Source organism: Nothobranchius furzeri, chromosome 5 (assembly GCF_043380555.1).
Source record: "Nothobranchius furzeri strain GRZ-AD chromosome 5, NfurGRZ-RIMD1, whole genome shotgun sequence".
Classification (NCBI taxonomy): domain Eukaryota; kingdom Metazoa; phylum Chordata; class Actinopteri; order Cyprinodontiformes; family Nothobranchiidae; genus Nothobranchius; species Nothobranchius furzeri.
Window position 1 is genome coordinate 49,385,169 of NC_091745.1, and position 60,948 is coordinate 49,446,116.

The 60,948-nt window shown below is 42.4% G+C and overlaps 3 protein-coding genes and 1 pseudogene across 5 annotated transcripts in view; 3 read left to right on the top strand and 1 right to left on the bottom strand.

Annotated features, from left to right (window-relative positions):
* LOC107378874 (grainyhead-like protein 2 homolog) overlaps positions 1-7,581 on the bottom strand; it is a 9,545-nt gene extending 1,964 nt beyond the window's left edge. The window contains exons 1-8 of one of the 2 annotated variants that reach the window (XM_015949339.3): positions 7,272-7,581; positions 6,145-6,331; positions 5,619-6,050; positions 5,475-5,530; positions 4,846-5,104; positions 4,657-4,768; positions 2,382-2,476; positions 10-168 (exon numbers count right to left, since the gene is read on the bottom strand). In XM_015949339.3, coding sequence (XP_015804825.3) covers positions 10-168; positions 2,382-2,476; positions 4,657-4,768; positions 4,846-5,104; positions 5,475-5,530; positions 5,619-6,050; positions 6,145-6,331; positions 7,272-7,285 — 1,314 coding nt within the window. In that variant the 5' untranslated portion in view covers positions 7,286-7,581. Of the gene's footprint in view, positions 1-9; positions 169-2,381; positions 2,477-4,656; positions 4,769-4,845; positions 5,105-5,474; positions 5,531-5,618; positions 6,051-6,144; positions 6,335-7,271 lie in introns of both variants that reach the window. The other variant, XM_015949338.3, reaches the window with a different exon arrangement.
* A 1,452-nt stretch (positions 7,582-9,033) lies between these two features.
* On the top strand, positions 9,034-13,103 carry LOC139070116 (zinc finger protein 706-like; annotated as a pseudogene).
* Positions 13,104-25,652: 12,549 nt separating this feature from the next.
* On the top strand, positions 25,653-43,713 carry LOC107378872 (14-3-3 protein zeta). Of its 2 annotated transcripts, none has more exons than XM_015949336.3 (6): positions 25,653-25,791; positions 31,122-31,433; positions 35,509-35,632; positions 41,353-41,516; positions 41,689-41,784; positions 42,797-43,713. In XM_015949336.3, exons 2-6 carry the CDS (start codon positions 31,131-31,133, stop codon positions 42,851-42,853), a joined length of 744 nt encoding a protein of 247 aa, XP_015804822.1. In that variant the 5' UTR covers positions 25,653-25,791; positions 31,122-31,130; the 3' UTR covers positions 42,854-43,713. The 2 variants fall into 2 exon arrangements, with proteins under 2 accessions (XP_015804822.1, XP_015804823.1); XM_015949337.3 differs by lacking the exon at positions 25,653-25,791 and adding an exon at positions 25,937-26,077.
* Positions 43,714-44,728: 1,015 nt separating this feature from the next.
* On the top strand, positions 44,729-50,839 carry LOC107378871 (polyadenylate-binding protein 1A). The gene is made up of 15 exons (XM_015949335.3): positions 44,729-45,387; positions 45,578-45,771; positions 45,918-46,033; positions 46,399-46,538; positions 46,631-46,725; positions 46,839-46,976; positions 47,209-47,304; positions 48,775-49,047; positions 49,156-49,246; positions 49,324-49,446; positions 49,540-49,682; positions 49,844-49,928; positions 50,065-50,195; positions 50,304-50,394; positions 50,483-50,839. Exons 1-14 carry the CDS (start codon positions 45,195-45,197, stop codon positions 50,391-50,393), a joined length of 1,908 nt encoding a protein of 635 aa, XP_015804821.1. The 5' UTR covers positions 44,729-45,194; the 3' UTR covers position 50,394; positions 50,483-50,839.
* The last annotated feature ends 10,109 nt before the right edge of the window (positions 50,840-60,948 follow it).

Consider the following 60,948-nt stretch of genomic DNA (forward strand, 5'->3'; position numbering starts at 1 on the left):
CCCGGTCACCTTGTCGCAGAAGACCTTGATCTGAGCGAAGGCCCTGTGGATGGGCCTGCTGCTGCAGCTGTTGTAGCTGTAGGTGTCGATCTGGATGATCAGAGGCGTCCCCTTCACCCCCTTCTGAGAGGAGAAGTCTGTGCTGAGACAGTTTACAGAGATAAAGACCTGGAGAAACACAAGAAAACAGGAGCGGGACCTCAAACCAGCAGCCGACTCCACATCATAGACTGTGGTTCTTCTCCTTGTTGGTTAAAAGGAAATGTTCTGAGATAAAAATACAGATGTTGGTTTCTAATGAACGGGTGACCTGTCCAGGGTTAGCATCTTCCTCCCCCTACAGCACGATGGCTGCAGCAGCGATTCTGAGTTCTAGCCCTCGCTGAGCAGAACATCTGGAAAGGATCATCCAGGACCGACGGTCTGCTGCAGACTTTAAACAACTCAGCTACCGGACATGGGAGCAAAACAAGATGCCAGGACATCTTAGGAGCACAAGGAACAACTTCTGGGTCGCTCCTGTTTACTGGCTTTGGTTCTTTAAACAACTCTTGAGCTTTTTACCTGCCGGCGTCAGATTCCATACGCCAGTGCCGCAGCGGGCTCGCGGTAGGAAGGATCAGAGCTGACCCCCCAGTAGCCTTCCTTCCTACACGACTGAGACTGTTTAGTGATCATTTCACCACATTTCTTACTTATTGCTCCTTAAAGACTTCCTTCTTTCCTCCTTTCTAGCGCTGCATTCCTCTACATGCTCTACCTGCACTGAGCCGAGTTCCTAAATGTGTAGAAACGCCTTCAGACACAAACGTCGGCCTAAATGTGTTCAGACACAAGTCGTGAGAAACCTCAAACGTTTTTGTTCATGACTGCATTCAGGATCTCCTGGCTGAACGAGTTCTGGAGTTAATGTAATGAAAAACATTTTTATCACCAAAATAAAAGAACCATCTTATTTTATATTTTAAGGCAACGCAATCAGCTGCCTTCCCGTTAATAAAACATTAGTCATGTTCATACACACTCGACATCTTCCTGTAGATGTTGACCCGACTCAGGGTGGGGTGATGTCTCAGCAGGCAACACTCATCATACACACTCGTCTCATTAGGCCAAACTCGCACAATGATGATAAATCGGCTGCAAATTCAAGTAAAAACATGGCCATGAACGACACACCTCTGAAACTCCAACCACACCCAAATCACAGAACAGATCCGTGTCCATCAGATCTACATCTATCCGTGTAAACGCCACTACCTGCACTTAGCTCACACATTAGTTACGCAGAAAGCAGATTCTCATGCTCCATGCCAAACCACAAAACCAACATAAACACCTGTAGATTTTTCCTGTTAAACAGGATCGACCGCTCCAGCAACAGGTCGACGGAGACGGATAACGGTAGATCCTCCTCACCGTTCCCACTCCGCAGCATCGTGCCTGAACCTGCAGAGGTGAGGGCCAATTGCTGCAAGCCTCCTACACGGCTCCATGAGCTCCCACCCCCACAGAGCAGGGACATTTAAACGCCCCACATGTGCTGCAACGTGAGTGGGAAGCTGCTTGCTCCGTGTTTACGGGTGTGAAAGCGTTCACGCCGATTCCTAAAAGGCTAAATGTTCACGAGGGCGCTGAGAAGTGGCACTCGCTCCGACAGGCACAAACAAACAGAAAAACTGTCATCTGCAGGAAAGAGCCTCCTGGGATGTGCTGGTTGTTGCCTAGCAACACACCAACCAGGCCAAAACACAGATAAAAAAGAATACTTTAGGTTTGTTTTGGTCTACGGGGTCTTCTTCGGGATAAGTTTGGTTTAGAAACAAAGCTTTTGTACAGAATAAGGTCACGTTTGACATTTTAGTTTGTCAATGTGAAACATCAAAGTGCAACAAAAGAGCAGAAACTAAAGAATCTGCAACGACGTCAGATACCGGAAAAGAAATGTCTGATAAATACATGAATTCAAAGGAAATCTTAAATGTCCCAGATTGAAAAGTGGTCAAAAAGACAACGAGTTCCTTTTGTTTATCTTTGTTTACTAGTTGTTCTTTCATCTGCGACCAACGGCAGGAACCCCGAATGCTGCTTGAACCCGGGTTCTCTTTAAGACGGACGGCCTCGCTCTTTCTGGGTGTGTCCTGTTTACGTGCTGTCCTTACAGAGCTGAAACCTGAGCTGGTTTGTCCGCATGTGTCCACTGAGACATCTGGACCAGAAACAAAGCAGGACACATTCTTCTGGCCTCGGAGGACAGAGAGCTGTGAAAGGCTGGAGGCAATGATAATCCACAGGTAAACGTCAGGACAACCCTAACGCCAACCGAGAAAACAATCAAGCGCCTCAATATTCCTCTCGCTTTGTTTTTCCTCCTTTCTTACCTTGGCCTCTTCGCTCACATCCCAGGTGAAAGACACGGCGTTGTAGGCGATTTCCTCCACGTTCCCTATCGTGCTGAAGCTTTCCTTGTAGTCAGCTGAAAGACGAGTGGAAAATGGGAGGAAATACCCTCAAACACATGGCAGCAGAATTATTTAGTTATTAATCAACGCTTCAGAAACTGGTTCATGTTTGGATTTGATGGTTTTCAAGATACAAATAACGTATTGTCACTGATGGTTTCAGAGAGTGAGCCATTTCAGGACTGTCATTTCAATGCAAATAAGCTGCTGATGGCCACACCCCAATTATGAGCCGAGCTGCTGCTCCGCCCACATCAACAGATGGGAGGGGTCTGTGCTATTTCTCCCTCTTGTGACATCATAAAAAGGAACGTTTTCAAACAACTGATTGTAGCATGGTTCCTGAAACTTGAACCTGACAGAAATGGATGGATGGTTTTAATATAGTGTTCTTAGAGACCCATACGGAAACACAAAAGGATGCAAAAAGTGAGATTAGCAGAATATGTCCCCTTTAAGTACGCCAGAAACGTGTTGGATGAGCTTTTGTGGATGACCTTGTAGGCAGGAACATGTTTGAAATGCTTTATCTAATGAGTGGAAACTGGTGGTGTCAGTGTGATGGTGTGGGCCTCTCTACTTCATCTGAGCGAGGATGACCATCTCTAACAGATGAACTCATCCCACCACCTTCAGCAAACCAAAACTACAGTTTTGTTTAGAGGTTTGTTTCCTTTGTTCTGAACAATATCGCCACATTATTTCTTACTAACCCACCTTAAAATAAAGTAGAACTGATCGTTTAGACCAAACAGAATTCTCATTAGATTTTAGTTTGCAGGACAGCAGCAGCTCAGGAGGTAGAGCGGTTGTCCAGTAATTGGAAGGTTGCAGGTTTGAGCCCCGCTCAGTGTGTTGCTGCCGTTGCGTCCTTGGGCAAGACACTTAACCTCCTCGCCTGCTGGTGGTGGTCGGAGGGACCGGTGGCGCCTGTGCTCAGCAGCCTCGCCTCCGTCAGTGCGCCCCAGGGCAGCTGTGGCTACACGGTAGCTCATCACCACCAGCGTGTGAATGGATGAATGACTGTGTTGTGGAGAGCCTTGGGGGGTTGTAGAACACAAAGAAGGTGCTATATCAAATACAGGCCATTTACTAAAATGGCCTGTATTTGATATAGCGCCTTCTAGACTCCTGGAACCCCTCAAGGCGCTTTACAACACAATCAGTCATTCACTCATTCACACACACATTCACACGCTGGTGATGATGGAGGCGAGGCTGCTGAGCACAGGCACCACCGGTCCCTCCGACCACCACCAGCAAGCAAGGTTGGTTAAGTGTCTTGCCCAAGGACGCAACGACAGCGACACGCTGAGGGGAGCTTGAACCTGCAACCGTCCGATTACGGGGTGAGCATCTAACTCCTGTGCCCCCGTCGCCCCACCGTACTATTATAGCAACAAAACATGTCAACAGTGCTGTCCATGGTAACAGCTAACTACGAAGTGCTGTTTAGAGTAATACAAGTCACCACACAATGTTAGCTTCCTCATGCTAACAGTAATGCTAACGTATCGCTACAGCTAGCAGTTAAAGCAGACAACTGGAGTTGACTTCTCACAGGGCACCCTCTAGAGGGAAAATGGCCTGTATCTTCCCACCAAAGGGTCCAGATGTGATACTGATGAAGAACATCCCTATAGGTTCTCAGTCCAACAGCCTTGTTCTGTATCTGCCACTCAGTCGAAACCCGACACCTGACTTTTTACCCAACAAACCCACTAGCAACTCAGGAAAAAGGCTCCTGTCACACACTCGTTTGCACTGGTCTACAGCAAGGCCACGTCAGTACCATGATGGCTGCCACATTACAGAAACCAACTGGCTCATTCCTTTGAGTTTGAAACCGCAGGTTGAGACCTGCCTCCTGCTGATCCTACAGGATATGGCTGCAGTCCAGGCCTTCACTGATTTCTCCTCCTAAAGTTTATGCAAATGCAGACTCACTGGCTGTTCCCTCCCAGCGCTCCTGTGGGAACCGAGGACTGACAGTTATTCAGAAGGAATCATGTTTCACCTCAGACTTAAGTGATTGGACTCTTCTGCAGCTTTGCCACCTGCTTGCTCTTTTACTTTAACTCAACGGGTCGAGGTGAAAGTATTTACCTAAAGAGTGCTACTCAACACCGACATGTGAAGGCCCATAGGCCATCTGCTCCGCTCTGAAACAAGTGAAGGCAAAAGAGCAGCTTACCGATGTCCAGGACTCTCTGCTTGGCAGTGTGCTGACGAGAGTGCCAGTATTTCCAATTCTTCAGCTGATCGTCTCTAGACTTGTCTTCTCCAAAAACAACCATGATCACACTCTAAACGAAGCAAAGGTGCAGTGTTACTGAGCCAGAGCATCTCAGTCCTGAGCTTGTAGATGGATCTCCTCTCTCACCTGTACAATACTGTCCCTCTGCATATCATCGTCTCCAACAGCATGCTGCTCACCACTGGAGGAGCATCCATCCAGCCCATGGGACTGTGTGGTGCCACTCATCCACACCTTGCCTCTGGGTTGACAAAGAGATGGTCTGAAGCCAGCCTTAGACAGCGTCAAAGCATAGAACTGGCCCCGGTTCAGGTAAGCCATCGGCCCTTCTCCTTGTCGCGGTCGTAGGGACATGTTGGCTTCCAGGTTGTACCTGAAACCATCTCTGTAGGTTCAGGAGGACATGTACAGACATCCTTAGGAACGTGTGATTTCTGACTTAAGAAGTACTCGTGAAATGTTGGCCTGGAGCTTTTGGGTGGAGACAAAGATGTGTTGGTTGGTTAGTTGCCTTTTTCAAGCACCAACAAACAGGATATCACAATATGAAGTTAAGATTATGTCTAATCCTAACTCACCAAAACAAAAATAATCATTTCTGACTATTAGATCAGCTTCGTTATGCCGTCATCAGTGGGAAGTTTACGCTCCCTCTGGCGCTAGGCCAACGTAGTCTTAAACCAAACATTGTCTGACCACATGCCTTTCTTTGCTGTTTGGATCATTTCACACTTTAATGTATAAAGTGAACGTACCCAGGTTGGCTGTAGCTGGACGTAGCGACTCCTGAGGAAGGACTTCTCTGATAAATCTGTGAAAAACAGCAACAGATGCACAGATCAGACCTTAGAGGAAACCTCTAAAACAAACAAAACAGCAAAATAAATCACAAATCAGACCTCTCCCTCCACACTGTCCTCATACGTGCTGTACGGAGTGCTGCTCTGATCATCTTTCTGGTCTCCAGCGAGGGGCATGTCATAGCGGCTCTGCTCATAAACCATCCTTATGTGATCTTTGGATTCCTTTTGACAGGAATTACCGGAACAAGAAACTGCCGTGGATGTCTCCGACTTGACCAGAGCAAGTGGTAGACTACCCTCACCTTCCCCTTCTTCTCCTTGGTCATCTCCTGCGACGCTCAACGCTCTGTGCTTGGAGCTATGAAGTTCTGCAGCAGTACTGCTGTTCATGGACAGGTTAACTGGCATGGATAAAAGAGTCTGACAGCTGTGATACAGCAGGTCCTGGCTTCTGCAGTTGTTAGGCATAGAGGTGGGGGGGTCCACGACTGCAACACCGCTGCCAGTGCGTTTCCTCTCTCTGGGAACCTGTTGGGGTTGCAGCCAATAGGAAACATAAGACCAGAAAAAACCTCTGAGCCAATTATGAGGACACTTCCTTTTCAAAGTGAGTCTTATGCACCTTGTAGTAGTCGTACAGCAGTCCCAACGCAGCTGCGCTGTCCTCATCTCCGTTAATGCTCATCATGGCCTTGGTGGCAGCCGTCAGTGGGTTCTCCAGATAGCTCTTCCATGCCTCATCCTCGCTGCTGAACACTCTGCGGGAGGCCACCGACACCTCATTTGGCACCACCACCACCAGCCGTTTACTGCTGATACAAAAGGAGAAGAGAGGAAGTGACGGCGAGCTTCGTTGTTACAAGGAAGCCGATCTGTCATCACCAGCAGGCATTATTCCGAGCCAACGGGTACCCCTCAGGCTGTTTCTCATCTAACTCCAACGTCATCTCCTACATGAGGTGTAGGGGGGAAATCTCATCAGATTAACTAAAACAACTAAATGAAAACTCAAAAACATATCTGAGGACATTTGGGGTAATTACACCATTCTTGTGCAACCTCAGGGTTTGCTTTATGGTAACAAACAGTCCTTGACCTTGATTTCAATAATAACCTGCGATACAAGACTCTGTTTGGTTCGTCTGAAACCAGAGCATGTGTGCTCTCTGGGATGCACCACGTTTGTTAGGCGACACCTGATCGTTTACAGCAGGAACTGATTCACTCGCTCATGAGAAAACATAGAAACGCTCCTGGTTTGCCGCTCTCTGCAGGCTGCTGTCACCGGCTTTCATTCCCTAAATTTAATTTCAACCGTCTTTCCTGAAAAATCAAACATGGAACCCTCCCAGGAAACACCTGGATGTTAGGCTCTGTGGCCACGCCGAGGTAGAACTTTGAGTCCGTTTAGATGAGTGGTTCCCAACCACACACACACACACACACACACACACACACACACACACACACACACACACACACAAGAAAAGTGATTAGTGAAAACTATACAGTCATACCTGTCCGGTTTCTCAGAGCTCTGATTAACCTTTCGGGAATATTTTTGGGATTTTATAATCTTGGTAATCTCACAACCTTAGCACAGACAACCTTGAGGGGACCCCCTGCAGCTTGGAATCACTGGTCTCGTCGCCTCACGAAGGGCTTCAGTTCACTTTTCCTTTATGGTGAACAAAGTTAATAGTTCCGAAGGAAACTGTGATCAAGTTGTTCTCAGAGACTTTGTCTTACCTGTCCAGGTCCATGATGTCTTTAGGACTCTGCAGTTTTCATGGGCAAACGACAAACTTTCCTTTGTAGTCAGAGCAGGTGACGGACGACCAGAACCGTCTCGGCCCTCGCTTTCAACAGCCAATCAAATATTCCCACCAGCTACAGCCTGATCTGACACCTGACAGGTAAAGACAACGGACAGCCAAGATGACTGGTTTAGAAAAGTGCATTTGGGTTTGGTTTCTGGTCAGAAAAACAGCGGAGATTACAGATGCAGCATCTGGGAGGCAGGACAAACGAGGAAACGGCAGGTAAGTCGCTGATTGGTCAGAAAGTTGTGAGCAGGTGAGAAAGCGACTCTCCAATTGGTGGATTACAAAAGAACGATCCACTCAATGTGGGAAAATTCAAGATTTTACTGTTGCTCAAATTAATTCACTTGTTTTATTAGCTGCATTAATATTAATTAATCTAAATTATCTGATTTGAAACATTCATTTCCAGGTTTTGGAAAACGACCCAGACAATGTTTACGAACGTTTACCTTCGTGCAATAAAATTCACTGAAAGAAACCTGCAGACAACGCAACTATTTTAACTAAACGCTTTGAACAAACTGTGAATATCACTTGTTTTCACGCACAAAATAAGTAAAGATTATTTTATGAGGAAAATGTGAACCCTTTTCATTTTAGGATTAGGATTGGGATTTTAGGATGAAAATCAATGACCACCATCGACATGACCACACACACGCACACCCACTTCTCGTTTATCCACACTATCGACATCCACACTGATAAAACATTTCTGGTAACGGAGGGAAATCGGAGTCATAACAGGACACTGCACCCACGTGCGTTTTATGAGTTTTTATAAATTCGCTAATTCCCGATGACGTATCAGATTAGCGCTAAATCTTATTCTGCAGAAAATGTATAGTAGGAAGAATTTGGTCCAAGCGTGCAGAGTTGCGCCGTGACATCTGGTGGTGGGCCTTTTTCTACACACTGCTCAGAGAAAGTTATTATCGATTTTATCATTTGTTGGTTGTTTATCATGTTTTATAAATCACGAGAGCAGTGCTGAATTCAGGTGTTGTTGTTTTGTTTCTAATTATAAAATAACAAGAATTATTTACTGAAGGACCCTGAACGCATCATGATTCACGCATTGAGCATGCGCATTTCGACCAGGTGGGTGGTGTCTGGGATTGAGAAGAACATGTTTCTGGATGCTGTCCTAAAATACAGCGTGTGTTGTTACAGCTGTGTCCTGATGCTGAGTCTCTCCTAGATGTTTAATGTTTTCCACTGCTAGCTAGCACGCTAGCTGTGCTACAACCGGGGCTAACGAGCGCGTGCAAAATAGTTTAAAATCACATCAGTTTTTTTCACGTCACATTTATTTATGAACACAGGCCATTCTTTACTAATACACTGGTGTTGTGCAGTGTTGTTTTTCTCACTGGTTCTTGTAGCGAAGCGTCCCTAAAGTGGAGCAGCGTCATTAACGTAGGAGCTGCTTATGTGACAAACCTGAAACTTCTGCCCACCGGCGCTTTGCTTGTCGGGTTTATACAACCTTTCTGTCTATAGCTGCAAACATGCCTGCCGTCTAATTTTCTTAGGGGAAATTCACAAGTTAATCGTCTTATCTGTGACCCAAAAACCTGCTATTAGCCTAGTTCCGGGTCTTTGGATGTTGTACATCTGCACTGATGAGACGTTAAATTGGAACTAGCTCTGCTTCAGCCAAGCCTTAGTTGGTGAAACTTTCTTGGTTTGTGGTGGTTTCCATCACCTTTTCCTGAGTCAGAGTTTGCCAGCGAGGGTTTACAGGTTATAACTTGATGTGACTTGATGTGCTGATCAAATTCCTGCATCATTTCTCAGGTGTAACATCAGAAATGGCCCGTGGGCACCAGAAGCTTCAGTCCCAGCAGAAAAACGCCAAGAAGCAGGCTGAAATAAAGAAGATCAAGGGTCATAACCAGAAAGCATTTAGTGTACACATGCACTGTATGAGTTCATCAGTAAGTTTGGGTGCAGCGAAGTAGAAATGGCTATGAGGTACCAGGTGGTACGTTAACGTCCACGTTTATCTTCTAGATCTCAAAGAAACTGACATTTTACTGATGATGTCATCTTTGAAAACTAAACAGATTTGTTGTTACATGGACACTGCAACTTTTTACTGTAAAAGTACAGATTTGATGTGTATTTCTGTCAAAAACTTCAGTAAAAGCTTTACAAAACTTTAAAGACTGAAGCCATTTAAACTCTACACTTTTCAGTGAATTGATTCTTATAAAAATTCCAGATATGGAATTGAATCGATTGGTAAATTGAAAATTTGATTACATTTTTTGCCGTAGTTGTACGGCTGAACTCGGAAGGTCATTTTATAGTTGGGTCTGAAAGGGTTAATGCAGTTTCCCCCTGAACTAGTTTCCCCCTGAACTACCTTACCCAGTGTTGTGTCACTGAATTACAGGCATGTCATTAAAGTGACAATGTGTTTACTTTTTACCATTAATCTCTTGAAATATCCATCAAAATGTTTATGAAAATGAATTACAGGATGCCCATTTGTTGAAAAATTTTAGCGACTTCGCAACATATAGCCATAGAAATCAGGTCTAAAACATCTGGGAGTGTGTCTAAGGCCCAAACCCAACACTCACACTTCCAACCTTCAACTGCGCGATCCCGTCCATGGGTGCGGGTGTGTATGGTGTCCCGAATCTTAAGGTCAGAAGTTGACCACTCCCCTTTTGCACTCTTAATTTGCACTAAAAAAGTAGCACGAACAGCATTGAGGTCGATAATGCAATGCTCCCTGTCCCAGTTTAGCACATATTTGCACACTTGTGCACTACGCACTCAAAGCCTTCCTGCACACTTCCTCCAAGTGCACTTCACAGAACACCGTTGGGATGGAGCCTGGGCCTAAGTCTCTGGGCAACGCTATGCTTTCTACAGGAGCCCGTGAGGACAAAACACATTTACTGACGTGTAACAAGGGGTTACAAAAGCTTCACCATTTATAAACGTTGTTTTACACATTTACCTCTTCACCTGTTGTTAGTGATGAAAGGGAGTCTGATGTCATTTTGCTGGAGGTCAAACGATCTGATGAAGTACTCGTTCCAAAATTGTGCATCCAGGAATTTTTGACCCTAATGGCCATCCATTGCTAAGGTCTTACTCTTAACACAAAAATACAACTTGCTGCAATGATTTAGGTGTGTACCTATCACCAGGGAAAATACACCCAGTCACTTTGAGGAAACGGCTAGAAAAGCATTTGAATAGCACTGACCCATATCGATACCCAGCTCTAGTTCATCAGGAGTGTGCATAATCCAAAATCACTTAACAGTTACCTTAAATATCAACTACAAGTGTAAACAAAGAGCAGCAACACCCACACCCACACACACTCTTCTATTAAAATATAATCCACAGCTTCAGTAACCTCTAAGCTTCCTCATTATTCAGTAGCTCTGTCATGTTCTGTAAACTTTCCTCCTCACGTGACCTCTTCGGTCATTGTGCTTTGCTCTTTTTTTTAATGGTGAAGCACGTCTGTTTTCTACCATTAGTAGCACCAGTGTTCTTGCACATTTCATTAGATTTTGTGCTTTTTCTTGTAGCCAAACCAAATTTAAACACCTGAAAAGGTAAGCTAATGTGCTGCTCTAACACTCCCTGGTGAGTGAGCTGCAGTTATCAGCCATAAATGACTGGTGTGGGCATTTGCTGCTAGCCCTGCTGGATCTTCAGAGGAACGGAGCGTTTGGCGGTTACAATCCTTACTCCATTTTCTACTCGATGCTTCTGCTTACATCAATGCTTACACAGAGCCACTGTTAACAGGTGTTGATGTAATATTTATATGTGACGATACTTCTCACACAAAACAAACGTTCACTTTTGCTTTTCAGTTTTCCCCGCTGCATGTTTTTGTTTGCTAATAAAAGCAGCATAAATCAACCAGCGGCTTTAATCAACAACATTAGGCAGCTAAAAGCCTTTGTGTAGGTTCTAATGTTTCTCTTTTTGTTTATTCTCAGACACAAATGCCTGACCCAAAGACCTTCAAGCAGCACTTTGAGAGCAAACATCCCAAGTCTGCCATGCCCCCCTGGTTAGATGGTGTGGAGGCGTGACGTACTCACCCCTCCTCCGAACCCTGATTCAAGACTAGAGTCTTTGGACGTAAAATAAGTGTTTCAAATGATATGTCTTCTTTTCTACTTTGTCTCTTTGGGTGATTGAATTGGTGACTGAGGGGTTTATGCAGGGATGGTGCTCATCTACTGACCTGTGGTAATTTACTCAGATTACTTTACTGGGACCTCTCCTGCAGAAAGTTATCCAGATCAATTCCTGAAGAACAAAGCAGACATCTCCCCTCTGTTGACTTGCACCAAAAAGCCTCCAGGTTCCTGAGTGTGAGACATTTCAGTCTGATCCTTTTAACATGTAGAAGAGCTCGGGAGCTGTTCCACCTCCTCAGGTCCCCAAGTGGTGCACAACAAGCTGCGAAGATGAGTTTTCACAATCACGTTTGTTGGAAGTCTTCTGCTTTCAGCACATCCAATTTAGACCTTTGACAGATTATATTTTATGAGCTCCATTTGGATCCTTGATTAATAATAATACACAATATTTGAGAACAGAACATTCTAGAAAAGGCAGATTTAAAACAAGCGTAATGTATTATTTTGGGCATGTTTTTAAGGCTAAGCTGCACTGAGACTTTTGCTGCCTAGAACATTTCAAGAAAAGTGTAGATGTTTGTGTGAAGAACATGTTCAACACTCTGTGCTACGTGAGAACTGAACTGCTCTTTACACCCAGCCCTCATTTTTCCTGAGCAGTATTCAATCCACATCCTGGGGAACGTCTTCTAGGCAGAAGGAAAGGTTGACTAGAGGCAGCGGTCCCACCCAGGGCCGAACTGCTTAGGGTTTTCAGCCTAAAACACTTTTAGTGGTTTCCTGTTTGACGTGGTTGTACTAAACGATGCTGGTAAATTATTCTGGTTCCCAGTAAACCGTGTCATAGGAATGCACCGCTGTGATTCGATACAGAGGTAGATCATCACTGATGGAGATCGCTGTGTAACCTGTGTGACAGTGTGAGTGTCCTGTCACAATGTCCCGATTGACATGCGCCCTGGCTACTTGGCCAAGGGGATGTCCCTTTGGCAGACTGGTTAGAGCGTATGACTCTCACCCGGGAGTCTGGGGATCGAATCCCACCCGGGTCCTCGTTTATCCACCTTGCCACACCTGTCTCACGGTTCTAAGACATGTAAGTGTTGTCTGTGAAGGTTCTCAGTCATCCAGGTCATTGTAGTCTAAGGAGCTTTGAAAGAAAAGCGTCTGGACTTCTTTGAGTTGCTTGAAGACGTTTCACAATGAGCTCACCCGAAACTCTGGCTGAATAGGACCCACACCCACCCTCACACCTTGGCTCGTGTGTTTATGTAGAAGATCATCGGGGGTCTTTTGTTCCCTCTTCGGGGGGAAACTCCCACTGGGTTTGAATCTGGGACTCTCCACCATTTGACCTTAGAACTGAAGAAGCCTCTCGGATGAGAGGAGAAACGTCTTCAAGCAACTCAAAGAAGTCCAGACACTTTTCTTTCAAAGCTCATTAGACATGTAAGTGTTCCAACACAGAAGCTGCATTAAAAGTCTAAACTGCATGACGCTGTAACTGAGCTCTGGTTCTTATGTTTGCATCAGCTTCCTGTTACAGTTAAATTCATACAGAGGAGCTTTTGTCTGGGACCTTCTGGTGTTCAACCACTGTATCACTGTGCTTGACTGACAACCAGCCATGTTTTTACTTTTGTAATATCTGTGTAATGTATAGAATTTTAATAAAGGTATTTTTATCAAAGCCAACTTGTTTTCATTGGGTTGTTTATGCAAACATCTATGGAGGGTTGATGATGTTTTAGGCATTGCTGGTTTTAAACTCAAGTATTTTAAGTTTAGGTGTTAAATCATCCACATGAATAAATCTCTAAACTCTTAAATTAGATTACACACACTTCACATGTTTTAACAAAAAGCCTTGACCTCCTTCAGTTGGTCCAGAACTCTGCAGCGAGGCTCCGAACTGGAGCAAACAGAAGAGCACACATCACTCCTGTTCTGATGTCTCTGCACTGGTTACCCGTTAACTTTAGAGTTAATTTTAGAATCCTGACTAGAACTTTCAGGGCTCTACATGTTCAAGCTCCTCCCTATATTACTGAACTCTTAAAGCCTTATGCTCTGTAGCGTTAGGAAGTTTATAATGGTCTGCCTATAACAGCTGCCCCTTCACACAGTAACATCGCCAAGGTCGGACGCTTGGTTCAGTATGTTTACATTCCAGGAGAAGAGACATAAGAACAGAAGAAGAACGCTTTTCACTGATTAATCAAAGTACTTTATTTGTGATAAGCTAATCAAAGCATTTGTTGATCATTAATAATCAGGTGAATGATCTGTGAAATAAAGATGTCATGAGTTATGTGTTTAAATGAATAAACAGGGCTGCACCAGACAGACTGATATGCATTACCATGGAAACGCATGACACATTGTTTTCAACCAATCAGAACTTTCGTCTGTCGTAGAGAGAATCTGGTTTGTTTATGAAAGTAGTCCAATCCGGTTTACTAAGATTCATAAACAACTGGGAGATATAAAAAGAAGGCAACGCCATTTTAAGTCAGTTCCACGTTAAGTTCCACGTTGACATCAGCTCTGTTCGATCCGAGCTCCAAGGAGTTACATCATACTCTCAACATTGTTTTCAACCAGCTCTCAATCCATCACCGCAAAGAGGAATACAGGCTGGCCATCTGTATTTCCTGTTTTAAGCTGAGATCTGTCAAGCTGGAGACTTCCGTCGTTTGTACCAACGAGACAACCGTCCTTCAAAATAAGAGTGAACTTGCTGACGCCTGCCCACTACTACTGGAGTTATCCTCAGACGGGCGTTGTGTGCTGTGACCGCTGTTTCAACCAGCTCCAGTACAACCGAGGTCTTAGAACCTGGCAATTCCTGATCTACAAGGGAGACTCCATCTACGGTACGTGGCAAAATGGCGGATCATGTCATCAGCTTCTGAAGCCTCGTGGTAGCCTAGTCATAACAACCAGATTCGCTACGTCAGCCTAGAGATTCTGAACAAAACACACCCACACACACCAACACGAAACATCTAAATCCATATGCATTCATCATTGAGATAGTCCTGGTAGATTGTAAGAATTTATAATTATAGAAATTAAAGATTCTTAAACGATCCCAACTCTCTCTCTCTTCTTGTCTCTCAGTCAATACAGAGTGTTTAAGTAAACTCCCTGATGATAAAAACAACCACTTCTGATTGATTACTTAGATTGTATAAATATACAAAATCAGATAATTAAATTATCTAATTACAGTATATAAATATACAACTTCAAATCACAACAGCTCCAACCCGAGTCCTCAGGTCCACACACCAGAACCTTCTTGAAGTTCTGTATGATCTGTGGCTGTATGTCTTGGACACTCCGGTGAAGAGAGGAGCAGAGCTGTTAACTGACCACTGCCTGGTGGTAAATTGGCTTTGATGGTGGGGAGGAAGCTGACCAGACCTGGTAGGCCTAAAGATAATGTGAGGGTCTGCTGAGAACATCTGGAGTCTCTGGTCAGAGGGAATTTCGATTCCCACCTTCAACAGAATTTTAACATGTCCCAAGGGAAGCGGGAGACAGAGAGTCTGAGTGGGCCATGTTCTTTGCTTCCATTGTCTTTTTTTTTTTTTACCGTGTCCTGTCTAGCTGTGAAGATATCAGAGCTGATGTCTGAATGCCGAAGACAAGCCTTGCAGTTTTATTCTCGTAGGTGGAGCGTTACACCTTCTGCTATATTGACCACTCCTGATACCAAAACTTTATTAGAAATTGTTTCAGTTGTTTAAAATCCCAATCAGACATGGAGAGAGAAGGAAGAGGTGGGGGAGGGGGGTTCACAAAAACAAACAATAAGTGATGAACAAGAATCACCTTCTAGACCTGCAGAGAGAGAAAGGGACACACAAAAATACAAGACCAAAATATCACTGCGCCAACATGAGGATATATAAAAGTAACAATTTTTGCTGAGAAACACATGATAATAATTCACAGTGCATTTAGTGCCAACCACAGCCACCACACAGGTGATGTGTTGAAAATGCTCAAGTCCGTCCTTGTGAGAGCACCATGTGAGCACCTGTGTGCGTAAATGCACTTTTATATGTAAGGGTCCTCTATAGGAGCGTCCAATAGTGAGTGTTAGGGCCTGAGGGGCCACAGACCTGCCCCCAAAGATGTGTGGAAGATGGAGGAGTTCCACGCCCTTGAGATTCTTGGGAGACAGGGAGACAGCCGCTGGAGAAGCCCCAACCCCCCTCCCGAAAGGCTGAAAGGGTGTAGTGCTGATGCGTGTTGTTAAAGGGCATTCTATGGTTGAGTGGGGGGGCTAGGGTGGTCAGCCGCCATGACAATGCTTCCATTGTCGAGGCAGCTGACCAAAGCTGCGGTTGCATGGTTGTCGGTGCCTGTTGTAGTGGCAACCCCTGAACCCACTGGTGGACACCAGTGCTGTCAAGCTGAAGAAAGGGTCCTATCAGGTCTTTTTGGCCTATTAGTATCTGCAGGCTGCCGTCACCTGTACCCATCACTCCAAGCTCGGGTGGTTATGGAGGTAAAACCCCAGGTGTGGGAGGAGTTTGGTGAGATCATGGAGCAAGATTTCTGTACGGCTTCAAGGAGATTCTGGTCCACCATCTGGTGTCTCAGGAGGGGAATGCAGTGTGCTACCAACACTGTTTAAAGTGTGGACAGTGTTCTGCTGACCTCTACTCGGGACGTTGTGGAGTACTTCGGAATACTTCGATGACCTCCTCAGTCCCACCGGCACGTCTTCCAGTGAGGAAGCAGAGTCTGGGGACTTTGGGTTGGACTCTCCAATCTAGTGCTGAGGTTACTGAGGTGGTCAAAAAGCTCCTGGGTGGCAAAGCTCCAGCGGAAGATGAGATCCGCCCAGGGTTCCATAAGGCTCTGGATGCTGTGTTGGTTGACGCAGCTCTGCAGTATTGCGTCGACATTGTGGGCAGTTCCACTGGATTGGCAGACCGTAGTGGTGGTCCCCCTATTTAAAAAAGGGGACTGCAGAGTATGTTCCAACTGCAGGAGGATCACACTTCTTAGCCTCCCTGGTGAGGTCTATTCAGGGGTTCTGGAGAGGAGGGTCCATTGGATTGTTGAACCTCGGTTTCAGGAGGAGCAATGTGGTTGTTGTCCTGGCCGTGGAACACTGGACCAGCTCTTTACCCTTAGGGGATCCTGGTGGAGTTCACCCAACCAATCTACATGTGTTTTGTGGATTTGGAGAAGGTGTTTGACCGCATCCCTTGGGGGGCCCTGTGGGGTGTACTTCGGGAGTATGTGGTACCAGGTCCTCTGATACGGGCTGCTAGGTTCATGTATGTGATACGGGCTGTTAGGTTCATGTATGACCAGTGTCAGAGCTTGGTATGTATTGCTGGCAATAAATGGACCTTGTTTCTGGTTGGAGTTGGACTCCGCCAAGCCTGCCCTTTGTCTCCAGTTCTGTTCATAACTTTTATGGACAGGATTTCTAGGAGCAGCCGAGGTGTTGAGAGGATCCATTTTGGTGGCCTGAGGATTGGCTCTGCTTTTTGCTGATGATGTGGTCCTGCTGGCTTTATCAGACAGCGATCTACAACTTTCGCTACAGAAGTTCGCAGCCGAGTGTGAAGCAGCTGGGATGAGAATCATTTCCTCTAAATCAGAGACCATGATCTTGAGTCGGAAAAGGGTAGAATGCCTTCTCCAGGTCATGGACGAGGTACTGCCTATAGTGGAGGAGTTTAAGTATCTTTGGGTCTTGTTCACAATTGAGGGGAAGCTGGAGCGTGAGATCGACAGGCGGATTGGTGCTGCATCTGTAGTGATGCGGACATTGTACCGGTCTGTCGTGGTGAAGAGAGAGCCGAGTCAGAAGGCGAAGCTCTCGATTTACCGGTCGATCTACGTTCCTACCCTCACCTATGGTCACAAGCTTTGTGTAGTGACCGAAAGAATGAGATCATGAACACAAGCGGCCAAAATGAGTTTTCTCCGCAGGCTGGCTGGGCTCTCCCTTAGAGATAGGGTGAAAAGTTCGGTCATCCGGGAGGGGATCGGAGTAGACCCGCTTCTCCCCCACATCGAGAGGAGCCAGTTGAGGTGGCTCGGGCATCTGGTTAGGATGCCTCCTGGGTTCCTCCCTGGTGAGGTTTTAAAGGCATGTCCAACTGGGAGGAGACCTAAAGGAAGACCCAGGACACGCTGGAGGGACAATGTCCCTCGGCTGGACAGGAAACGCCTTGGGATTCTCCAAGAGGAGCTGGCCCAAGTGGCTGGGGAGAGGGAAGTCTGGGCCTCTCAGGGGTAGGATTTTAGGAAGTTCATGCTTCATCCTATTCCCTTTTCAACTTTATAGACATTTTAGTATACATTCTAAGGCTACATGACCATGTAGCTTGTCTTAAGTTGTATAGGATGTATAATTTTATTGTATTTCTATTCTTTCATTTTTAATTTGTTTTAAATAAACTAAACTAAATATCAGATAAATCTTTCATCGCTCACTATAAATTAAATTGTTAAGAATCTTTTTTTATTGTTCAGTCAGCCCTTTAGCTAGCTGTGTAACAAGGCATTTGTGGCCTTTTTGCTTGCGTAACATTGGATGTAACAAAAAAATGCTGGTTTTATGGAGGCGGGTTTCATTGCATAAGTGGTTAGTTAAGTCTCTACTGATCTTTAGTGAGAGGGGATTATAATCTGCATCAGTTTCCCTGTTGGCTTTGACAGCATTATTGCATCTGAAGGCCAGGCTGTGTGACACACTTCACTGCAGAAAGATCCCAGAACTCATCTTGTCTCTATGTAAACAGCGGGTCAGCATTAGGAATAACTGGGCCGACGGGTTTTCTGAACATGCCTTTACAAAGGGTTGTTTCACCCTGAAGACAAACGTTGTTGGTTAATAGCTCCACAGTTACTGATCCACAATTACACACAAGCAGAAAGCTGGATACAAACACACCAGATGTGAAAAAGAGAAAAAACATTGTTTTACTTGGGAAAAAAGTTTAGTCCTCAAGAAAGGTTTAGTTATGAAACCACAGATACATGGGACAATCTCAAAAAGACAGAAAACCCTATTAATCAGTCTTTAATGATAACAGAAGACAATCATGTAAAGGAGAAAAATATAAAGCTCATCTTTAGAAGTGGTTTTAAGTCTAGTGCTTTTTGGAGGAACCAAAGTTTGGAATTGAAGTAATCCTATGTTGAGTAATGGTGACGTCATAGCTATTTGGACCAAATCTTGAAAAAAACAGACTTGTCTCAAGATCTTGTAGAATCAGTTAGCACTCCAAGTAGGTGAATAATTCTGAGCTTAGCTTAATGTTTGTAAAAGACCAAAACCACTTTTGTGTTTCTATAGTTGGCTGCAGCAGCCTTCCTGGATCAGCTTACAAACTACATTAACATTAATGTGTAATAATTGCATTTGAAATTTGTTTCTTAAGGTATTTTGGAAACAGACAGGTTTGACTGTTGTGAGGCAAGCATAAAATTGTGTGTGTGTTAGTGGTGCCTCAATATCCATGAATTTGCAAGAGTTATGGTCTTTTTTGTGTTTTCTAACATTGGCTAAGTTTAGCAGTGGTAGCATCTTGAGTTGAGCTAATTAGCTTAGCTGCAGATGAACATTTAATGACAGAATTACTTTGTGAAAGTTTCTTAAATGGTTTCGTAATTTTGTTAACAGCTGACTTCGGTGGCGAATGGTTGACCTAAAGAGCAAGTCACCTCCCACCAGAGTCTTACTCCACTCCCATTTCCTGTTTGAAAAATGCAACAAATGCTGCTGCCAGCCAGACCGAGAGGGTGGAGCCACTAGCAAATACACACACACATAGGCTCACAATGACATTGTGACATCATAATGTTCCAGGTAATGTTATAGTGTACCTCTTAGCCAATAGCAATGGCAGATTTAAATTCGAGTTCAGAGTTTTTACCTGTAGACGGCACAACCCTGACATGCAGTTTTAGGCAAAATATTAAAATTTTAACTAAAATAAACTAAAGTGCCAAATGATTGACTACATGTGTCTACAGCACAATTAGACACTCATTTATGGAGTTTTCTAGCAAAAAAAAAAAGTTGATTTGGGGGTGACTTGCTCTTTAATGGTAATGTTATAAACAAAGATGGTGCATGATCAGTTAGCACACAAAGTGCATAATAATGAGTGGCACATTAATTTTAGCCGATTGTCAGAAATATTTCAGCTTTGTGGACATCTAAGATCAGCTGGTTATGGCATCCCTGTTGAATCAGGTTGACTCCAAACATTTATCAGTTGTAGATGAACATCCAATTATTGTTTAAATTATGTTTACGGTATTCAAATTCCATTTTTGGTTCTTTTTTTAAAACACAGGAAAGGTTTCTCTTTACCTTGCTAACGTTTTGTTTGCCGACTGCAAAACAGCTGATGCTGGCGTCACTTCCTACTCTGTCTATCCGCGGCAAACGAAACGCAAGGTAAAGGGAAACCTTTCCTGGATTTTAAAAAAGAACCAAAATTGGAATTAGAAACTAGACATAGTAAGAACACACCAAAAAGAATGACGGTATTCAAACATTAATGATCCTGTTTCAGATTCTGTACATTTTTCTGTTTTGAACTTATTCCACAATTTTTGAGCTATTTCAAAAAATTTGGTATCAAAATGTTTAGCTCATCCAGTTCTTGCGCGGAAAGACTTTTGGAATTGATATCTTTAATATTTTTTATATATATTCTGCTTTTTCTGTGAGTTTTTGGCCCATTGGAATACACAAGAAATCCTTTATCCATCCATCCATTGTCTGAACCCGCTTGTCCATGTTGGGTCGCGAGGGGGCTGGTGCCTATCTCCAGCGGTCAATGGGCAATCAGGCGGAGTACACCCTGGACAAAGTGCCAGTCCATCGCAGGAAATCCTTTACTTTTTCACAAAAGCCTTTCAGCTATTTGACCTTTGTAGCGTATTACTACATTCTAGAATCAACACTGTTTGCTATCAGTTGTTAGATCCTGAGAATGATCAAGCAAATTAGCACATGAAGCTTATAAAATGTATAAATATCCAGGATACTTATATAATCGATAGAAGTTCATACACCAACCTGCGTGGTCTATATTTAATCCAAAGATTAATATTTAATTTAAGATCATTAAATTCAATAGCAAAAGTTTATTTATTTGAATCAGAAGTTAGGAATCTTTGCTTATTCAATAACCAAGAATATTTATACCATTCTGTGTTTCATTTCAAAGATGAGGCAGTGTTTAAAAGTTAAGAATTTATTACTAACAATTTCAAACTTGACAATTTGAAACGACAATTCAGAAATGACTATTTAAATGACAATTAAAAATGACAATTCATGGATGACAATTTACCAGCTTTGATATTAAACTTGGTATCAAAGCTTTACCTGTGACTGGATGGAAAGCTAAAATGAAATGAGAGCTTGGATTCTCAGAAGGTTTCTTTCAGAGAGAGGAACTCGTTCTGGGTGAATGCTTGTTTTGCAGCTAACTCGGTTGTTACTTAGAGAGAACAGCATCAAACACAATCTGTCGGTCGAAAGTATCTACCTCACCCAGTTTCAGGAGACCCCCTTCTGGATTCGAGATGTCAGGTGGAGATGATTTCCTCCGGGCACGAGGCTGGTAGAAGGACCTCAATGTGACCAAATCAGTCCTGGGATGTCTCTGTGGGTCACACGACTGATGAAACTATTTGAGTCTCAAAATCAATAACTCTGATGGAGTTTTGCGTCAGCTGGTTACAGGTGCATTTATTCAAAGCTATTCTATCGGCGTGACAGATCAGCAGGTAGAGGCTTCAGGGCAGCCGACCCTTATCCTCAGGATGGTGGTTGGTTCACGAACTGAAGTTACAGCTGCGGAAGATTTAGTTTTAACAAAGCCTCAGAACACGCCCTCTCAGAGCAAGAAAGCTTTGGTCATGAGTCAAAGACATGTGATGGCAGTTTACTTTCACCCTGGATACCCTCTGTGTTGGATGGATAAAATGGAGGATGACCTTTTGGTTTACTGAACACACATAACCGATTATCACAAAAATCATACCTAAAGCATAATAATTCATTTCAGTAATTAAAATACATTTACTGAACCAAGTGATTATTTATGATGATTGTAATAAACAGTAATAAAGTCAAAGAGTTTATTAAAATTATTATTTTAAATTATTATTGTGATCTTGAAGTGTCCTTCAATCTGAGACGGAACAGCAGCAGATAAAGATGATATTCAGCAGACATCACAGCTCCTTGCTTGTTTAATTTGCGGGGCAAAGTTACAGTCGACCCAACTGACCCAGCTGGGAAAATGTGACCTTTGTCACAAATTAGAGGCCCTTCGTGACGCTACACCTTTAACTTCTTTTGGCATTCTTTAACCTGGAGAATTACTTAAAGCAGTCACAAAATATAAAGCTATTACCAAATGACTTAGCTTCTTGATATCTTTTACCATTTTTCTAAAATCACAGCTTAAGTTTTAGGTTTGACTTTGGATCTTTCAGAAAATGACACAACCATTAAAATAGTACCAGCTTGGCGGCCTAGTGGTAGAGTGTCCACCCTGGGACTGGGAAATTAGGGTTCAAATCCTGAATGGGTCATACCAAAGACTTGGGGGAAAAAATGGGACCCAATGCCTCCCTGCTTGACTCTCAGCTTTTAGGGGTTGGACTGGGGGGTTAAACTACCAAATAGTGCGGCCGTGTCAGCAGCTCACCGCTGCCCATGGGGATGGGTCAAATGTGGAGGACAATTTTCACCACACACCAGTGTGTGTTACAACTATGGCAAAGTAAGGGAGAGATGACCCAACTTTGCTCCATTTCAGTCCATGTCCTGGGAGAACTTAGATCCTATTGAAATGAGAAGCACACTGGCTAAAAGCTGATAGATATACCTGAGTTTTGAGCTATAATTCATAATGTACTCAAAAACTTGTGGTAGTAGCATTCATTTGTGAGAGACTGTTCGAACCTAAAAAAGTTACTCCCCACCCTAAGGCCATGTGACCTTGAGCGGAGCTGAACATTCTTTACAGACCAAAAATCTGTCCACCAGTTCATCACAGCAACACATGACAAGCGACAAGTGGGTGTTAGCTGTATTGCTCATTTCACAAATGCTCAATCCTTACAAGCGGTTAAGGTCACTAATTAATATGCTCTTAAATAATAAAAATACCACACCAGTTGCTATTACTAATGAGGAGAAATGATAGACTAAAATGTAATTTCTAGACTTTTTGAGGAATTTTTATTTGTTTCCACTAATTAGACAGAAAATCACATTTAATAAAAATTAATAAGCAAAATTTGAGCTTGTGGCCTACTCCTTTCCTTTAAATTATTAATTTTATTTTTCCCTTTCCTCACATTTTTAATTACAATTTTTACCTTTCCCCGTTTTTATACTTTTAATCATTTTAATCCATTTTATTTTTTATTAAAAATGTTTTGTTCTTGTGAAGCGCCTTATGATTTTATCTTGACAGGCGCTATATAAAATATTGTTTCTTCTAAACAAAATGTATTTAAAATTCATTGTGTTAGAAAATTTATATTTATTTTAAATCATCTATATAGCTTTTATGTTATCAGAAATGTCGAGAGGAGCCAGTTGAGGTGGCTTGGGCATCTGATTAGGATGCCTCCTGGACACCTCCCTGGTTTTCCAGGCACGTCCAACTGGGAGTAGACATAAAGGGAGACTCATGACATGCTGGAGGGACTATGTCTCTCAGCTGGCCAGGAAACACCTTGGGATTCCCCCGGAGGAGCTGGCCCAAGTATGCTAATGACAATAAATGTAAAATAATATAATTATGATAGGATAGCGATACCAGAAGAATGGCTTCTACAACGAACTGCCCACTTTTGTCATTACTCTTACATACCACTGGCTTTTGTTACATTTTCATCTGTTTATCTGGATCAGAAGGTAGCAGCCCCAGCAGAGAAGCCCAAACTGTCCTCTCCTTAGCAATTTCCACCAGTGGGCTCAGCACTCTGAGTCTATAGACCAGTGAACCTCAACTGGCGGCCTGCGGGCCACACATTTCCACCAGGCTCCCCAACCCTTTGGGCTCTAACACCCCCCAATTGGGGGACTTTGAAGTTTAACAGCAAAATTCATGTCCCAAATATCAATAACTGTTTACATTCTCCAAACACATTAAAACTACAATTAAAACAGTTTAGATTGAAAACAAAACCATTGTAAATATTAATAAATTAATATACAATAATACTTGAACTTTAAGGGCATCTGGCCCTCACGGTGTCTGCTGGAAAAAACTCTGGCTCTTGAACAGATTTGGTTGAGGACCCCTGCAATAACTGATAATGAATGAAAGATAAATAACCTTCACTTGTAGAGTGCCTTTCAGTGTCAGAGGACTCCAAAGTGCTTTACACTACAGTGCATCATTCTCACAGTGATGTTTGCAACCTTATGATTACTGGAACAACTGCTCAACCTGTTGAGCTACTGCTGCCCCTAAGACCTCATGTCAAACTTTCCACATCACCCGATGATAGTGAGCTATCGGTGGCTCGTTCAACATGGTCTGGTCATAGACCGGATGTGTGACTGTGTACAGGTTCCTTCAGGTCTTCCTCAGACTGCTTCCATTACCTCTACTGCCCCCAACCACCTTAAACTGACCTTGGTTCCTGCTTGCTACTATGACCTTCAGGGGGTATTCAAAAAGGCACAGGGCACTACTCTATCTCTGCATTGACCAAATGACTGTACCATTGACCTGTTGCCTGGAACTGTGCTGCCCAAGGGATGTCTCTATTTGATGTCAGCTCCTGAACTCCAGGTCATAAAAGACAATGTGAACTCTGCCCTTAAGGCTGGCCTCTTCCCGTTCCTCATCATTTCCTGCTACGGGCCTCTGTTAGTTTGTCATCTGGGGACCATCCCCAAGCTGACAGACAGTCTGAACGGGTTATACAGGAGTTGGAGAAAGGCTTGTACATTCTTGCATCTGGATATTTGTCCTTCTGGACTAGACAGCTATTTTGGGTGGAGTTTGCCCACAACAGCCTGCCTTTCTGTTCACTGGTTTTTCCCCTTTTCATTGTATTCATGGAAACAAGCCACCCCCGTTCCCGTCTCTCCTACTGTTCCATGGCCAAGTTGAAAACCTACTGATCACTGAAAATCTGTTAATTATCTGCAAAGATGGACTATACATCTCATGTCACATGAGCAATATAACAGTTTCCCTAACCCTACATGTGGATTTGGGTCAATTGTATCATTAATGTCTATATAACAAATGATGAAGGTCCAACTAGAATGACAACTGTTGCCTGCTGCTGCACAGAAGGTTTAATCAGAAACTCAGCAATTGTTCTGGTAGACAGAGGCTGGGAAGCTATCACGTATTTGTATGCATTTGCATTCAACTTCAGCATTTTGGCCTGGGTGAAGGTGAAAACTCACTGAACCGGTTCCTTAGACTTTTAAGACCTAACTTAACTCTTTCTTGGCTGTAAGAACCTTGTTTTAGTGTTTTACATTCAATGGAACACAATTAGACTGGGTAAAATCCATCTTATTTGTGTCTACTTCTGTCCTGGCCCTCTTCTGCCAGCACATTACAGTTAATACTATCTGATCTGGCCTTAAATAGGTTACAAGCTCGAAATATTTGCCCAAGGGAAACCGTGTGACAAGGCAAAAATAGCTTCACTCTACCCCTTGGAAACCAACCAGAATGCAGAAATAGCTATTTCTAGTAGGTTAGGAATACTGTAGCCATATCTGCTGCTCCAGTTTACGATGCCCTCTGCTTTTCAAGTTAGTAGCTAATATACAGCATTTGAGACTGAAGAAATAAGTGTCAGAATCACACTTCTACATGCTGAGCTCAACTGTTTTCTTAAGTAAAACCTTTGGCTGCTCATGAATGTTCCCTTGTCACACCACGTGTGACATTGCTGGTTCTAACAAATCTTCAGTTGTTGTTTTTAATCATATTAAACTTATTCTAGCATAGTAAAACGCGTTAGAACCGTAGGTATTAGAAACACGGACGTTTCTCTTCCCTATGTGTACCGCAATGAATGACAAAAGACAGCTATTTTCAACCACTTGAAAAGAAAACGACAACTCCCAGATTTCCTTGCGTTTGGTTGCCACGGTAACGTTTGACGTCAGCTCCTCTTCGCTCCGACGCTGCTCCGGCCTTTCTCTTGGACCGGTGTGATTGGGAGGAAACCCCGTTGACTGTGTTCATTCGGACAGGCTGAGAGAATCAGCTGTAGTTTGGTACGCAGACATCCGGCAGGACTCAGGTATGAACTAGTTTAGCGCATCACAGTTACACTTTTGAGCGGCTATAATTTATTCTCGTGTCGTTTAAATTTACTGTGAAATTCGCGTGTCTCGAGTACAGTTGGCTGCTGCCGTGTTACGTGTGGCGGCGGCGCTCACCCAACTAAAGAACAATGGCCAGCTTAGCTAGCGTTACAGTTCGGGATGTGTCTAATGGCTGGTTTCTTACGGGAAGGCGTGTCAGTGTCGTGTAGACCGAAGCCTTTTTGCCACTGCTGCTAACAACTGCTCAAGCTGTTTTATGAGGTAATGTTTGATTCTTAGTGTGTGTAATCGATAATACGGTTGTGATTAAAACGTATTGTTCCGATGAATGAAGAACTTCCGTTAAAATGTTTGTCGGCTATGTTACAAAATGATCCGGTTTACGTGTTTTCTTAGTATGTACGTTAGCATTTGTGACCTGGTGTTCCACGAATTTAAATTGTTTTGGTCACCCATTCAGATTTACGTGGTATTAAAAAACTAGATGGTCGGCGCAGAGGCGCGACTAGCCGTGTATTCTTTATAAAATCAGCTGCAACTTGTGTTTAAACACGTCTTCGTATAAGAATGCTTTAGTCCGAGGTCCGGTAATAAATGGTTACGTCGCAAAAATCTGCACGATTAGCAGAGTATCTGTTTCAGGAAATAGTTGGCGCCAGATTATTCTGGAAACTGGTCACGAGGGCCTTGATATGGTAGTTGCTATTTACTGACTGGATTGTGTCGCTGTTCAGATGATGGTATTTTGAGTTTACGAGTGAAGCTTTTGCTTTATTATGTGCCAGGAAGTGAAGACTCGTCGAAGTTTGCCACGTCTAAGCGGCACACACTTGGAACTTTGGTTTCCGCTTGTTAGACGAGCCACAGGTAGAAGGATGGGTGTGGTGAGTGTGAATGAGTGAGTAAGAGAAGAGGGAGCACGTTTAGTCCTGAAGGCTAGGCAGCAAACATGATTTCTCCCGACCAAGCTCCATCGATTAAAATAACATTTATGCTTATAATTAAATAAATGTGCTCGTTCTTTTTTTGCCTTGCCTAAATCCAAATTGTACAACTTTTTCATGTCTAAACGCTTCTGATAAGGCGAAGGTGTTTCACACCTGCCCCTCCCTTTGTCAGGAACACACGAGACATTTCGGTGCAAGGGTTCACACGGAGCAGACGCCTCTTTTTATCACCATTTATAGTATTAGTTGTGTTTGACTGGGTTAGAATAAGCATGCTCTTTTTGTATTCATGTTCGTTTATATAAGCAGTGACTTGGGGTTGAATGTAGTTTAGTAAAAGTTGTGTGTGTGCGTGCGTGTGCGTGTCCCATGAGTTTCAGGCATATGTCTTAATCATAGACCTGAATAAAGAAAAAGTGAGTATCTCTGGAAAAGTAGAGCCACAGTGTCCTGAAACATTGGCCTCCATGTTTTTGGAGTCTTCGATGTGGAGCAGTAACTCATTTTCCCTGCATGTAATCACGTTTTAAGTATAAAAAACAAAATAGACACAAAGGCCAGTGTTTCCCCTAGGAATTTTTCCTGGGGGGTGCTTATGACACATCTCACCTTTATGTTAATATTGTTTTATTTGATGCACTCCACTTTGAACTGCACCAATCCAGCAACTGCTGCATTTTATTAACTAGTATTAAAGGTGAATACACCAATATTTGCACAAGAATAATTTTTGTTTTAAACTCTCAGTGACACACTTTGCAGGGAGGATTTGGCATTTCATTTTTCTTGGCGTCTGGAAAAGCATCTCCTTCTGCCCCCTTTATTTGACTTTCTGCTCCCTTTATTTTGGTCCAAGATCATTACTGGGCTGGCCCTATTAAACATGTTCTACACCCCTGCTTAGTAGACTTAATGAAGTATTTTTAAGCTAGTATAAAAATGACTGAGACACAAATTTACATATTTAGCATTATTGACAAATATCTTTGATTTAATTTATTTGTTAAGAACATCAAGATGCATTACAGTGAACATTATAATAAAGTACATTTTTCTAGTGCAGAGGAGACAACCCATAGAAGCACTGATTTGATCTCATTTCAGAGAAAAATAGAACAGGTCAGATGCACCTAATAAATAAAATTACTAACATAAACTCAGGAATCTGTTTCTTTGCTTCATTGTTCTGGTGCTGAAAATATCACTAATGCGGATCAAAGGAGATACACATAGGGATGGGCACCGAATTCGGTACTTTTTAAGGTACCGACCGAATTCCATAGTACCGACCGAGCACCGATTCACGTCATTTCAAACGGTGCCTCGTTTCGGTACCCGTCCATCATAACGAGAACTTGCCAAGACAGCTGCGCATGCGCAAGAGCGTTTTGTCGTCGCTCGCTGCGAACCAGTTGTAAACAGAGCAGCATGGTAGAAAGAACGCACGCTAAAGCTTGGGTCCGCTTCACTAAATGTGATGGGTAACTGGGTGATGATGAAACCAGCGACAAAGATCTAAGTGAGACATCCTCATCTTAATCTGCTCTGGTAGGTAAATTTAATTAGCTTGATATTTTAGCTTCCGTTTCGCTAATGGTGCGTTTGCTTTCTCCTCGGAACTCCGAATTCCCGACTAGAAGAACATGAACGCGCTCTAAAGTTTGGCTTCACTTTACTAAATGTGACGGGTGAAGACGAAACCAGTGACAACGATCTAAGTGTGAGGCATCGTTTTAATCTGCTCCAGTAGCTAAATAAACTAAGATAACGTTAGCTTGATATCTTGGCTTCCATTGCTACCATTGTTATCAGCTAATGGTGCGTTCGCTTTCTCCTTGGAAATTCTAACTTCCCGGTAGGAAAAAGGACGGTAAAAGGAATGAAGTTAAACAGTAAATTTAGTTCACAGCAAAGATGTTTGCTTCAGTTTAATTATCAGCTTATAAACTACAAGGACAATGTTAAAATACAAACAGTTGAATGTTATTTATCGTGATATTTATCAAATATTGTTATATATTGAGAAAATATATATTTAATTATAAAAGAAAATTAAAATAATAAACAAAATTATCGAAAATTGGTACCGTTAAGTACCGGTATCGATTCGTAGGTACCGGGAATTGGTACCGGATCGATTCAAATGTCAAAGGTACCCATCCCTAGATACACAGTAGAGATGGGGGTGCGCGAGGTGAAAAGTGTAATGGCTGCGGAGCTCAGAGAAGTCTGTCATATGTCACCATTTGCGTAGCCAGAAACTCATTTGTGGGTGGGCCTAAGAAAAAGTAAGTGGGCACAATAAATGTAATTGAAAACAAGTATATTTTTGCGTGTGTGTCCTCCACATGTGCCCTAGCTTCATAATAACAAGGCGCCAAGCTTCAGCACTGGCCTGCGCACGCCGATATGTTTCGTATTTGATCATTTTTAACGGTGTTGGAGAAATCTGAAGGTGGCGAGTCATTCTGGCAGATTTAAGACCCTGTCTCATGCAGGTGTTCTGACATTGTAAACCTCACACACAGAACATTGTGGATGTAACTAAATAAATCAAGAAATGATTCCCATTCAGGCTATTAACAGCGCGCTGAAGATCTGAAGTTCAGAGTGCGTCTGTCAGAGGTCAGACGCGTTCCAGCGGAACCACGGCTCACGGGTGCACAAGTGAGCACATCTTGGCTGTGCAGAAGTAATTTTACAACATTGGTTTAAATAGCGCGAGACGCGGTGACTTGAGCGGCTCATGTGTTATTTTGTAATTATGTTGTTTATTTGTTTACATTTTTTCCCTTTAGTCTTAAAAATTCCAATATTTGCCCATAACTTCTTATTTTATGTCTGTTTGATGTCATCATTTTAAAAATATTAGATCAGATGATACTCAGTACTCAAGTAGGCTTCTAATCAGATACTTTTTTACCCTTACTTGAGTAATAAACCCTATATCAGGAAAATATCATCCTCGGTTTGTGTCCTTCCAGTGAGCTTTGCAGATGTGGGAAAATGTCATCAGGCAGTAATCATTGTTAAATTCATAATTATTCTCGGAGAGAGACCAACTCTTATCTTCCCCTGGGAGCCCCATAATGCATAGCGTCATTTAAACATGGGGGTGTCCGCGACACGGTTTATATGCAGGTAGCGGCGCTGCAGCTGCTTTATATAGCGACTCGTTGCGTTCTCCCTCAACCCAAATCCTCGGATCACGCATTTTAGCTAAAACGCTAATGTTAGCTTGCCTTGCGTTGACTGTAGAGTTGTGGGTGATGGTCACGCAGATGTGTCATGAGATTTGAAGCGTTGCTGCCTTTCACAGACACTTTTTCTGCACGTGCTGCAAACAGGTTAGCCGTCCGTCTTCTATAAACTCCCTCAGCATTCTTCAAATATCTAAAAGATGCCCGTACTTCCGACTTTGTCTTCTTTGAGGGATAAAAAATGTCCTCCTGAGCGCTGCCGTCTCCTCCTTTGGCCATTATTTCAGCTTTAGCTTCAAGAAAGTTTTGCTTGTAAACAGCAAAGCGCGCATGTACCGCCGGCAACTTCAGCAGATGATACGGTGGCTGGTAAGGGTCACCTCGCCTACACCACAGCCACGGTAAACCCACCAAGATAATATAGTTTTTTTTTTTAAAAACAAGACGGGTATTGTCAACTTTTTTTTTTTTACCGATGTTTATCGCTACACTGGTTACCGTGACAACCCTACCTGATCGGTCTGCTTTGATCTATTTTGAAAACTCCGATCAAAACCAATAGGGGCGCTATCGGCTGATTATGATCAAATGCCGATCCATCGGTGCATCCCTAATATATATATCCATGCCCTGATGTGGGGGCTGGGGGGTGCGTCGACATGGTCGGGACATAGAAAGGGGGTGCGCGGCTAAATAAGTTTTGGAACCACTGCGCTAGGGTGATGTTGACACCAAAACAAAGCGGAGACTCGCCTCTTACATCAGGAAGAATCCGCGCATTTCGAGCTTCATCCGTTCTTTCATAATCCGTTGTTGAATTGTGATCGGCAGAAACTTTTCCGGTTCGTGCCTCACATTTTTTTTACAGCAGCGGCCCAAAACGATCTAACACATGGATTTTCTGCTTCCTGATCACATGACGTGTGACGTACGTGGATGAAGATCGGCTTTAGAGCTGGGATCTTTGTTCTCATGGTGTGGGGGCTCGTTCAGACGCCCACACAGTAAAAAGGAAAAAAAAAGCAAATGACGACTTTTGTTTTCAGTGGCAGCTAATAAGTTAAGGGCTTGGCCTCTAGATGAGCTGAATGTAGTAATGAATAAAAGAGATTTAACCCTTCCTCTTTTTATTGTCCTTTTACAATTTCATCCCCCAAGTGAGCAATCATGAGCAGCACACCTCATATGGAACTGGTGCAAAAGGCGAAGCTGGCCGAGCAGGCTGAGCGCTACGACGACATGGCTGCTGCAATGAAAGCAGTGACCGAGGAGGGTGAGCAGCTGTCCAATGAAGAGCGCAACCTGCTCTCTGTGGCCTACAAAAACGTTGTGGGTGCCCGTCGCTCCTCTTGGCGTGTGGTTTCCAGCATCGAGCAGAAGTCGGAGGGCAGTGAAAGCAAGCAAGCAAGGATCAAAGAATACCGGGAAGTCATCGAGAAGGAGCTGCAAGAGATCTGCAATGATGTTCTGGTGAGAATATGTAATAAGAGAGCTGCTACTTTTATTTGTTTTTATCCACTTGGTATGTTTTTTCGTGTCTTTCGTAAACACCACAAAAGCTCTGAAACAAGTTCAGTGTTTTCTTTTCATGGCTGTTAAAAAGGTAAGCAAGACTTGTTAAGTTTACCATCTGAGTTTAATTATCTGTTTACAAATAAAACGATTTTGAATTCGCTACTGTGCCTCCTCCGTGGACGCTGGGCTTACGAAGCGTCGGTCGGGGGAAACCCTGATACTGAATATTGCATTAATGTTATTGTGTTACAGGATAATGCCAGTACCAGTTAAACTGAGGAGTTAACACACCGTTACTGCAGAGTGGATGAATGACCTACAGTAGTGTCCCGTTTCACATCTGAGGTGTTTAAGTCTGCCACTAAAGAAGCTGTCTGTGGCTTCCACAGTAAAATAGTGTGTGTGACGGGTTTTCCAAGATAGAGAACAGGAGTGATGTGTTCGGTTCCCTTGGTTCTTATTAAGACTCTAGCAGCAGCATTCTGAATAAGCTGCAGCTGCTTCACGGCTTTTTTGGGGGGGGGGGGGGGGGGGGGGGACCAGTTAGGATAGTCCAGCCTGCTGTAGATGAACACATGAATATGTTTCTCCAGGTCTTGTCTGGACATGAGACTTCTGAGTAGTGCTATTTGATGCAGATGATAAAACACTGATCTTGTTAAAGCCTTAATGTGACCAGTGAAGCTCAGGTATGAATCAATTATGACACAAAAAGATTTCTAATCTTTATTCCTCTGGAGCAAAGCTGAGCAGTAACCTCCATCCTAGCCTTCTTATCTCCAAAGGCAATAACTTCAGTCTTGCCTTTGTTTAACTGGAGGAGGTTTGACTGCATCCAGTCATTAAGTTGCTCCAAACACTGATAGTGGGTCTAGAGGACCACGGTCACGAGGTGATAGAGCTAGGTAGATCTGGGTGTCATCTGCATAACTATTTAATTTCATTTGACTTTATTTGTAAAGCCCCTTCCACAACCTTATCGGGCATCCAAGGTGCTGGAAAATACAGCAAGCAACATAAAACCCAATAAAGAAAAAACTATGATAGGTAATGTTGAATTGAGCCTTGGGGGACTTGTTTCTCTCTTTCTTTCTCTCTCTCTCGCTCTCGGTCTCTCTCTCTCATCACATTTAATCGTTTTGACAGAAGAAAATAATATATTGCGATATTGTAACTGCACATGCTTTAAATTAAATTGTAACGACTCATAATAGTATGAAATTTCTTGAGTGTAGTTTTTTTACTTTAATACTGCCATTTCAGCAAGTTTAATATACATCCCATGTGTAGATCCTATTCTTATTTTCTCAGCTTGTGTATTCTCTGCCTGAGGTGACTCAGGGTGGTAATCCTATCATTAGAGAAGATGACCCACCAATGTTCTGCATTGCTGACCTCCACTTCAGCTCAAAGCCTAATGGAGAGTGAAAGAAAGGGAGGGCATGTGGGGCAAGTAGGTTTAGGATATGGCTGAGTTTGTTTCATCCAGCTGAAGCTGTGTGTGTGATTACTCTTGTGCTGGGCGGTACAGCACACGTCTTAAGGCAGCTTTTCCAAACTCTTCAACACACTGAAGGTAACCACATCAGGCCTGGCCTTCTTCCCAGGACACATCCTGCCTTAAGTGTGCATGTCTGTTCAAGCAGAAGATCTGCTCTGAATTGACATGAATCTGGACCTGCAGCTTATTTTATGGATTATTTTTTGGGGTATTATGTTTTAGTGAACACATGGGGGTGGAAATCTTTCCTGAGCTCGCCTGCGCCATAGAGCCCCCTGGATTAGTCTTTGCACCCTTTACATCTGCATACTTATTATGTATGAAATGAACAGTCACACCGAGTGAAAAACCAAACATCAGTTTCACATGGATACAGGTGCATTATTTACATTGTAAGTATTACAGTTCACTGTCTGAAGTACTTTTGCTGATGTCATCAAATAACTTAAGTCCCAGATCAACGGCCATTTTGGAGATACGGTGGTGATTAACAGGGCTTGGTCAAACACAGATCTTTACACCTTAAGTCCCTCAAAGGCTGAGATGCTTACAGGCCAGATGGGGAAAGGCAAGGCAGCTTTATCTGTATAGCACTCTTCATACATTCAATTCAAAGATACTTTATTAATCCCAGAGGAAAATTAGAAAAAATCTAGTGTGCTTTCCAGGAGCAAGAACACAAAACAACCCATTTATTAAATCAAATTCAAAATACACAAAATTAGTTGTAAGAATGAGATAAATAAGGCAAAGTTAAAGGCTGAGCAGTTATAGTGCAGCAAAATAAATTTTGGTAGCCTATAAAAGTGTTTTTCACAAATAGACCTCTTTGAGTCATTTTCATTTCAGATACTGACCAGATGATTCTATTTGTCATCATTTAACTGTTTTAGCAACCAAATCTGTTTTAATTGGCTCCAGAAAGGCCAAGGACCATAATCTCTTTGAATCTTGTTTCCAGGAAAACAAATCGACTTGATGGAAATCACGGAAGTGTCATTTCTGTCATGATGCAGTAAAACAATCTGTGGCCCTAGCACAGGTTTTCTTAGGTCTGCATATTGCTGTAGTGATATTCTCATTTTAGCTGTGCCCTTGCCAGCGGCCCAGTTCTACATTCAGATCCCAGAAGGGTTCTCTGATCTCTAACACCAGCGTTCAGCAAATACAGGCCCTCGTTGGCCCCTTTTTATTTCATGGTGTTTGTGGTGTAAATGATGGGTGGTGCTTAAGCAGTTACAACATGGTAGAAGTTTTGTAGCTGCACTAGAACGACATTGTGGCACAGCTGGTAGCACCCTCACCTTAGCGTGAGAAGGTTGCAGGTTTGAATCCCGGCTGTGGCCTTTTTTCATGAAGTATTGTGTGTTAGATTTTTCTGGGTTGTTCAGGTTTCCTCCCACAGATCAAAAACATGTATGCCAGGTTAAATGGTGTCTATATCGTCTCTAGGTGTGAGTGAGTGTGTGACTGGTTGTGTTTGTCTCTGTCGTAGACTGGCAATTTGTCCAGTGCGTCCTCCGCCTCTTGTTTAATGTCTGCTGGACGTGGCCGCCAGCTTCCCCAAGACCCTACTGAGGATGGAGCAGTTAGGATGCATGGATCCTGCATTGCATTTCTCAGGCGTCACCTATGTGTGTTGGTGCATGGAGATGGATGTAGTTATTTTCTGAGTCTGAAACAGTTACATTCTGACAATAAACTAGAAATTACAAAGATTTCAAGTTGACATGATCTAGACAGGGTTTTCTAACAGAATTACTGCTGCAGCATTGTTCTTTATATTTAAAATGCAGATTTAACCACTAAAATGTTTGCAGAAATAACTAATATTTTTGTTGTCAATAATGGCTTCCCCCTTGCTCGTTTCTAGTTTGGATTCAGGTTAGCAGCATGAGCAGATTATCTAGCGCTGCATGCTTGTACTGTCAAGTGCCAGGCTGAGCTGTGTGAGTGACCTACTTCCTCATCAGGAGTTCAGCAGCACAGCTCCACCCCCACCAGCTTCTGTCCATGCAACCCATCGTCCTTGTCCGTCCCCATCACTGGATTCCTGTATTGGCCATCCTCACTCTCTTGTCTGTTCAGCTCGCCCCTTTCTCCTCCCCTGTGCTCTCATGCCATGTTCAGATAGATTCACTCCCTTCTGTGGTCCCTGAAGCATCTGTGATCTAGCTTATCCACATTGTCACGCTCAAACCCTGAGGCTGCTGCTGGCAGCCAACTTGCCTTTACTCATGTTTAAGTCTGAAGAAGAAGAACAATTTTTTATAGCACCTTTCAAGATAAAAGCCATGAGTCACTCCACAAGAACAAAAAATAAGACATTGTTTAAAAATGAGGGGGGGGGGGGGGGGGGGGGGCAGTTTTAGATTAAAAAAGGTCTTTAAAAACAATCATAGTTTTTTTAACTGCCCTGGTGAGATCGATGACTGTTTCAGCTCAAATGTCAGATGAAAAGTTTTCTGCATATGAACAATTTTGTTTGCAAATATGAAATTGTAATTTGTTTCATTTTTTCCACCACAGGGTCTTCTGGACAAGTATCTCATTCCCAAGGCGTCTCCAGCAGAGAGCAAAGTATTTTATTTGAAAATGAAAGGAGATTACTACCGCTACTTGGCTGAGGTGGCTACAGGAGAAAAAAGGGATGGTAGGTAGCTTTTTAGATGTGCATCACCATGGAACCTGTTCTTTAGGTTACACACATGTTAATCACCCCAATAGTCATTGATGACCTAGTGAGTATGGATCACTAACTGCAGAAAACCTTGTTACAGTTGGCTTTTCACGGCATTTTTCTTTAAAAAAGGACGAATGACACAATCATTCAGTTTTATAAATCTCTTTTTATGCCATTATAATTTATAAGATAATTCAAAAATGTGTGTATATCCACACATGCAATAAAAAATTAATAATAAAGCACAGGTATGCACAGAGAAGGTATAAGCATGAGTTAAACTTTAGAGTATCAGTTCACCTAGCTGCTTGTGTGCAAAGCAGTGACATTTAACTTGGACCTAATTAAGTCTGAAAGTGATCATAAATGTTATTAAAGTAGGTAAAACTGCTGTGATTTTCACATAATCTATATACACACACACACACACTACAGGCCAAACGTTTGGACACACCTTCTCATTCAATGTGTTGCATTTATCTTCATGACCACATCAGGAGATTGTCACTGAAGGCATCAAATCTATGAATGAACACATGAGGGGTTATGTGTTTAACCAAAAAGGTGAAATAACTAAAAACATGTTTTATATTCTATTTTCTTTAAAAAGCCACCCTTTGCTCTGATTACACACTCTTGGTGTTCTCCTGATGAGCTTCAGGAGGAAGTCACCTGAAATGGTTTTCCAACAGTCTTGAAGGAGTTCCCTGAGGTGTTTAGCTCTTGTTGGCCTCTTTGTAAATGGTCATGGTCATGAAAATAAAGAAAACACACTGAGTGAGAAGGTATGCCCAACCTTTTGGCCTGTACTGTATGTGTGTGTGTGTGTATATATATATATATATATATATATATATATATATATATATATATATATATATATATATATATATATATATATATATATATATATATATATATATATATAGAGATATATATCAATCTATATATGATTGATAGATATAAATAGATTGATATATATATAGATATATATAGATATAGATAGATGGATGGATGGATATATATATATATATATATATATATATATATATATATATATATATATATATATATATATATATATAGATTGATAGAGATGGATGGATGGATACAGTACTCCAGTATAAAAGCGACCGCATCAGCAGGGTATCCGAGGGGTCTTGAAAAGTCTTGAATTTGATTAAAGGGAAATTAAGACCCTTAAAAGTCTTTTAAAAGTCTCAAATGAATTTAGTAGTCTTAAATTAGGTTATTGATGTGAATTTAAAATACATTTGTCTCAGATGTTAACTTCAGGATTCAGTTCAAGATCCTGGTTCTGGTCTATAGGGCCTTACATGGACAAGCACCATCATACATTGGTGATCTTCTCAGTCCCTACACCTCCAGCAGGTCCCTGAGGTCCAGTGACCAAATCCTACTGGTTGTGCAGCACCAGGCTAAAGGTCAAAGGTGACAGATCATCTGCTGCTGTGGCCCCCAGACTCTGGACCATCCCCCCCCACACACACACCCAAATCTGAGATCAGTGGACTCAGTGGTCTCCTTTAAACTCACCTGTTCAGACTTTGGTGGGACTTTCATCACCGCCCTCTCCTTGTTCTGCTCTTACTACCTACTCCGCCTTTCCCCACAAGCCACTGGTCTTTCCTATTCATTTTCTCTCTCCCTTTCCTTACATAATTTTTTAATCACAGTTTTTATGTATTTTTTCTCATTTAAACAAATTTTTAATCATTTATAATCTTTTTTTATACTTTGTTTTTATTTTATTTTTTGTGTGTGTGATGCGCCTCGTAATTTTCATCTTCAGAGGCGCTCTATAAAAGATCGTTTTCTTTCTTTCATACTTGCAAAATTGGCACTTTTTGGCAAAAATGGCCGTTTATAGGGAGCCTAAGTCTCCTCCCTTTCCGGTTGGCTTGCGAGTCCCCGGAAGAACGAAATAATGAATGCAAGTCAATGGGGCAATCTGTAAATCTCTAAAATTCAGACATCATATGTGAAGTCCATGGCACATAACAAGCAGGATTGGGAAAATAGCATTTTTAGCTCTATTGACTTGCATTCATTTTTTCGTACTTTAAGGACCCATGGTCCGGAAGTAGATGGGTGTGACTTAAGCCTGGTTTATGCCTCTCCGTCAGCTTCACAAGGGACAGACACACGGATTGACGGAAGCGTTTTGCTCTCATACTTCTCCGTCTCCTGGGGAGTGTTGCAAAGCAGTTGCCCGGCAGGACAGCAGAGGGCGTAGCGCTGTTCTGTGGTATCCTGTCATGTATTGGTCCAAGATCGTATGTTTATATTGTGTTTTTTGTGTATATTAGAGACTTTTAACACGGACATATTTTGTCTCTCATTCTCCCACCGCTTCATGCACTCCCCACCTCTAAACCCACGTTTCCTGTCATCTCCGTCCACAAATAAAACGCTTGCTGCGCATCTTTTCACTCCTCCACTCACGGGAGAATTAAACATTCATATTTTTAGAGTTTTTTTCGCGAGATATTCTTCAAGCTTCTCCGTGTCTGTCACTAGTTTTCCTCGGCTCTCTTTACAATGGCGGCGCTGTAAACAACAGCGGCGTCCTGACCAATCACAAGCTTGCGTAATCCGTCTCGTTCGACGGATGTTTAAAAAAGTGGGCTCGACTCCGTACGTACTTGCGTGCCCTACGCAAGGACGGATAATGGCGTTGCGTGTCTCCGCACTGACGCAGACGGAGAAGCATAAATCAGGCTTTAGGCTCCATACAACGTTCATGTGACTCAAGAGTTTTTGTTTGTAGGAAAGGTGAGTTTTTGATCTGGTTTCAGTCGCTCTTTATGAGAATCAATATCAGAAAAACGAGAGTGTTCATCCTGTTCACAAACCATCTTTGTCAGTGGGTCACAGGTCATCATTTGACCAGTCACGGAGACAGATAGTCAAAAACGTGCTGCGGTAGCCAGTATCGCGGCGCCGCTACTACTGTCGCTTAAACATCTCGCAGCGGTTGGAGCTTAAAGTTTGTAAAATCAAATAAAATCCCCTCCAAGTCCCAGTTTCCTGTCAAGAACTTAATCAGGTTTGTCTCCTTTCAGTTTCAGCCTTCACTGATGTTTCCTGTGGCTTGTGGTCTTTTTGTTTGTTGGGGGGAGTTGGGTTCAAGTGTTGGTCAAAAACAGGTTTTCTAGTAATTAGACAGGTCCAGAGTCTGGATCTGTTTTCAATGAGATGTTATTAGTGGAAAACAAATAGATCTAAAGATCTTCCTGGTACTTTTACTATCATTCTATTGTGGAAGGTCAGCACAAATATTCAATGAAAACTTTAAAAAGCTGCTTAAACCTTCATTTTCTTATGGTGTCCTGTCTATATATAAAATCTGTTGACGGTTTAAAATAATTTAAGGTCTTCAGAGCCACACTAGAAGGTCCAAAGAGCCTTGGGTAAGCTGTGGTCACTGGTAGCCTGGCCTGCCAGACTCGTCCTGTTTAAATCTGCCCCGAGAATGAGTCTGGTAACTCACAGGCAGAGAGGCACTTGAGGGGCTGGACTAGGCAGCTCAAAAATGACCAATCACGGTATCCACGGGTTCTTAAAAAGTCTTAAATTTGCTTTTCCAAATTTAAGGCCTTAAAAATCCTTAAAAATTACAAATAATCCTTAAATACAGTTTCCAAAGGTCTTAAATTACCAAAGACCCAATAAACAAGATTCTTTCATTTCTATAAAATTTTCATGAATTTCTAGCATTTTTTCTGTTCAGCATTTTTTGTGTACGATATAAGCGGAACCGTACACGTTCAGTTGGTTGTGAAAGGGGCCTATTTTTAGATGAGCTGGTTAAGCTAGTTGGAGCTTCTACCATGGGGAAGGGCAAGTTTAATGGTAACTGGATGGCTAATCCCACGTCCGCGATGTGGTTAGCACCGGTTCCAGGCAATAGCTGGAAATTATAGCTTAAAATAAATTTAAAAAATGGCTTAAATTTGGTCAAAGTGGCCTTAAAAAAGGTATTAAAAAGTCTTAAATTTGGCTCCCTTAAACCTGCAGATACCCTGCAATCAGAAAAAAGGCTGAAATCCCGACTGTACTGCACGATGCGGTAGATTTCTAGTTGTAGTAAAAAAATTGCGTCTGGCAATGGCGCAAACATCTTTTATTTTGTTAGAAGAAATGCTTTTAGCGCTTCTACTTGTGATTTTAAAGACATTTGAGTCATTTAGAACAGAGGAAAGTCGCAGCAAACTCCGCCGCTGTCTTCGTTGTTTATGAGAAACTGAGCGCCCCCGTGTGTGACATCTGCGACGCTGTAGTTTTTTTTAGCTGTAGTAAAAATGACGTCTGGCAACAGCGCAAACATTTTTGTTTTGAAGAAATGCTTTTAGTGCTTCTACTTGTTGTGGTTTTAAAGACGTTCAAATCATTTAGAACAAAGGAAAGAGCCGCAGCGAACTCCACTTCAGTCACCATGTTTATGACAAACTCGGCGTTGTGGTGTGTGACGTACGCTACTCAGCCCTGATTGTCTCGGTTAGAATTCTCACGGGGTGGGGTTATTTGAATAGGAGAGTTCCCAGACTCTTTCTCTGTGCAGAATTAAACAGAGGAGGGGTCTGGCAGGCCAGGCTAGGTCACTGGAGAGGGACTGGGAAACGGTATTAAAGCTTTTGCTGTTTGCTTGTTCAAGCTGAATCAGATAGAACATGAATTATATAATAATAATTTTATGTATATTTAACAGTGATGTTGGAGATAAAAGGCAGAATGGATAAAGTAAAAACATTTTTTTATCTCGTTGCTTTGAAACGTCCCACAGTGGGTGAGTTGGGTTCTGGTCATCCTACTAAAGAAAATGATTACAGTCATTTGGAATATTTTCACATTAGTCTCCTAATAATAATTAATTTTTAAATGATGATCCCTAATCAGTCAGTTTGATGTATTTTTTAGCTCTCTTGAACAGTATGACTGGTAGACAATTGCTTGCATTTTGCAAAAAAAATCACAATAAATAATTATTCTTAATAAAATAAAGGCATGTAAATGTCAGCGGTCACCACAAAGCCCACTGTAGTGTAGATGCAAATCTGCAGCACGCAGGAACCTTTCATTTTAGTTGTCACACGTTTCACAGCTTACGAGTTTGCAGGTATGAAAAATTGATGCATGGAAACTACTTTTATTTTTTGTTCTTCTATGCCAGCTGTTTGTGTTTTTCTACCACGTGGCTTTACTTATTATTGCTACAGCCTTGCTGTCCCAGATGTGATGCAACCCGACAGTTGAAGAGGTGGAAAACGAAGCCATGCAGCATTTAAAAATAGTATACGAGTGTTCAATAGTTGGGTTAGCTGATTGCAGTAAAGTCTTAATCTTGTTTTTGGGGGGCTTAAAGTCTTAAAAGTCTTGCATTTAGTTTTGAGATCCCTGCATATACCCTGTATAAGTAAATGGAGTACACATATGTTAAGATAAAATAAGAACAAGTTAAAATCGTGAATCAAGTAAAAATGCCTAAAACGAACAGAGTGATCAATCATTTACGGCATCAGTGAAAAGATACGTTTTCAGCTTTACAAACTTCCTCCGAGCATGCTTCTCTGTGGCAGAGCGCATCAATAAGAGTTGGCGTTTGTTTATCTTTCTGAAAACATCCTTTTTAAGGTTTTTCTGGTCTTACTTTGCTTTTCCCCTTATAGACATTATTAAGGATTCAGAGAAGGCTTACAAAGATGCCTTTGAAATCAGCAAAGAAGAAATGCAGCCTACGCATCCAATCCGCCTTGGTCTTGCTCTTAATTTCTCTGTGTTCTACTACGAGATCCTCAATTCACCTGAAGAAGCCTGCAAGCTGGCCAAACAGGTAATTGTTGTAACTGTGCAAACTACTAATCAACGTGTAGATTCAACTACAGCTGGGATGGTGGGTTATTTCTTCAGCCCGTTGGGCTGGTCTAGAAGGCAAATGTCTACAGCACTGACTCGTAACTAACACTGTAGCCTTCCAGGCTTTAACATGTGTTTGAATCCTTCAGGCCTTTGATGATGCCATTGCTGAACTCGACACGCTGAGTGAAGAATCGTACAAAGACAGTACACTAATCATGCAGCTATTAAGAGACAACCTGACTGTAAGTTTCATTTCACTGATCAGAAACATCAGATGTTCAGATAATAGATCAGAGTATCAGAACCGGGGGGTTGTGTTCGCCAAATGTTTTCCGTATTGGACTGTTGTTGTTGAACAGTGACTCAGGGTGTCTGTGGGGTCTTTAAGTCTGAACTTTAATTTTCAGATGCCTACATATACCCTGTGACTGTAGAATCTGAAGGTTGTCGGTCATTTTGACAGATTGCAGTTCACACCCGACGCGTGCAGGAAAACATTAGACTGTACGTCGTGACACCTGCGCGAGCGTGTCATCATTTATTGGACTTATGATTGGAGGTAGAAAAAATAACGCGCAACTCAACATCAGAGGTGACAAAATCAGAAGATTTACATCTGAGGATTTTCTCACACTGTAACATCGTTCTCAGCGAATGCTGCTGAGCACAGGTACCACCGGTCCCGCTGACCACTGCCAGCAGGCAGGGTGGGCTAGGTGTCTTGCCCAAGGACACGGCAGCATTCTGAGAAGAAGGAAGTTGAAGAAGAAGCTGCACTCGTACCACAGCTGGCGAAATCTTAAGACGAGCATTTCATTCTAGCGTTGATATATTACTGGGGTACTCTGGTCAGGTTGTTCGGACTAAATATTTCTAAGTGAATGCAAATTTAAAGGTAATGAATATTTAAAACAAAAGTGACGGAGAAAAACGATCACGACCTTTTGTTTTTACCCTGTTGGTTAAAATGGTGATGTTTTAAATGTGATGCTGTTTAAAACCCAAAGACAAGAAAAGTGATGAAAATGTTGTTGAAACAGAACAGTTAATGTTACGCCGCTAAAACCAGGACTTGTTTGGCCATTTTTGTTCCAAAATGATGATTGGCTGTTTCAGATCATGACTTGGGAGGCATTAGAATAAAATTGTTGCACTGAGATATGGAGACAAGATTTGGTTAGGGAAGATGAGCTTCTTCGTGAGGTGAATGGTGACCAAACTCCTCATTCTTCTTTTTCTTTGATCTGTCTTCAGCTCTGGACTTCTGATAACCAGGCTGAGGGAGAGGAAGCAGAGGAGCCCAAAGATTAAGCCACCTTCCTAATGCCATCCCTGTCTGCCTGCCATCGTCTAGGATCTACATCTTGATCATCCACACTTTGACCATCTCATTGTTGTCATCAAACTCTCGCCATTGTTTTTAGGTTTCTACTCATCTCACTACTTTTGGTTGGCGGTCTGTTCTCTTGTAACTGTGGGTAAAATGGGATGGGCAGCGAGGGGGAGTATTGACAGTATGATGGAAGGGTTCGTGTATGTTTGGGGGATGATGGTGAACTGTTTTTTCTGACTCTGGGTCTTCTAAAGTGTGGGAGCACGCGTTCTGAAATTATGAGACATGCAGCACCTGAAGTTTAAACAAACAGAAAAGATTGGATCCTCCGGTTAAAATGTAATTGTGAGTAAGACACCACATCAGATTGGACCGCAGCTATCACTCCATACTAAACATAAGGAATTACAGCAGAGGTGAACATGTTGATGAGGCGTGCTGGAGATGGAGGGCAACATTTTATACCGGTTACATTCCATTTACCGTTAGATGTTAAATTTTCTACTTTTTTTTTTTTTAAATAATTTCTGGGGGGCTGCTTTTTTATGCATATCTATTTCTAGGTTTAGAAAAACTGAACAAGAACACAAGCTTGTATTGTTTTGTATGAGCACCGCAGTAAGAAAAAACCCACCCATTTTTCTATTACTACTGCTTTTTCAAATTTAGTTTTTCTTTCGGTCGAAATTGTTGGTAAGGGGTAGTTTGTGGAGGACTAAGGAAGGCTGTTGGGCTTTGTTAGCTTTGTCTTTGACCTTGTCATACTGAACACTTAAGCTTAACTGTTATTTGGGGAAAATGTGTAATTTCATGTAAGTGGAATAAAATGTTTAAAAGATTTAATTTGTCATTTTTAAGTGGTAAACTACTACTCTCAAGTGCAAACGCCAGGTCTAGTCACTGGAATAATGGATAGTCTGTTTAAGTCTTGCATAAGGACCCTTTACAAGCCCACACATCACAGACCCAACTAGCCCTCCACAGGTTCATCATTTATTCAGACAGGTCAGAATTGTTATAGATGGGCGGATTTGATTTCCAGTGCAAATACTCGTGTACACTTGCTAGACTTTATTCTGGAGTAGTAAGAAAATGCACTGCCAAGTACAATAAACTATTAAACTGATCACTTGGTCTGTTGCAATACTACCAATCTACTGTAATCATCTGTTACCAGAATTCCTTCATCTGTGAGGTCTTAAAGGTCCATTTATATAGCCAGAGACATGTAGGGTGTATGAGGCTTGATGTAATGCCCTGATTGATCCACACTGGTGCCTGTGTGTTAGAAGAGTGGGATAAATAGGTCACTGAGGTCAAACAGGTTGGCTGACATCACCTCTGGAGACAACACTTCCATCCCGGACAGACCCTGATGTCTGTCATGGGTTTTTTCTTCCACACATGAATAAGAATGAGTGATGGAAAATAGATTTCTAAAGAAAATGAGCAATAAAGCCATCACAGCTCTGAGTTTGAGCACAGGTCAATGTCAAGCATGTAAGCCTGTCCAGCTCGTTTAATTTTAACCAGTGTTAGGCCTGTAAAGAGTAATCCTGACCTATCTGGGCAAGCCAGACTAAATAAATTATTTAAAACTTAGCAATGCAAGAATGGACTAGTTCAGTAGACTAGGCTACCCCTGACCCATTTTGACAGTAAATGTAAAATATCGCGAGATTTGAGAGGTGAAGTCGTGATGGTGAATGCACCACTGCTCTGACGTTCTTCCTTTCAGTCTTGTAATCCGTCTGCGTAGGGTGTGCTCCGGAGCTAGTCTCGGGACACTTTTTATTATTATGAAACAAACCTAAAGCTAGAGAGCACACGCAGACATATTTTTATAAGAAAAATAAGAATCGGTGAAGCAGGATTTGATTTGCCAACCCCAAAACGCGAAAAAGACGCTACCTTCAAAAAGAACGAGCATCGGAACGTCGCTAGTAGGCTACGTAGCTAGCATCATTGTTGAAAGCGTTCAAAATTAATGTTAGCTGGTAACGTTCGTCCTCACTGTCTTTAGGATTGTGTTTCTTATGCTGTATTAAGATTATCTGTTATCCTTAATCTGCCGGTACTTAAGGCCTTTTAGTCATTTAAAGCGCTGAAATTCCGAAGCCTTTAGGTGAGCCATATCGGGTAGGCCACGCGTCGACATTTTGCTTATCAGGCTGAGCAGCACACGTTGTTGGCTGGTAAATTGTGTCTGCCCTAATTTGTGTTGAAACAATAGAGAAACAGCCCATCGTTATTTAAGTTATTCGCCTCTATAAAACCGAGTCCAGTTGTTTTCCACTAGACGAGTCAGCGGTCGCAGACATGAATCCCAGCGCGCCCAGCTACCCAATGGCCTCCCTGTACGTGGGAGACCTGCATCCAGATGTTACCGAGGCCATGCTTTACGAGAAATTCAGCCCGGCCGGACCCATCCTCTCCATTAGGGTGTGCAGAGACATGATCACCCGCCGGTCTCTTGGCTATGCATATGTTAACTTCCAACAACCAGCTGATGGTACGTAACCCTAGTGCAACGTGACAGACTAGTTTAGAGGAGACGGGCTTTTACCATTGTTGTATAATAGAATACCATTTATTTTCCTTTAAGCTCACAGGTGTATTTAGCGTGCACCTCGTGACACCCAGTGTTTGGGAAGATGCTACAATTGTTGCAGATGCAAACTAAACCGATAAATATCTTCCAGCTGAGCGAGCCTTGGACACCATGAACTTTGATGTGATCAAGGGAAGGCCTCTCCGCATCATGTGGTCCCAGCGTGACCCCTCCTTGAGAAAGAGTGGAGTGGGAAACATCTTCATCAAGAACCTCGACAAGTCTATTGATAATAAGGCCCTCTATGACACCTTTTCTGCTTTTGGAAACATCCTTTCCTGCAAGGTAACTATGCAGTTAAGTGTGTGTGTGTGTGTGTGCGCGTGCAAACAACTACTCTGCATGGGTGAAGGTTAGATTACAGCAGGGATGTGTTAACCACGCATGGTGTTTGGGAATGTTTTAACCCCCTTAAATCTTCCCTGTTCAAGGTGGTTTGTGATGAAAATGGCTCTAAGGGCTACGGCTTTGTGCACTTTGAGACCCACGAGGCAGCTGAGCGTGCCATTGAAAAAATGAACGGCATGTTGCTCAATGACAGAAAAGTGTAAGTGCTATTGCTGTTACACTTTAACTACGTTTTATTAATCTGGACCTTTCAGATGTAATCATTTTGAATTTGAGTGCATCTTGTTGAGTACATCTAACAATCAGAGTCGGTGCGCTTACTTTTCAAAATGATGACCCACTTTTTAGAAGGTGCCAATATGTCAAAGGCCTTAAACGATTAGACTTTATAACTGTTAAAATGTATTTTTAATAAGAATTAATACAAATATTAACTGACCTTTTTCCACGTGTCAACATTGTTTGCTTGCATGATACTGAAGTGACTAAGATGTAATCTAGTTAAAGTTTGTACAGAAAACCATCAGTTACTGTGTATTTGAAAGCATCATTGTTTTATAACAGCTTTGTGGGACGCTTCAAGTCACGTAAAGAGAGGGAGGCTGAGCTCGGGGCACGTGCCAGGGAGTTCACCAACGTTTACATCAAGAACTTTGGCGAGGACATGGATGATGAGAAGCTCAAAGAGTTGTTTGGCAAATATGGTAAGACACCAGCATTTCAGAGGCATAAGTTGCCAGGTAACAAAGTGTGATCCGGTTTGTAAAATGTGTCGATTACACTTTCTGTTTTGTAGGACCTGCTCTAAGTGTGCGTGTAATGACGGATGAGGGCGGCAAATCCAAGGGGTTTGGCTTCGTTAGTTTCGAGAGACATGAAGATGCACAGAAGGTTTAACAAAGTTTCATGTGCTTTGTAAGGTGCATCTTTTTTCTTTAAATAAATGCTTTTCTTGATTTTTTTTTTTTTTTTTTTTTTTTTTTTTTTTTTTTTTTTTGCATTAGGCAGTGGATGACATGAATGGCAAAGAACTGAATGGCAGACAAGTGTATGTGGGCCGGGCACAGAAGAAAGGGGAGCGTCAGAATGAACTCAAACGCAAGTTTGAGCAGATGAAACAGGATCGCATGACCAGATATCAGGTTTGTTGGGGGGGTTACTTTTCTCATGCACACAATGGAAGGTCCTCATGGGTTTTTATATGTTTGGTTTTATATTTTCTACTCATGAGTTCATTAGTGTGATAACCTAAACCTCTAGCTCACTTTATTTTTCATGATACCAAATTCTTTATTCAGAATTTTCACACAAAGCTGAATATTTTATCTTATTTTTTGTTTTTGACTTTTATTTTTGTCATTTTCGTCACACCAGGGTGTCAATCTGTATGTGAAAAACTTGGATGACGGCCTGGATGATGAGCGTCTGCGCAAAGAGTTCTCTCCATTTGGAACCATCACAAGTGCAAAGGTAAAGGCACTTCACTGTTCTGGAATTAAAGGGAGTGGTTTCATAAACACGTTTTCAGTGGTCTCTAGAAGGAATGAATACCCAGGGCACAAAACCCCGGACTCAGCAAGGCCAAGTCTGACATCACAGCTGAGCTTTAGACTGCAGGTTTTATGGTCTTATATCCTGATGGCTGGACATCTCGCCTCAGTTTGGATAACAGCAACACGACCCTTGCAACGTGAATGATACACTATAGTGTAAAGCGCTTTGGAGTCCTTACTCTGAGAGGCGCTATACAAGTGCGGATCATTTATCATGTCTTTATCTCTACAAATAACACAAGCCTGGAGGAGTTCTGCCATAAGGTGAAGTAGCTAACGCTAATGGTTTGCTTCGTTTCCTGGACGCTAAACCAACAACAGCCTTCCCCGTCACTAGGCCGTAGGTCTGTCAGGTTTTTCTAACCCCGGTTTAATGCTGAAAGCATCAGCGGCGCGGGACGGCGCTGTTTCACATAGAATCCATTAGTCTGTTTCAAACGAGCGGTGCAACAATTTCCAGGTGCGTCCCAGAAGCAGCAAGCCGCTACAGATAGGATCGGGTTTTATTTTTGCTGCGAGCCGCTTCTGGGGCACGTCAATTTCCGCAGTTAACATTGGGCCAGACAGGACATCGCACACTGTTTCAGTGTAAAATCTCCAGTAATTTTCGAAATAAAAGAACTGCAGCAAGGCTATTTCATATGTATCAAGCTTATGTGTGACCCATTGGTTAATTTACCCACAGCATCGTTCCAGAAGTGCAGTGATGTGTTTTTATGGCTTTAATCCTGGCAGTGGAGAGGAGCAACATCTTATGACATCAAACAGCGATACCAAACGTGATTTCCTTCTTGTTGGTTTAATGACGGATTGCACAAACAAGCCATGACCTGAAGTCTCGAGGGATCGTGTGATCTTGCGAGTCCAACGAAGAGCACAGCGAGGACGCCGTACCGCTGCCAAGACTCCCGGTGTGAAAAGGACTTTGAAGTTCGCGGGTAAATCGTTCTGCTGCCGTTTTGCACCGCCAACGCTTCCAGCGTGAAACCGGCGTGATCCTACGCAAGAGGGTGGGTAGGGTTTCGAAAAAAAACTTCTGAATGTAGCAGGGTGACCTCTTAAACCTGCTATCAGTTAGTAAGCCGATCATCAGCAGAGGCTGCTGCAGATATTAAGAGCCTGACTTCCTGTTTTCTCGTGCCGACGGTGCAGCTGCCTGCCATCCACTGGTAATTGGCCGTAAATGAACCTGTTACCTGTGGGCGTGTCATCCCTGCCTGCTGTTGGAAAAAACTAATGAATGAAGTTCTCTGAGGGCTGATGACGATTCAATTTATCTTTAAAATGATCTCGTTAATTCAGAAAAACAGCATTTTATTTTTTGTGGCTGAATGCATTACGCTTCCTTACACCTTTACAGGTCTGAAACTAGTATCTTCTGTTTCAGGTGATGATGGAGGGTGGCCGCAGCAAAGGCTTTGGCTTTGTGTGCTTCTCTTCACCGGAGGAGGCTACGAAAGCAGTGACAGAAATGAATGGACGTATTGTGGCTACAAAGCCTCTGTATGTAGCCCTGGCTCAGAGAAAGGAGGAGCGTCAGGCCCACCTAACCAACCAGTACATGCAGAGGATGGCCACAGTTCGTGCCGTTCCCAACCCTGTCCTCAACCCCTACCAGCCCGCTCCTCCTTCAGGCTACTTCATGGCTGCTATACCACAGGTGAGCTCCACCCAGCAGAGAGTGCTGATGACACTCCTTCTCGTGGCAGTGACAGACGCGCTCTAGTGCTGATGTTTCACTGATGAATCTGGGCTTTTCTGTTCTCAGGCTCAGAACCGTCCTGCGTATTACTCTGCCAATCAGTTGGCTCAGCTCCGCCCCAGTCCCCGTTGGGCCACTCAGGGGGTGCGTCCTCAGCGTAAGTACCTTCCATGTCTCGCTGTGGTCCTGTTCAGAACAGGAAGGTTATTAATAACTTTTTAAAAATGTTTTTAGACTTCCAGAACATGCCAAATGCTATGCGTCCATCAGCACCCAGGCCCCAGACTTTCAACACCATCCGGGCTACCACAACCACCAACACCCAGGTCCCACGGATGATTGCTTCCCAGCGCATGCGTAAGTCCAGCGTACCTGAACATCTAGCCACTTTTTGTACCCAGTTTTACGTTCTTGTAGTTTTGATTAAGCATGTTTTCCTTGATTCTGCAGCGAATCAAGCGCTCAGCCAGCGCCCGGCTGGTGCTGCAGCCGCCGCCGCCCCGGTGCGTGCCATGCCTCAGTACAAGTACGCTCCTGGTGTGCGCAATCCTCAACAGCATATGGCATCCCAGCCACAGGTCACCATGCAGCAAGTAAGGATGCCTTTGACTTTTCCATGGAAGGCGCCACACTCTAATCTGTTTTCATTTATTACCATAATTGCTGGTGCTTCAAATAGGTTACAGTAATCACATTACTGTGGTAATGATTTCATTAGCTGACTGATATTTGTCCTAAATCCTTCTTCCCTTAGCCGGCAGTTCATGTCCAAGGCCAGGAGCCCCTGACTGCCTCCATGCTGGCTGCTGCACCTCCTCAGGAACAGAAGCAGATGCTGGGTTAGTAAATCCTCAGCTCACGTTCACCAACGGCAGAAATGGACCAGCGTTTTCATTGGTCATTGTCAATCATGCTGACCAGTTGTGTGTATTTTCTCAAAGCGGTTAATTGGTTTCTGATTTCTGCCTTCTTCAGGTGAGCGTCTGTTCCCCCTGATCCAGAACATGCATCCCAGCCTGGCAGGAAAGATCACTGGTATGCTCCTGGAGATCGATAACTCAGAGTTGCTTCACATGCTTGAGTCACCCGAGTCCCTGCGCTCCAAGGTTAGTCCGCTCGGTTGTGTAGAAAAGGTGGTTACAGTGGGCTGATGAGTGTTTTGCAGAAGGTTAAATGTTTTGTATGCAGTGGTTTGAAGGAAGTGTGTTTTTTAGGTGGATGAGGCTGTTGCTGTGCTCCAGGCCCACCAGGCCAAAGAGGCTGCTCAGAAGTCTACCACCCCTGCTGGTGTTCCCAGCGTCTAAGGTCTGCATGCTGGAGAACTGGCTGTGTACAACAACATTATCATCACTGTGCTGTTAACATTCGTGTTCTGTATATGCTTATTTTCCAGATTGAGCATTTTGAAACCTGCTTCACCGATGGAAAAAGAAAAAAAAACAAACATCGAAAAACCCAAAACTCTGAAAACATCGTAAAATGATAAATTATTTCTTAAAAAAAGCCAAACGATTGACTCCGCCAGGTCTAGGGATGGTTTGACTAGACCTTGATCATAAATAAAAAAAATTTGTTTAAAAAAAAGCAAAATATAGAAAATTGAAAATGATAAATTTGAATGCATTCCTCTGTTTTATGTCATTTTATTGTGTCAGTGCTCAGAGCATCAGTCATGTTCAGGTAAACTATTGCTGAGCATGTTGAAGGGTGATCTTTGAACTACTGGCTGAAATAAATTCATTCCAAAATACATCAGTTTCTTTATTTGGTGCTAAAATGTTGATGGCACTAGGAACACTGATAAGTAATGTGAAGAACATCTTAAGCATTTTAAAGAAGACTTGGTGATTGCAACGCTACAGTCCTCCACCAGGTGTCCTCCGTTAAGATACTAGGTACACTAGTTTATACTAAGCAGGATTTTGGTTAGTGTCTATCCAGTTAGGCTCAGTCCTTAAAACTTACACCATGTAAAGGTGTTTGAAAAGAGCAGAAGGCCTTCTCCAAGTCAGGGATGAGGTCGGTGCTGCATTTGTAGTGATGCAGGGCGTTGTACTGGTCTGTCGTGGAGACCAGAGACCTAAAGGAGATCTCGGAACAAGTTGGAAGGACTACGTCTGCTGGCTAGTGAACACCTTAGGATTCCCCCAGGTGGCTGGGGAGAGGGAAGTCTGGGCCGCTGGATGAATAAGTGGATGAAAGGTGTTGCCGTCATAACGACTGCTACAGGTAAGCAGTATTTAAAAGCAGAACATTTTGATTTGAGTGCACATCCAAGTTGTAAAGAGCAAGATTGTTTCTCAACTGATGTCTTAAGAATCAGGCTGATGTAGACCTCTGCATCTAATCAATCTGGGAGATTGGACCATCAAAACATTAACAGCAGTTAAAAAACTGGGTCTCACCATTTCAGCTTAAACAGATCTAACCCGCCAACCAGAGGATTACAAAGTTATGATTCATGATCATGGGGTATTTGATTCCAGTCACTTGAATATTTCCTGTATTATTTTATGATTAAACAAACCCATCTGCCACTGCCTGTTGGGAACAGATTTTTTATAGCAGTAAGAGAGCAGTGTGTTTTTATGAATTTAAGTGTTTCTACTTAGACCAACATGTTAACATACTGCTGCACGTCAGGGCTTCTCATGACACAATCACTGGCTTTGCATCAATCCTCACTTAAGGGGACAGTAATATACCCTATAGGTCAGGCTGCAGGGTTCAGGTTCAAAGAGCTGGGTGTCATCTGCAAAACAATGGAACTGGATGTCAAATTTGCAGAAGATATTACAGAGAGGGAGATGGTATATTATGAAGAAGAGGGGACCCAGGACAGTGCCCTGGGGTACACTAGAGATTACTGCGGAGAAATGTGGTGAAAAAGATTTTACCGGATTACTGAGTGTGGCCAGTAAGATATAAGATTGAAACCAAATAGTCTCCTACACCTACCTCCTGCAGTCGCTTCTGATAGAAAACAGACGGTGAAACTCTAGGATTATTAGAAAAGCCTGACAGATCTACGTCACACTGTCACTTATCATTCATGGACTCGCCCATCTGGACTCAGGAGAAGACTGTTGTTGGTTTAGCATCCAGGGGCCTCATTCATCAAACGTTCGTAGAAATATTCCTAAATTCGTTCCTATGAATGGAATTTAGAACGTTCGTATGAACAGTTGCAATTCTGATTTATGAAACATGCGGTGGCCTCCCGTACGCACGTTCCTCTGCACCTGTATGATGATAAATCCCACCTGTGCTACCCATACTCGTGTCCGTTCTCAGTTATTTACATACAGAAACACCCTCAATTAACCATATTTGGTCACGCCACATCCTCAGCTCGTGAGGGGATTCCTGCGTTCTAAATGATATTTTCTTCTTCTACCGGTTCTACCCAGAATAGAGACCGAGACATTGGCTGAAAATCACCAAACAAGTAGCAGAGCTTATAGCTGTTGGGACAAAGGAGAGGCTCCTGTCAGAAACGAATACTTTCATGTGTTAAATCGTAGCGTAACTGGTTGTTTTCTACATTTTACACTAAAGGAGTCGTTCTGGGTGTTTGTTTTATTTGGAAATGTCTTCTTCTGAGCTGTCATTCAGTCTGGTTACCTTGGCAACGCGTGTGGGGGAGCAGAGGAGGTTCTTGTAGTTGTAAAATAGAAAATGAACTGGAATCGGATTTGTGAGGTTAGTCTGTCTCCACAAAGCTCCCAAATCCCAGCGTAGCTCCAGAAGGATCTCCTGTCGGGGGGCGCTCATGGAAACGCGTTTACTCCAGACAGCAGCTCTGTTAAATCCTTTATAATAATATAGAAACGCACCTCAAGCAAAATCACGAGGTGTTTCACAAAGACGAAAATATATTATCTGATTTCATTTAAAATAATTAAAAACATAATAAAAACGGGAATAGAAAAAATGTGATTACAAAAACACGACAACCATTCCACAAAGTCAGATTCCTGTTATTTAGCACCAGTTATGTGACTCAGCTGTTTTTCCACCTAAATAATTATTTAATGGGTAAAATAATGAGTGGATGAGGAACATGTGTGGATGGCTGAGACCTTCGGTGTTGCGGTTCCCTGTGTTCTAGATGCTGTTCCTACGCAAGTTTTCTGATGTTTAGAAACATTTCCACCACAGGTACAAAATGATGAACGCCACACAATGTGTGGTTCGTACACATGCACACATCTGTTCGTAAGTACGGTTGATACATGAGGCCCTTGGAAACAGCAGAGAATGTCTGGGCTAGTAGAAGCTAACCGTTAGCATTAGCAACTCCACCACACAGCAGAACTCCTCCAGGCTTGTGTTATTTGTGGAGATAAAACATCAGTGTTGCAAAGCAACAGTCGGCGGTAGAGTCGTGTTGATGTTAGCCAATCAGAGGAGAGATGTCCACATATCAGGAAGTAAGACTCCAGAATCAGATCCTAGTCTGAAGCTCAGCTGTGATGTGGGTTAGCTACAAGAAATGGCGTCCCCTCCCCCTCGATAATGACTTACGAAGCATTCATTCCTACTAGAGACCACTGCAAATGTATTGAAGATATAGTTATGTTGACCTTTAAATAGTGGTAATTTCCAGCTGTGCAATCACACCTGCTCTTTTTTTACTTCCTCTTGTGTCACTTTGAATGATGATGAACTCACTGGATCATCTCCAACAGGTGTGTGTCTCTGTATTACAATCTGGTGCAAAAGTTCCTTCATGCCAATAATCCAACCCAAAAGGTGAAACTAATCTATGAGACTAATTCGATGCAAAGCCAGATGTTTCAGTCTTTATTTCTTGTAGATCTATGATGGGTTCTGATAACTGCCTTATTGGTAGTTATTTTTAATAACTGGTCTGTTTAGAATTGTTATTGTTCTAGCTTTTTCTTTTATCTATTTATTTTTTCCCCATAAATACATTTGATTGTGTGTACTGGATATATGTACATTATCATGATTACTACATATGCCCATATAGCTAAATACCATTGGTGAGCCACAGCTTAGCAGGACTTCTTTTCTCTCTTTTGTTTGTATTGTGATTATTTCATAATTATGTAAACAACTCTGCAGTCTTGTTTATTTTTGGTTGTATGATCTGAGGACCCACTTGAAAATGAGATGCCACATCTCAAGCGTAAAATATAAGTTAAATAAATAAATTTGCTATAACTGTGATGATTATGGCTTACAAATCAATCAAATCAAAGATACTTTATTAATCCCAGAGGGAAATTAGAGTTTCAGTACACACAATTCAGAGATCAGACATACATGGGCAAGACACTTGACAAGAATTGGTGACTGTGGTCATTCGCAACCCTGAGTCACGCTACCTTAATAGAGATAAGAGGGGTTACATGAGGACTGGTTCAGGTGGAGGGAAATAAAGGCACTTCAGAGTTACCGTCCACCAGGAGAGCAGCTTTGCTCTGCAAAAAAAAAACACCTCAGACAGAGATGCAACAGACTTCAGACAACACAACTTAAGTGTCCACTAGGTGGGGTGGTGGGTTGGTACTATCCCCACTTCAGTTCCTGCAGCCACGATAAGCAGCGCATGTCACCTCAGTGTGGATAGGGGGAGGAGCATTGAGGGTTGGAGGGTTGCAGTGACCCTGGAACGTTTGGCCTTCCCGCAGTCTCGCCCAGGCTGGGAAAGGAAACAGACTTGAGTTGCCATAGCGACGGCACATTCCACATATCTTCTGAGGGGGGAGTTTTCGTTGGAGCCTTGCAGGCTCAAGGACGCCAGATTCCAATTAGAAATTGTTTTGGGGCCAGACAGAGATAATTTCCTCTCTGTCTTACAGTTCCTTGGTCCTCAACCTCTCAAAATTCCAATAATGGACATTAAAATATCCCAATCCGTGCTGATTCATCCACTCTCCTGAATGGCATCCATCTTTTGTGCCAATGAATGAATCTCGACCACAGTTCCAAGCTTACAATTCATCTTGACAATTATGTGAGTCTGTGAATTCACAGTGCGGTGCAAACCATCTCTGAGGTCCGGGATCAGGTCAATATTCCTCGACAGCTCGTTAATTTTCCGGTAAGCCAGGCAGCCTCCAAGGCCAATGAGCAGGAAACCTGACACCAACGCCACGAATATCCACACGTCTTCAGAGTCTTCTACAGAAAGCTGAGATAAACAAATCAAGTTCCACTGTTTCCAGGAGTCCATGATGTGTCCAACTGGGTCTGTCCCAGCGGGGCATCCGAGAGCCCCTTCTCCCATTCTTATCGTAGAAAATTTTTTATCAATCGCGTTGAGAGACCAACTGACGAGATCCATTTTATTGAATTTCAGTTTCCAGTTTCCAGAAAAATGCAGAAGCAGCCGTGCACCCAGCACACAGAGACAGACAAAGGGCCTTGAGGATAAGATATGGAGGAGAGGAGGAAAAAAAGTGTCTGCACCACTTCCAAGAGCCGGAAGAAGCTTTTGAAAACCTCACATTCAAAATCACAGACCATTAGATTACTGTGAAAAGGTTCAATATGCTAGACTCAAAGCGTCTAATAGGCTAATAAATTCATAACACCTGCAAAGTGTTCCTGGGCCTTTAGATGGTCTCTCAGTCTGAGCTGGATAACTGACTTTTGCACCAGAGGCAAGTTTTTCCAGTTTCCCATGTAAATCATGTATTACATACCAGTTTTCCATGTGTCCCTCTACAAAAATTAAAATACATTTTAAAAAGTATTTTGAGGGATAAGGTCCCTTGAACTTCACTTTTGTATAACAAATTGTTCATATTTAGTGTATCAAACATATTTCTATTTTAAATCCATATTCATGCAACATTTATGCCACTTTGTTTTCTCATATATTGGCATGCTTAACACACACACACACATATATATATATATATATATATATATATATATATATATATATATATATATATATATATATATATATATATATATATATAATCTATGCGCTGCGATGGACCGGCTCTCTGTCCAGGGTGTACCCCGCCCATTGACCGCTGGAGATAGGCACCAGCACCCCCGCACCCTACGTGGACAAAGCGGGTTCAGACAATGGATGGATAGGATATAATTTAATAAAATGATAGACCACCTACCTTTTATTAGTAAACACATCAATTTTTTACAATATTATTTTCTTGCTGCCACCATTGGCTGTCAGCCACAGGTAAGTGGACAGAAATTTGGTCCAAATCTCGCGATAGGGTTTGATATTCTGAGCTTGAACGAGAACAACGAACAACGGAGCGAGTCGCGAGAGCTTTTACCGTTTGCAAACGAAACGGGTCTGTGGGACCAGAAGCAGGAAAGACAAGTAGCGCTTCTAGTGTGGAAGGAATTGACGGGACAACAGCGAGTCCAGTAAGAAATCGATATAACACCGGTGGAAAGCAGACCAGCGGTCTTTGTTACTGCCTCCAGGACAAGTGTCACTAGCAACAGACGGTAGGCTCTCTTTTCGTGTCCAGCTAAGCTTGCTAGCCAGCTGCTAACGCTCCCTATGTTTGGTGTAGTTAAGCTTGTTGGCAGTTTTGTGGCCATTAAGCGGACCTGTGGAATAAGTGGTACTATACTCTGCATAATTCTCACTGTGTGCCTGTCCAGAGGGAGACGTACATCGATAAAGGTCAGTTGGTAGTGGACCGTGAACCAGCTAACCGAAATAAGTTAGGGACAAACTTGAAGTACAGACCGAACAAGCAACAGTTGCCTGCGTGATTTTTAAGCTCCAACTAGCTGCTCACTTGACCATTAGCGTCAGTGTGTTCTTGGTTAATAGTGCCGAGGAACGTTCCGTCTATTGCTTTAAAAATATTAACCCAGGCGTGTTAAATAAGCCACGGAACACTTGTGCATGGTTAAATGGTTTAAACGCCTCCTCCTGGGTATTTAGAAGTTTGTTTGGTAATTTCCTGCTTATTTAGTCGCATCTTTTGAACCGCGGTGGTTAGCTTGAAGTTGGACGTTGGATATTCGACAGACATTGGTTTACACGGCGATAGTACGGCACAGACAGCGGGAACCTGAGTTCCGAGGATTCGCTAATGGGAACGGTGGTTCGTTTAGGGACTATCAACAAATTTGTAGTCCTTTTAAACGAGTAGTACAAAAAATAAATAAACTTCCAGAATAATTTTCTAAATGACTCAAAATTACTTCTGACTTGTGTTACAAAACTACATTTACAAGACACAACAATTTTAACACATTTCACACAATCTGATCTTTTTTTATTAGGATTTCATTCCAAAATTAAGGGATTTTTTTTCAATAGCTCCTTGGTAAATCAGTCTAAATACACAAAACCATTTCTCAATGTTGTTACTAAGCCAGCCCAATGAAACAGCAGTTTTTAACACCTTTCATACAATCTGATCTTTTGAAGATTTTCATGAAAAATTCTGTGATTTCTTTTAATACCTCTTAGGTTAATTGATTTTACTGCTCAAAGCCATTTCTCAATTGTGTTACCAAGCTAGACCATGAGACACAGCAGTATTTAACGACTTTCATACAGTCTCATCTTTTTTTTTTTTTAGGAATTTTATCCAAAATTACGGGATTTTTTTCAATATCTCCTAGGTAAATCAGTCTAAATACACAAAAACATTTCTCTATTGTGTTACTAAGCCAGGCCAATGAGACACAGCAATTTTTAACACCATAATACGATCTGATCTTTTTTATTAGGATTTTTTATCAAAAATTAAGGGATTTTTTTCAATAGCTCCTAGGTAAATTAGTCAAAATACCCACAACCATTTCTCAGTGTTGTTACTAAGCTAGACCAATGTGACACAGCAGTTTTTAACACCTTTAATACGATCTGATCTTTTTATTAGGATTTTTATCAAAAATTAAGGGATTTTTTTCAATAGCTGTGAATTAGTCAAAATACCCCAAACTATTTCTCAATGTTGTTACTAAGCTAGATCAATGACACACAGCAGTTTTTAACACCTTTCATGTGATCTGATCTTTTTTATTAGGATTTTTTATCAAGAATTAAGGCATTTTTTTCAATAGCTCCTAGGTAAATTAGTCAAAATACCCAGAACCATTTCTCAATGTTGTTACTAAGCTAGACCAATGAGACACAGCAGTTTTCATCACATTTCATACAATGCAATCTGTTTTATTAAAATTTTTTTTATCAAAAATGAAGGGATTTTTTTCAATAGCACTTAGGAAATTAGTCAAAATACCCAGAACCATTTCTCAATGATGTTACTAAGCCAGACCACTGAGACACAGCAGTTATCACGTTTCACAAGATCTGATCATTTTTATTTGGATTTTTATTAATAATAAAGTGATTTCTTTCAATAGCTCCTAGGTTATTTGATGTTACTACTCAAAATCATTTCTCAGTTATGTTACTAAGCTACACCAATGAGACACAGCCGTTTTTATCACATTTCACAAGATCCAACATTTTTTATTAAGATTTTTATAAAAAAATAAGTGATTTCTTTCAACAGGTCCTATGTTAATTGCTCTAAACACCCTAAACCATTTCTCAGTGATGTTACTAAATCAGACAGATTCACATTTCATACAATCCGATCTTTTTTCTTACAATTTTTATCAAAAATTAAGATTTTTTTCAATAGGTCCTATGTTAATTGCTCTAAATACTACGCCAGACCAATGAGACATAGCAGTTTTCATAACATTTCACAAGAGCTGATCATTTTTATCAGGATTTTTATCAAAATTTAAGTGATTTCTTTCAACAGCTCCTAGGTTAATTGATTTTAATACTCAAAACCATTTCCCAATGATGTCACTAATGGAGACTAATGAAACACAGCAGTTTTCATAACATTTCACAAGATCCAACCTTTTTTTTTTTTTTTTTTTTAGGAATTTTGTCAAAGGATGAAAAGCTAAGGCTGATCCTCCTTCACCTTATGTAATATGAAAGCTGTAAATGTCTTCGTCGGCATCTTGGGTGAGGTTATGCACTCTGGGCAGGGACATCTTAAACATCCATCTTCAGGCAAATTGTTGTCTCTCTCCCTCCCAACAGTTGAGTCAAAAGATAAGTTGGGCCCTCGCTTCTGGAGGACATAAAGGAAATACACGATCGCCATTTTAGCTAGAGAGAAATACAAACAAATACCATGGACCTCACCCTTGAACACTAAAAAGACCACCAGAGGCCAGATGATGCTCAGTAACTGCAAGGACCCCAAACTCACCTTGCCCAATGTGCTGACCAGAGCCTTGGTGCCTGTGGCGTTTGTCTTTGTGAAATAACAAAACATAAACCCCATCATGGCACATGACTAGATTAGAGATAAATTGGCCTTGTCACTTACTGATGAAAATGTTCACCTGAAACATGAGGCCAATTGAAATTAAATGGACTGCGTACCAATGCGATTGACTACAACTTGATATCAAGCCAGGTGGTGACGAGGGACGTTCCGATTGAGAAAGGTTACCATTGACGAGATCCCCACTCCAAGACGGGAGGAAGAAGAGCATACCACCTAAGAATTTGTGGGAGGAGAGGTTTGATTGAGGTAAAAGATTAATTGCAATGGCCTGAAGCTGTGTTGCTGAGCATTGAGAAATGGTTTTGAGTATTTACAGCAATTAGCTTAAGAGCTTGCTTGGTAGTAATATTCCCGCATTAGCCCCTCGCCTCTGACGGCTAAACGTGTGTCAGCCCCGCTAATCCTTTTGGAGTGACTGTGGGAGGACCCCCCGCAAAAGAGTGTGGTTGCTTTAGTCACGTATACTGCGCACCGGGTGTCGGCCGGAAGGAAAGCCGGCTGGACGGACGCGGAGACTGTGGAGCTTTTGGCCGTGCAAGCGGACGAACAGATTAGTCACCTTTTTACGGGGATGGTGAGAGACAGCCAGCTGTTCAACAGAGTTGTGAAAATACTGGCTGAGCGGGGCGTCAAGCGGGACAAAAAGCAGGTCACATCAAAGCTAAAGGTCCTGAAAAAGAAATTTCATCAGTCTGACGCGTCTGACGCTGAATGCTCAACCCTGTACGTCACGTACGGGGGAGCCGCCCAGCGACCTCCCTATATCCCGTCTTGGTTGGAGAGGTGTCTGATGGCAGTATATTCTAGCTTCAGCTTTGCTACTATAAATGCCAAAATCCTCCCCAGGGTGCTGCAGCAAATCCTGTTTTTAAAATGCTATGGTCCTATAAAAACAGCTTCTGTAAGTTTCAAAAGGGGAAACCTATGTACAAAATACTATGCAATTTGTACAAGTTAAGAGAAGAGGCTGGTGTGCTTTCCCAAATACTGCACCAGTCCAAGCAAGGCAATTTCTTCAAATTATTTCATTTTAGTAGTTGTTAGCAGAGCACTGTCATTGTAATGACCAATGAGACACTGATATTTAGTCTACCAGGAAATCAATGACAAAAGTTCTGCCTTGCTGGAATTGCAAGCTCTGATTAAATGCGTAAATTCTTTTTAACACATCATTTTCTTCAAATTAATTAATCATAATTAACGCATTAAAGTCCCACCCCTAAAAACACCTTAACGGGCAGCTCTAGTGTGTTGTCCTTTTTTCTCAATGCATTTCTAAAGTATCGGATTAGGACTCAGTACAGTATTGGTAGTTCCTTAATTTTATACGACTCTGAATCAGACCGGGAGCAATAAAATGATCGGAACTAGGGTTTTGCGATTTGTATAATTTTTCCCACCGCCAATCGTCAGTCCAGAAAAACACGATGGACAATTTATTCGTGCATGTGACGTCATGATGCACGGACTGATTTGCGAACACAGAAAAAGCCAAAAACAGATTATTTTTTATACAAGCACAGCACATATGTTTGCTGGAAGAGAAATTTATATT

Coding starts and splice junctions, on each gene's coding strand:
- LOC107378872 (XM_015949336.3), top strand. CDS start 31,131: ATGAGCAGCACACCTCATATGGAACTGGTGCAAAAGGCGAAGCTGGCC. Junction 35,633..41,352: donor TACAGGAGAAAAAAGGGATG/GTAGGTAGCTTT, acceptor TTCCCCTTATAG/ACATTATTAAGGATTCAGAG. Junction 41,785..42,796: donor TATTAAGAGACAACCTGACT/GTAAGTTTCATT, acceptor ATCTGTCTTCAG/CTCTGGACTTCTGATAACCA.
- LOC107378871 (XM_015949335.3), top strand. CDS start 45,195: ATGAATCCCAGCGCGCCCAGCTACCCAATGGCCTCCCTGTACGTGGGA. Junction 46,539..46,630: donor AGAGTTGTTTGGCAAATATG/GTAAGACACCAG, acceptor TCTGTTTTGTAG/GACCTGCTCTAAGTGTGCGT. Junction 50,196..50,303: donor CCGAGTCCCTGCGCTCCAAG/GTTAGTCCGCTC, acceptor TGTGTTTTTTAG/GTGGATGAGGCTGTTGCTGT.